Source organism: Vanellus vanellus (assembly GCF_965231255.1).
Source record: "Vanellus vanellus genome assembly, chromosome: 10".
Classification (NCBI taxonomy): domain Eukaryota; kingdom Metazoa; phylum Chordata; class Aves; order Charadriiformes; family Charadriidae; genus Vanellus; species Vanellus vanellus.
In genome coordinates, this window is record NC_138915.1 from 7,916,843 (window position 1) to 7,988,931 (window position 72,089).

Consider the following 72,089-nt stretch of genomic DNA (forward strand, 5'->3'; position numbering starts at 1 on the left):
ACCATGTGTGGCCTGTTGAAAGGTAGACTACAGGTCTAGCCCTATTCTTGACTGGCCACAGTGGAAATTGGATTTGGCCCCTTTTAAGAGTTGTTTAACCAAAATGGAACAAAATCTTTCAGGAAAGTGCATTAGTTTTTAATAGTCAATCATGTAATGCAAATTCAAGCAAGAAAACTTGGGGGTTAAAATTGCATGAGCTTTTGTGACAAAGTGTAATGTTGCAATCTCGAGTCCAGCCACCCTTGGATGGGGAGAGTTGGGTGTTACCACTCACTCCTGGGAATACAAATCTGGTAACCAGATCAGTGTGGGCCTGGGGCTGTGATCAGTCTAACACCTCTAGGAGATGTGTTTGGCTTAGACTTGCTGTGTGTGAAGGTCTTTACTTATTCCTGGGTAATGCACTCCCAAATGGTGTTATTTGAAGGATCTGATGACGTCAATCACAATCACAGAATGGTAGGGGTTGGAAGGGACCTCTGGAGATCATCTAGTGCACCCCCCCCGCTAAAGCAGGTTCACCTAAAGCAGGTTGCACAGGATCTCATCCAGGCGGGTTTTGAATATCTCCAGAGAAGGAGACTCCACAACCTCTCTGGGCAGTGGAGTTCCAGTGCTCTGCCACCCTCAAAGTAAAGAAGTTTTTCCTCATGTTCAGATGGAACTTCCTGTGTTCCAGTTTGTGCCCGTTGCCCCTTGCCCTGTCAGTGGGCACCACTGAAAAGAGTCTGGCCCCATCCTCTTCACAACCACCCTTCAGATATTTGTAAGTGTAGATAAGATCCCCTCTCAGTCTTCTACTCTCCAGACTAAACAGACCCAGATCTTAGCCCTTCCTCATAAGAGAGATGCTCCAGTCCCCTAATCATCTTTGTAGTCTTCTGCTGGACTCTCTCCAGTAGTTCCTTGTCTTTCTTGAACTGGGGAGCCCAGAACTGGACACAGTACTCCACATGTGGCCTCATTAGGGCAGAGTAGAGGGGGAGGATGACCTCCCTTGGCCTACTGGCCACGCTCTTTTTAATGCACCCCAGGATACCATTGGCCTTCTTGGCCACAAGGGCACATTGCTGGCTCATGGTCAACTTGTTGTCCACCAGGAGTCCCAGGTTCCTCTCTGCAGAGCTGTTCTCCAGCAGTACAACCCCTAACCTGTACTGGTGTATGGGGTTATTCTGCCCTAGGCGCAAGACCCTACACTTGTCTTTGTTCGTTAGGTTCCTCTCTGCCCAACACTCTAGACTGTCCAGGTCTCACTGAATGGCAGCACAGCCTTCTGCTGTGTCAGCCACCCCTCCCAGTTCTGTATCATCAGCAAACTTGCTGATGGTACACTCTGTCCCCTCATCCAGGTCATTGATGAATATATGGAACAAGACTGGACCCAGTACTGACCCCTGGGGAACACCACTAGTTACAGGCCTCCAACTGGACTCTGCACCGCTGATCACAACCCTCTGAGCTCTGCCATTCAGCCAGTTCTCAACCGACCTCACTGTCCGCTCATCTAACCCACACTTCCTAAGCTTGCCTATGAGGGTATTATGGGAGACAGAAGTTCCAAGCAAATGCATCTTCCCTAAAGCCAAGTTTGATAAGTCACTTCTGAGAGTCTTAAAGCCAAACGAAGAGTAGCTGCTCCACACAGCGTGCTTGCATCCATGCCAACATGCGCCCTGCTCTACAGTACAGTTTGCTTCATGTTCAGACAGAAGCTCCCTACTGCAATACAGCAAGAGAAATGTTTGCGCAGCTTCAGTTTAGGGACACTCATGAGTGAGCTGCTGCCAGTGATTGTCCAGATGTGATCTCTAGTGTCTTTCATAGTATGTTTAATTAATTAGTTCAGTGGGTTTCCTAGCGCACAGGTGGCCTTATGACTGCATGCCACTGATTTGGCCCAATACGTTCAGTTCACGTGTAGTGACAGTCTCATTTGTGACTTCACCAAAGTCACTGGAATTGACTGGAATCATGTGGAAATGTAATTTGTTAATGCTGGTTTATATCTTATTCCATCCTTTTTCTTATGGATTTCTCCTTTGAAGGCACTGGCTCAAAAGTGAGATGGTACAGATGTACTGCCATGACTAATTCATTTTTAGAGCATGCCACTCCTTTAGAAAGATGGTTTCTATCCCTGGAAATCTAGTGGCATAGCAGAGGGAGATGTGATGGAGCAGTGGGATGCCCGCACCCCTCTGTGGAGGCTTCAAGTGTACCAGATGCCGTACCCCTCCCTGCTTCACCTTCTCTGCCCTGGCCAGCAGTGTTGAACGTGCCTTGGGTGCAATAGGGTGAACCAGGGGGTTGGCATGTCCAGCCCCAGCCCTGTGCCGGGGGCTGCTGTGGATACGGAGTCCCACAGTCTGAGCCAGCCTTGAGCTCTGCTGCTGCAGGAGGGTGGCAGCGCTGGGGCTGACCGGGTGCCACTCAAGCTCTCCCCGGCCAAGATCAGTGGCTCGGCTCCCTGCAGGCACTCTGCAGGTGGCCGCCGTCTTGCAGGCACAGAGCCTTGACATTTGTTTACTCTCCCCTAGCGTTTCCCTTGCTGTGCTGATGTAGCTGAGGCCATTGCATAATAACTTGATCTTCAAAATGAATTTCTTGTAGCTTTTACCATGTGAAAGAAGTTGAGCCAGCAATGCTGGTGGTGCCCAGAGCCAGAGCTGCTGAAACATCTGAATTCTTTTCCTTGGACAAGCAGCTTATCAGTCTTCTCACTCTGTTTAATGATGAGAATTTTAGAAGTGTGCACACACGCTTTTTTATTGACTGAGTGGATAAAACCAGCAATTTTCCAGACAGAACTGATACTTTTGCTACACTTTTGCATTTGTTTTTATTAACAGTATGGGTCTGTAACCACAGTACTGCAGCAAAGAGTTTTTCTTTCAGAGTTTGACTTAAACAACAACAGACTTTATGCAATTTTCCAAAGAAATATAAAACAACAAGAGGGATTTCAGTGCTAAGTGGTGCTTTGGGCTTTCTTTCAGATCTCAGGCACAGCTCTGTCCGTCAGGAACAAATCTACTAAAGCCAATGGAATTAGTTTGGTCTAAATAAGATTATAATTGGGCCTTTTTGTTTCTGCGTTGTTCAAAAATAAATCTCAGTAAATAACTTAGGGTCAAGTCTCCTCCTAGCTATGCCAGAACTATGCTGATGTTGGGGGAAATTGCCCCAAATTCACACTGTCTGATAGTTTACAGTGAAAAAACGGTTGAATAAATATCTGTGTTTCCTAGGTAGCCCTTTCAGAACTTGACTAGTAAGAAATAGCTGTTTCTTACTAAAAATACCATTTTATTGGCTTCTTTGAGTTCCTCGATGTCACTGCAGACATTCTTCCACTGAACTTTTACAAGGTGGGAGATTTCACAGGCCCATCACAGCTAACTCGGCTCATGTTCAAAGCCGCGGGGACGTGAGTTGGCACCAGACTGGTTGCCACCACGTGTCACCTATTGTACCACATTACTGATGTAACACAGTGCCTGTGGCGTAATGGCTTTTAGGTTAGAACCAACTGACGTCCGCTGACTCTGAGAGAAAGCAGAGCAAGCTTGCATCTCCCTGCAAAACGCACCATAGGCATTTCCACAGTCATTCGCAGCATGTTCTTCATTTATGTTTACATTGATGGTAGACCCAAGATAGAAAGCTACATTTTGAGCTAGACATAAAGTTCTCCAGGGTTCAGCAAGTATATGAATTAAGGTTTTGGTTCTGTGTGCTGTGGAACTGTAATTCAGATGCACTGCTCTGGTCCAGGTCTGAATCTGAAGTCCCTCAAAGCTTGGGGTCATTTGGAGGATTGTTTTTGTTTTTAAAACCCATGCAATTTTCTAGTTCTTATAAACTGTGTTCAGTTTGGACTCAGTCTGTTAATATACAGCCTAATGGCAGAACAGTTGCTACTATCACTATGTAATCATAAATATTTCTACCAGTAGCCCAAGCCTGACATCCTGACTTCAGTTAATCTGATTATGTTTAATAATAAATTGTAGTAACGCTTTGGATATAGTTTTTAACTAGTGAAGCTGATAATCAGTTTTGCAACACTGGCATTCAATGGGCTAGTGATTTACCTTGCTGGAAGACAATATTAATCCCTGGCTAAAAAGATTACTATCTTTATGTTTCTGGGATCACCAAACCAATCTTTTTTTTCCTTTTTTTTTTTTTTTTTTTTTTTTTTTTGTAGTGCAGTGAAATATATACCGTTCTTGGCTTGGAAGAAATTGATTTATGGAAAATGGTTCATCTACTACATGAAAAATAGTTTTGAGGTAGGTCTTAATTTATTTTGGCTTTCTGAGGTCTTTGAATTGATCATTTAACAGGTGTATACTTAAAGCACAAAAATGATAGCTAAACTGATGAACCTGTGACCATTTATTGTAGCAGAAGCAGAAAGTGCCTGTGTGTCTAAAGCTGGCAGGCCAATTTTGTCTAGCTAGAAAGAGCCAAAAATAGGAAGCTGGTTCCCATTCTGGTTTCCCTGAGGAGTGTGTGTGTTTTGGCTCCAGAGAAGGCAGGGAGTAGACACAGAACTTTTGCCTTGTTTTTAGGAGACGTCCCACTTAGCTCTTACCTGATACCTTGTTAAATTTACCCAAAGATGTTTCCTGAGACATAAAAGGGCTGCAAATTTGCCTCTTAGCACTGGCTTGCTGTAGAAGCTTGTCCAGCATCTATTCTGCTCTTGTGAGACGAGGTTTTGTGAGACGCGCAGGTCCTTGCAGGATTTGTGGATGTTTAACTTTGACCAATGTGAAATGATGGCTTCGCATTCAGTGCCTTTGCTGAACTATCACTGATGCAACCTGCCTCCACAGAACAAACCCAACGTAAACTTTTCTTAAAGGATTGAGGAAAAAAGTTGGTCTCTGGCAATGAAATGCGCTTTTTATTTTTGGCATCTCAATGTATGAGTGAGGAAAGTATTCTGGTTAGCACATTTGCTAGAGAAATGAACCAATGGGAAGGTGAAAATATTAATAAAAGACAGAGTTGATTTATACTCAAACTGGCCTTTAAATTTGCAGTATATGCTGTAAGAACATGCTTATATAACCTCTATTTCTATTCATAAAGGTTTATGTGGGTCTATATTGAATTATGCATTTAAAATTAATCCACTGAGGCAGCCCACTGAGATGCCACTTCTCATTTAGTAACTGCATTAAGGACTTTGTGCTTCATTTAGAAACTGTGAGAAGCTTGCTTTGTGCTGTGGAGAGGAACTGGCCTGCCAGATTCAGACTGGCTATTATAGGGAGTTTAAAACAACCGTCTCTCTGTCTCTCTCTTTCTGAGTTACCAGTAAACTCTATTCTTGACTCGTGTGACCCAACTCATGCAGCTTGGCTGAACCTGACAAACCCAACCGACTTGTGTCAGATTCTTAGAAGAGATCAATGATTTTCTTCAGGGGTTGGGAACAGCTGAGTCTGCCCTTGCGAGGCTGTGGGCACCCAGAATGAACAGACGCACATATTAGGTTTTTACCAGCAGCTGTAATTCAGGTTTACCAAGTGTCTTGTTTGTGTAGTTTTCCAGTTCCTCAGACATTGCAAAAGGGTCAAGAGCTCTTCTAGATGTTTGTATGGATTTTGTTCTAAGAAATCTTAGGCTCTTGGATCTTCTTATCTGCATTCTCCAAAGTGCAATTCTACTTCTAAAATGGCTGCAAAATAGTATTGTGAGGCTTTGTGGTGTGTCTGAATTAAACTTCTTCAGCTTAAAAATAATAGCATACCAGTTCTGCATATTCACACTGTGAAGTAAAATACAAATATCTACATGGCCTATCTCATTCATCCCCAAAAATGACTTGTTTGGGAACGACTGCCTTTATTGACTCTAGGCAAACCTGTTGTCTTCCTGTTCTGCTTTTGGTTGTTATTGGTTTTAGTATTAAGATATGGCTCTGCGGCCTTAGTTTTAAAAAAAAAAAATTGCTAAATAACTAGCAAGCCTTTCAGTTTGTATTTCTCATTCTGTGAACTGTGCTCATACTGCCAAAGTATTCAGATGTCTCTTGAATATTTAAGAAGTTAATTTTGTGAATGCTGACACTGAAGAAGTTTGCTCTCATACAGAGTTGTGTACCTTCTCTTCCATATTTCCCACCACATCTGTCTCCCCATCCCTTGTGCCATCCACCCCACATGGCAGCTAGTCCAGAGCCACCTGGAAGCTCACCACCTCCTCTGTGTGTGTGTGTGTGTATGTGCATGCTGGGTGGCTGGCTGGTGTTTTCAAATTTGAAAGGAGGTGGTAGAAATCTCAAAAAAAAAAAAAAATGCTAAAAATCAGCCACCTGGTTCAAAACTTATCAGAGCTGATGGACAAGCAGTACAACATTGTAATTGAAGCTTTCGTAGAAAACCAGGCTAAAAGTATAAATAGTTGTAAGAACATTCTCTCATTTTTGCATTCTGTCTCCATTTACAGTCAGCAAACAGAACAACTTGTTTGGTTTGCTGCTTTATTTTTTGTGTGAGAGAATGAATACGTGTGATATATTGGAGGGAGGCTAAGTTGAAGAAAAGGATTTTTATGTAAGTACAGAAAGTGCTTAGTTCCCTGATCATTTTTATCTGCTAAGGGATTAAACTCCATAGTCTAGATTCAGATGCTATAAAAATTTTGTCTCTTGCATGTATGACTGTGCTGTATTAGATGGGAGTTTCACTGCTGCAGGGTGCCATGCAGCCAGTCCCAGAGAGGACTTTGACTGTCAGGGTAGACACTTTAAATGAGATTCAGCAGGTAAGGTAAATAAGATTTATATATAATGACCTTATTTTACAATAGTCTTGCTTTTATCAGATCTGCAACAAAATTAAGCCTGGTATCCTCAAAGTTATTTAGGTGTTTCAGTAATTCAGTGGAGAACTGGATGTCTGAGTATTTGGGGATCTGAAGTTAAATTAGAAAACATTTCCTCAAGAACATCTTGAGGAAAATATTATCAAAGTGGATCAGAACCATCTTGCTCTAATTCTCACCATTTTAAGGACTCCTTATAGGTTTATTTGTGTTTAGATTATGGGTAAATAAGAACATAAAATTGAATGTTCATTTTAATATGTGAAAAGCAACTGGTTGCATAACTGTCGAGTTATGAAACCTATATTTTTGTCCTCTGCATCCTGAACATCTGTGGCCTATATTTAATTGCAGTTTTCATCTTCAATTTGAAGAAACAATGTTTAGCCTGAAGACAAAAGTGATCTGTGTAGTGAAATCAGCTATATAGTGTGGTCGTGTCTCACTTGCTAACAGAAAAGGCATTTTTATACATGTTCTAACTTAGAAATTGTATTCATTTGATAGTTTAAATACAGTTAAGAATGCTCTGATGTTCTGAGCAATGTGAAGAATGGAACTATTAAGACAGAGGGATTGTAACTCAAGAGGAACAGGTGCATGACGATAGAAATGTGGGGGCATATTGCAGTATCAATTTTTAAGCAGAAATCCACACTGATTCCAGAAGGGAGTCATTCTGATGAAATATTGATGAAATGATACGATACGGCCCATGGGCAGGAAATAACGACGTGTGGAAAGTAAAGCAAGCCGGTGCAAGTAGGGAAAAGAATATGAAATGCAGAACCAAAAGGAACGGGCAACCTCAGAAGTAACACTCCTGAAAAATCTGGAGACTGACATAGAAAGAAGGTTATACGTAGAGTGGCAATGTGATCTATCATCTCATCACCTTTCACATAGCAGCACATACTGCCAGATTGCTTCAGCCCAGATTTGCAGCTGCAATCTGTATTTTGCAGTTGGTCCATATAATGGACTGGATGAGATTTCTGTTTCAGTCAACCTCCGTTTTTTGACTTGTAATTCAAATCCAAATGCTAATCTGCATTTGTGACTCAGAAATCTCTAAGCGGCATCCTTATCATAGAGGAAAAAGATGGAGCCTTCATGTAGAAATACAAAGGTGAGGTTTGAAGGATATTCATTACAGACTTCTAAAATGCTGGTAGTCAAAAACTTCCAAAATGCTTGCATTCCGTTTGCTTCTGCTTTATTGTAGCTGTTAAATTCAAGGTCTCAAAAGGCTTCTTAGCCCATGTCTGAGTTAGAAATCAAGATGTATGCAAGTACACACCAATGAAAACAAGGCAAGTTATGCAGTTTTAGTTTTAAAACAAATTCTGTTGTTTGAAGTAAGTCTTAGGGTGCCCAGGTACTCCAGTTTTTGGTCCAAATACAATACAATTTATTTCCACAGAGGTAAGGAATTCTAAACTTCCAGTTTCTGCCTGCATAGCTCATGAAATAGACAGGTGTCCTGTCTGTCTTAGGATAGGCTGTCAGTCTTAGGATAGGCTGTTTAATAATGAAGGCTTGTTCGTAGTCATGGCATTAAAGAGCCTTATCAGCTAGGTATCCCAGTTAACTGAATTGAAGGTGGAAATATTTCCATCTACTATTAAAACATAACTTCTACTAGTTTTCTGCCAGAGAGATATTAAATATATTTTATTTTGAGAGTTTTCTAACACACCGCCATTAATTTCCCCACACTGGATGTGTACATTAAAAAGAACACATAGAAGGAACCCTCAAAACATATGCCGATAATACATACAAGTTTATGCAGTCAGCAGTTCCCTTATTTAAAGAGAATGCTCTAAGAACTAAGTTTCATAATTTTCTGAAATAGCGAGGACATTTAAAGAGCATCTGTGGATTAGTCTGAGTAAGTTTGTTCTGTAAATTGCTTGGAAAGAAAACAGACTTTTCCTAGGTATTCCAACAAATTGTTCCCAGCACTTCAGCTTAATACATTAAATGAAAATTCAGAGGAAGCAACACAATATTGGATGAACCTGTTTCAGAACATTGGCTCAGGCCACAAAGCAAGTAATTAACAAGCTGAATGAAGCATTTAAGCCCACGCCTTATCATTTATGTAACTAACCTTTGAGTTTTGGACGCACTGGTATGCTGCAGTGAAGCCTACACAGTGTTTCTTTTATGTGTGTGTATTGAGCAAATGGGAAATGCATACCCTGCCATTTGTTTTTCAGATTTTCAGCACTTATCAGAGTTCTCTGGCTGAGTGATCTTATATTGCAAAAATGTACGCCTCTTGGTCCTTTTTTCTGTATAAATCTAGATGAGTCTCACCCTTGTTATGTGTGTGGGGGGAATGTATTCTACTTTTAAGGGTGCTTTTGAGCTTGTTTAAAGCATCATTATGAGCACTAGAAATGAATTAATTGAATGCCACTTTTCACGAAAGAAGTGAGCAACAAAAAGAGTGGCAGAGGATTCTGAAAACTCCTTGTTTAGGGAGGCAGCCTTCACAAACAGCTTTGAAAACAGAACAGGAACGCTATGAACAGATAAGGTTTGAAAAGACGTAGTTTCCATCCTTGTAACACATCTGTTTTTCCCATCCTGAGAAATGCTGGGCATGTGAGGAATACTGAGACTGCTGGTGACAACATTAGCTTCCTACAGAGCAACTGAGATTTAAATGGAGAGTAACATCACCTCTGCACTCAGGGAATGAGTCATTTTGCTTATTAATTCTCTCACTTTCGTCTCTCCCTCCTGTTCTTTCCCCTGTCACTTTATAACCAGACTTATTTGGAACTCTTGTAAGACAAACACCATTTCTCCTTGGCGGGAGGGAAACAAAATAGCATACTTAACATGGTTATATAACTGCTACGCATGCCTAAAATGAGGTCATTTTGATTAATATATTTATCTGGTGTGCAGCTGTAACAGGAGATGTAATTGTGATTAAAAGAGCACCATTTTATTTAGTCTCTTTGCAATAGCGTTCAGTTTTTGTAATTAACATCCCCAAACTTGATGGGAGTTATTTGCTGGTTCATGTCATAATTTGTGCCCTTGGGCTATGGTCCTGGCCCTCCAAATCTTGTAAAACATTTATAATGTGGAAACGCAACGTCCTTTCTCTCTTCTTTCCTCTGTCAGAAGTTAGGTAAGAATTCTGCAATAATTGTACTTACTAGAAGTAATCCAGTAATATATACACAGAAGCAGGAAAGAGAAGAGAGGCAAACTGGGGAATTCTTTAAAGTTGAAGATGTTGCTAGATGATGGAGAAAAGTAAAAAGAGATGAACAATAAAGCCAGTTACTGTGGGCTGGGAGAAAGGGCCGAGCAGCACGCTGCAAATGGCTCTAGCATCATTTATTGGAATGAGAGAACCGGTAGGATCTGCTTTTGGAATACAAGCAGATGTATTTTTCTTTTGGGATGTTGAACTGCTATTCTTCAAAGTTCTGACGCATCCGGTTCTATTTCGGTTTGATGACTCCTAACTAGACATGTTAGGCGGCTGCTGCTCAGAAGCCAGCATTTAAAAAACACTGTGTTTTTCTGTTCTACTCTTTCTGGCAAAAAGCTCGTTATTCAAGTGCTTGCTCTAACCTTTAGTTACCCTGGTTGCATAAGTGGAAAGCAGCATCCCACCATGCACTTCTGTGACCCAGTTGTGCCTTTCCAGTAGTGACTTTATGAGTTATGAAAGGTGTGTCTGCCAAATTGCTGCAGAAACATTTACTCTACTGACCCTGATTTCCTAAATATTATATAGTCATCATTCACTAAGGAGTAAAAACAATGTAAAAGCATGTGAAAAAAACCTAATTCCGCTATGTTGAAAATCCTTGTGTATGCTTTTTAGCCTTGATAGTGCTTGGGCTTCTCATTGATAAAAAAGACTTGTAGAAACCACTTTTAAATCACTAATGCTTCAGTAATCTTTCAAATGAATTTTAGATGGTACATTCAGTACTAATAGTCACAGTACAAATCATTGACTCATCCAAGGAAGAGCCTGAATAACAATTGCTTTGTTGAACTAACCTACAGTCTAAATTGTGATGTTCAGCATTCACATTTTCTAGACTGTCTGCAGACTTGCTAAAATCCTTCCACATTATCGTGTCATCTATTACCATGTATTCCACTCATGATAAAACCTCCATGTGGATGAGACTGAATTTCTAATGTGTCACATAGAGAAAACTATTTATTACTGGCATTACTTTTACAAAATCTTTCTGTAGCTCATAGAAAACACAAAAAAGGGCATGTGCTTGGTTTTCTTTTCCATCACATAATACAGCATAAGTCAGTTATATAAATAAAGTCACTTACATAAATAGCTTAATTCTCCTTTCATTTACGGCATTATAAATCAAGAGCAGATCTACTGAAACAAAAGATGTTACACTGGCATTGACAGCATGTGTAGGCTTTCATTATATAGATTCTTTCAGCCAGTATTTTTTCTGCTGTAACAGCTTGAAAGCCATCTTATCATAGGATGTAAACTGTTCAGTGCCTAGCAGCTGAAGGCCAGTCTTCATAGCAAATCTTGCTCTTTATGTCAGTGCTCTCTTTCTCAGGTAGCTTCTGTGTATTAGTTTATGGTATCAATATACAATTTATCTGGTTACTTAAAAACATAACATTTCTGATAAAGACGACCTGAAGACATTACTGTTTACTAGTAAGCATAGCTTAATCTGTTCTTCTATTGTGTAGTTTTTTGAGAACTTTGTATTAGTGACTGCTGATAAAAATCTGTTTGAAAATTAGAAATACATTTAAAAAAAACCCAAGGCCAGCCCTGCAATAGTTTAGTAACAGTTTCTGTTCTTCCTTCATCTGTACATGTGGCCAAGAGGATGATAGTGCATCTTACATTGTTAATGACTGTGATTAGTATGGAGTAAAGACCAGTCAATCCATGCTTGCTATAGCAGAAGCTAAATAACTTAAATTAAGAAGTCAGTTATATATTTTGAAGATAAAAGTGTTGCTGTACCTTTCACTCAGCCATAGAGAACCACAGCACATTAAGAGATGTTCCAGGATTTTGTGGCATCTCATTCCCAGAATAACAAGCACATTACAGCCAAATGACAAAATTTTCAAAGCTGTGGCAGGTAACAGCCAGGAACGGTCGTGTGACATGCCCTTCCTTTTGCTCAGCAAGGCACACCATCATGATACAGGCCCCAGCGAAGTCAGCACAGGTTCTTGTGTCAGGAAACTATAGCAGGAACCAAAGGCTGACTAGAATAAGTAGTTGCCCTTGAACTGCTTTACATGATAGAGATCATTAGCAGTTTTGGATGATCACTTTAATATGAAGCATTATGTAACTGTAGATGACTTTAGAATATTTCAAATATCATTTGATTAAATTTGTTATAAAATAAGAACAAATAAGTAGTTGGGAAATAATTTGCTATCCCATATTTAGTTTAAATTTTCTCTGCTTTATACTGCATCTAAACACCACATTTTAATAACCATTCTTAAAGCCTTCAAAACTAAAATCACAACTTAAAAGGAATAGTTAAAATCAACATGCTCCCAAGCAAACCTTCAGTTTTGACTATTTACTACTTCCTGATGGAAAAGCACTTCAACCAAAACACTTCCTCTACTCAGAGGTAAATGTATTTTGTTCTAGAAAACTGTAGTCTTGACATAATTAGCTGTTGGCTTACCATATACAGTCTTAGCCTCTGCCCTGGATTCTAAAATATAAAGTTAAAGTTTCTATAAAGTTAAAGAGTTTGAAAATCCTATCGAACTTCTTGTTAAGGGTCTTCACTGAAAATAGTCCTTTCATCACCTCACAGATGCAGCTTAAATGCTGCATGGATTCATACTTGCCTGGGACTGTAAATGAAAAGGTATCCTGGTTATAGTTTTAAATCACAGAAACCTGTACAGCAAACAGTAATGCATAGGAGGTACCAAAGTCCAGAGAAGTGCATGGTAGTGCTGTAAAAGCCAGGCCCTCTTCCATTCCCATTATTCTTACTTTACTACAGCAAAGAGGGGGGAAAAAAGCACTTTATGTCCTTTACAAATAATGATGTTTGGACAACTTCATTTCTATGGTTTGGTTCCTTCACATCAAGTGTTGTTGTGTGACTGCAGGATCTAGGATTTGCTCTTTGTTCCTTTATCTGGAACACCTAAAAAAGCAGCTCGTGTAGTATTTGTTCACCTCTGTAGTTCTTTGTTATGCAAGGCAAAGAGTAAAGAACACAAAAATTTTAATTAGCAAACAACTCTCCACACAGACTTTGTTGGTACAACATAGTTATAAGTACATCTACAAACACATACAGGTTCTTTGGACTATGATTTTTTTAAAATATATTTTATATGACAATGTGAACAAATCTGGAAAAAACAAATTACTTCAACCTTACGTAGAGGTAGCTGAACAGTACTCTGTTCAGTGATATGAGAGTATAACTTGTTTCATTTCAAGTTCATTACAGTGCACAAAAGGATGTTTTACAAACAAATGGAATATACAAGTCCACAAAACTTTGTATTTAAAATGGCTTGATAGATATATTTCTGGCACTCTTGTAACCACATAGCTTGATGGAATTAAATTGGACAAGTATATGGTGCCAAATTAAGACATCTTACACAGATAGTCATTTGCTCCTCGTTTTTCCACTTCTCCCGTTCCTCACCAGGGAATTATAGAAGCTATTACATTGTTTTTGCTACACTTCTGCTCTGTAAACCTTTGTTCTGCAAATTGAATGTAAAGATTTAAAGGTGCATATGTTTATATTTATAAAATATATGGCTATGACTCTATTAAAAAGCTCAAGAATGGCAATAACAGAATACAGGCACTTCTATGTGAGGGTTACTTTAGACCTTATGAAACTCCAACATTAGTAAGCACTTCACATGATACCTGGATGAGTAAGTCAATGTAATAGTTCAGTTTTTTTATTATCCACCATTTAAATCCTGTCTAAGCAGATTAGTTTCTTGTACCCAGACAATATTTATTTAGCAAAGTGTTTCAAAACAGTGACTTTGCTGAAACTACCATTTTTCTGTAGCTATAAGACTTTCATTTATTTACTGGGCTTTGGAATAAACCCCAGATCCTAAACTACGTGCTGTAGCTACCAGTTACAAGTCAGGTTGTGAAGCTGACAAATGAGGACTAAGCAAGGGCTGAACACAGGGTTTCAGCTCATCTGATGTAGGACTTGGGGGAATGGGGAGCACTACCCTAAGTGCATATAGTTCCACTGGGGTTTTATGCACAAGAAAACTGTAGTTAATTTACACTTCTTTTTAAAATAAGAGTTTGTGAACACATTCTCCATTCCTAAACACCACATTTAAATATAACTCCCGTCATGAATTTAAACACCATTAAAACTTCAGCACCAAGTAAGAAATCATTAAAAGGAAAATTCTTCACAAGGAGAACAATCAGCCATTGGAATAATCTGCCCAGGGAAGAAGAGTCCTCATCATTGGACACTTTTAAGATTCAGCTGGACAGGGTGCAGCCATCTTGTCTAGACTGTGCTTTTGCCAAGAAAGGTTGGACCAGATGATCCGTGAGGTCCCTTCTAACCTGGTATTCTATGATAAGACGATCTAAACCAAAACTTAATTTTATAAAGCTCTTTCTCTACAGCACAGATTAAGACAGACCTGCTACATCCAAATCTGTATGGTTTTGTGGTTTTTTTTTTTTTTTTTTTTTTTTTTCAGATTAAAATAATCTTTGGATTAAGAAATCCATGGTTCAGGTGTTCTGTTAGTAAGTAATCATACAGGACAGAAGGATAGGCCAAGGAATAGGTCAGCCACTCAGTATGACAGCTGGTATCTCTTATTGCTACAAGGTAATGGAAGATAAGATATCTGCACTTAAAATAAAATTTAAAAAAAGAGAACTTTTACAGCTAACACCAGAACGTCACTTAAGTCTTAGCATGATAATGGCCTATCACACCATTTTACTATTTCATTATTAAAACTACTGAACTACTTTTGCACAACTGTGTCTGAGTTCACCATCAGGTTTCATGATTTTCCCTGATTAATCCAGTCCTATCTCAAGTTTACTTTCAACCAAGTCAAGATAGCCAAGATGACAGCTATTTTCATGGAAACATATCCCCTTAAATTATTGCTAGACAAAGGAGCACATAAGACAAAGCAAGTTATTTTGAGTGTCATAACTTTCTATATAGGGGAATGAAAAATTAGTATTACTTCCTACAGGAAACTTCTGACTGCTTTTAATTAGAAATCATATGATGTATTTTGTTAAATACTTCACTTACAGAAAAGTGAAAAGATTTCAGATTAACTAAACCATATCTTACTAATGCAAGTCTAAAACTTTCAAGAAGTCTCTGGGAGATGTTTAGGTGATATTGCCCAGGAGACTTGCACTTAGTTATAGTTTGATCTATTCTTAGTTCCCTCTCCAACCCTGTTACAGAAGACTTGCTTTTTGTATCCCCCCCCCCCCTTTTTTTTTTTTTAAAGGGGGACTGATCACATTTCCTTGGAAATAAAAAATTCTATTGATTTTAGTAATCCTAACTCAGTGATCTAGGGTCAATGGAAATTAACATCTTTGAAGAACTAGGAAGAAGCCTATGCAGTACTTATGCCCTCACAACAAAGATTAATCAATACTTCCAGCCACATAGGAAATACAAATTTGAGTCATGATTTTTTTTTTTTAACAGATGAGCAAGTCTGCTTTATGGGACTGGGTTTGGGGTCTAGAAAAAAATGTGAGAAGCTTAAATAAAATACTCCCCCAATTAGTATTTTATCTGATCAATGCTGTTTCTATAATTAAAATAAAGGTATTTTTGCATCTCTTCAGCTGTTTATTCATGCCTGTAATAAATGCTGCATTTACATCCTTGTACTGATTAATACAACTGAAAAGAAAATTCAGCAATGCTGTGGCATAACTAGAAGATTATTTTTTTTAAACCTCATTACTGAAACTTTACTGTCTCAACTCGCTGAAGGCTAAGTCTACTCCTTGTCCAGCTTTTCCTGGACAGGTTTGTGTTCTCTAGCAGATCTGTTTCTCAATATTTTTTTTTCTTCTGATGGAATTTGCAGGCTTTTGCCATTAATCTAGGATGCGTGGCCATTGAGCAGTCCCAGACAGAATGCTACTATACATGTACAGATGAAATTTCTCAATGTGTTCAATGTGTTGTGCATATGCAGATCAACTGTATGCATTACATGCAGCAGGTCCAGTGTTTCCACGATGCAACAAATGCACTGGGCGTTCATGATACAGGGCATGGACACAAGTTTCTGCTTAGGAAATTGTGGCAGCTTTACTCAAGGCTAATAGAAAAGACAATATTCGCTTTTAAAAAAATCAAGGATTCTTTCCATGCCAATTTCTAAATCAACAAAATAGGCAGAATATGAGTATGCAGAAAGCCTAGCATGCAGCATAAAAGAACAATGACAACAGTGAGAAAACAGTTTAAAACAGATATTTAAGGTCCTTTTCTCACAGGTAAGAGTAACAGCTTTTAAAAGTGACAGCTTTTTTTCCTATGGGAGCAATATGGGCCCCTTATGTTTGCAATAATACATAATGGTTTAAGGAAGAATTGCATTTAATGCAGCTTCACTTCCAAACAAGTAGAAACCACTTCATTATTGACTTATGAAGACAAATGCCATAGCAGGTGTCAGCCTCCATACACTTGTTAACTGTTCAGAACATGTATGCATTTCTATATGTTGTTTACAGAAAAGCATGTAAAGTACCACCTACAGAAGAAGTGCAGCAATCTAGCAGTAGGAAATAAGTTGTAACATTTCTAGAGTAGCTCAATGCAAACACAGGATATGTATTCCATTTGCATCACAAGGTTGAAACATCTTTGTCTTCCATTCATTTCTTTGGTACCCTTATGGAAAAGTTCCATAGAATTTAACAAGAGGGGTTACAAAAGTAGTTTCATTGAAATTTAACAGTATGGAAATAACTTTAACTGATAAATATTTCTGATGAGACAATGATGGAAAAACACATGGAAAATTGACAGTAAGTTCTACCGCATTTTTTCAAACAGGCATGAAATGGCAAAGAGGGCTGCCCTGGGTAAAAATAACAAATTTGTAGGATTCCATAACATACTCAATTTGATCTATTTTTTGCCACTGGAAAGGAAAACGGTAGCTTAGAATAAAAGGCCCAGTTCTGCTTACACTGAAATCAGTGAAAGTCAAAGTCAGATGGAGGCAAGATCAGTCCCAGAAGGTGGTACACTGAAAGCAATAACAGCAGCAAAACAAGTATATGAACTGTTGATTTAAAAAAAAAAAAAAAAAAAAAAAAAAAGGCAAACCAAAAAAACTTCAAAACCAAGATACTTCCTATTCTCATTTCTGCCCTATTTTTACCTGCTTTATAACTCAAAGTAATCATGCTAAAATTAACTTGTTTTCCTTGGGAGTTAACTATTATTTAGCAACACTCCCCAATTTCTTAAGAGAAATGCAATGGCTGGGTAGAGATTTGAAGCTAACAGAAACCTGAAAATTGGGGTGAAATAAATAGCATTTATTACAACATATTCCTTCTCACGTGACACAAACTGCCCTCCGAGTCCTACAGTTCAAAATAACTCTCCCCTCCCTCCCACATACACACACTCCAAAGCCAAATCCCACCAAACAAAAGAAATAAAACTGATCTTAATAGCAACAAGAATTGATTAAAAAAAAAAGTCTCTGTAGTAACCTACAATGAAATGATACCAGTACTTCCAGTTTTCTTTAGGAGAAGCCACTTTTCATATATTGTGGCTCTTTCTTTGCAGTTGTTTGTAGCCATTATCCATTCTTGCAAGAAAGAGTTCAGATAGAAATTCAACTCCAAGTTATTCTTTGTTCTGTGAAAAATTAGGGGATAGATCCTTCTGTCACCTCTATGGCCAATTCCCACTGACATCAACTGATCAATACTTGAATTTACCCAAGAACTTAAACACTCATGCTTAAGGTTATGTATGTGCCTGACTGTTTTGTAGTATCAGGAGTGTAGTTACAAGCATAGGATCAAGTTTCAACAACTGTGCTTGAATCATCTCAGATATAATCTGTGTATTCAAAGAATTCATGGGCGGCTGTTTCAGGGGGAAAAAACAAAATCCTTCGACTACAGTAGAACTGGGGATAAGTAGAAAAACATTCAAAGTATTTGAACACAAGTATCTGAAAAATTATCAAAGCAGTTGCTTGCGCACTGCTAGAATCATCATTTTGCCCCCAGTCATAAATACAGGGTAAAACCACTATAAATAAATAGAGCAGCTCACTTTCTTTTAGATAATGAACACATAAATAATATACATTTTGAAACAAAAAATCATAGTGCAAAAATAAATTATCAAATGGAAGTTGTGAACATTATTTTACACAATGCTATAAAACCTGAACCATTTAGAATAAGAGACTTTGCAGTTCACTGAAATAATGCATTGACATTATTATTTCTGCTTCACATTAAACTGCAGTTTATCCTTTATCCACTAAAAAAATAAAAATAAAATAAATTAAAAACCCCTTAAGCTTTTTAAAAGGTTTATGGCAAACAAGATCACTTTTTGTTCTATCACATTTTGTTATTAGTTTAGCAGTGCAGTGATTGAATAATCATCTCAGAGTTCCAAATGGAAACTATTGAAGTATCCATAAACATCCCTTGCTCTTTATAACTCATTTTCTTTGAAATTCAGGCTTAAAACATCCTGACACTCAAATCTGTAAGACATTATTGCAGTTAGATGAAGTTACAAGAGACAGTCTACAGTCAAGTACTGTGGGAGACTTCACAGCTCTCCTTCTCACCATCACCGTGATCTTGTACGGGACATGAATGTAAGGACACGTCTGATGCCATTCAAGCGGTCTTTGAGGGACTTCATGGCAAGGAAAGGGAGCTGAGCTCTGTTCTCAAGCGGAAGGACAGCGAGGACCCACCAGCACCAGGCTGGCCCGTTAGGGTTAGCCTGCAGTAAGGGAGGGGGGGGAAAAAAAAAAAAAGATAGGATACATATAGTTAGTAAGGTCTTGTTTTTGAAGATTTAACTTTGAAAACACAGTATTTAGATAGCAATCTAGCAAGCATGTAATTTCATTGCCAACCTAATGGCTTGTGATAACAGGTTGGCTTGAAACAAATTACAACCAAGTTGCACCTTTCCGAAAAATAGAATGTTGAAGGCAGAAGCAAGATGCACTTCTATTTCTAGCAACAGTTTATAGGTTGGGCCTTCTAGTTTGGGGGCTTTTTGTTGGGTGGTTTTTTTTTTTTTTAACGTATGTTGTTCCCATGTTATTATTGACCAAGTTCTTTGGGATTCCTGCCTCCCTTCTTCATACTTTGACACGACTTCATATTTAGTTTCTATTGTTATATTCTGTTATTTTAGGATCCCTACCATTTGCAGTCCTTGAACAAGAGTTCTGAGTTTCTTCTTGTCTATTTTCTCTCAGTGATTTAATTGGGGAAGTAGGCAAAAAGGCGTTTAAGTCTCCTGGGATTAATACAGCCAGTTAAGTAGTCTCAGGAAGTTACTAACATTAAATACAAGCTTCTTTTTTTTTTCCCCACAACTGTGCTACCACTGGTGTATGGCAACATAACAGATACTTAGTTTATGCAGGGTAAATGAAGAGTATTCATATTTTCATCTTAAAACACAATGCCTCCCGGCTTATCGGATATCCCTGCTATTTCAGTCCCTGGAAAGTTACGTAAGCCACTGATTCTGGATACCTGTGGGTCAGGATCCTTAGCTGGCATTGGACCAAAATGACTGAGAATTCGACTTTTGAGTGCTTGCTTGAGGGAGTTAAACCACATATATGCCTGATCATAGACAGAATCATGGAGAACAAGTAAAGCAGCATACTCCTGTCCTTGAACCTGAAATGAGTAAAGAGAGGGGGAAGGTTACTGTTAGTTCAGTCTGCATGTTGGGGAAGGCACAACACTCATTTTTAGGGTTTTCTGGGTGGGTAAGGGAAATAAGAAAGAAGCATGCCAAGAGAGTTCTGGGATAAATCCTGAAAGCTAGTTTGGTGTCCCCCATTCTGCTCCCCCCTCCCCCATCTATCAAATCCTTCACTTTCTTCCCTATATTCTGAACCAAAGATAACTATTTGCAGAACAAGCACTTTCTGGATTGCTATGTGAAAAAACCTTTACATAATCATCATACAACACAAAAGATTATGCAAAGCTTTTCTTTTTTTTTTTTTAAATTATTAGCAGCTCCTCAGAGTAGACATTTTATCTTCCCATTGTATACGAAAAGCTCATACATCCCCCAGAACACTTTGACTGCCTACCTATATTTTTTTTTAATAAAAATTAATGTAAATAATTTTGAAGGTGTAGCGGACCCCGTCCTGTTACATCTTGGGGGAGTTTTCTAACTGGCTTCCATACAAATGGAGGCAGACACCCCTCCCCCCCTGGCTCCCCAAACTGCAGTTATTCTGTCCAGAAGAGTGGTAAGATCTCATCCTGGATTCACTTAGTTTCGTCTTCTGCTAAAAACCTCTAGGAAAAACACTCTTCAGTATAAAGGAAGTGTGTGTGCATGCTTGTGGTAACTAGTATGTTTCCCATTTTTAACCATGAGCAGTTAGTAAATACCACAAATTTGTTTTACTAGAAACTGTTTTACAAAAAAAGAACTTGCTGAAAACATAGAAAACATACATGCTTTGAATTTCACATGTAATACAGTTTAAATGCAATATTTCTAAATTTACCTTTTGATCCTCAATGTATTCAATATCAGCTGTATTATAGCCATCACGCTGGCTGTGCTGTATCACCTTAAATCTCCTCTTGCCTATGCTGTCTACAACAGAGCGACCATCAGCAAAGAATTCAACATTTCTTATCTCCAGAATGCAGCCATAATCTGCAAACCTATTAAAATCAGAACAAAAGCAAGTAAACAAGTCTTATTCTCTCCACCCTTAGTTCCACAAAACTGCCATACAGCCAGTTGCTACCACAAAGGTATTTACCAGTGTCAGCTCATTTCTATTGTTCACAGTACTGACCTACTGTAGTTCAAATTATTCCACAATTGTTTTCAAAACTATCAGGAAGATTCAGGCTGTCTAATCTGATTAACACTAACTGCGTGTTTTGGAATACAGGGAACACCTTATGAAACAAATTTATAAAGCTCATAAGCACACTTGCTCCATAATCCTAATATGTTCAGTCAATTTTTACAGAAGAACAAGTGCAATTCAGAATATTAGAATTATGGAAGGACTGTGAAATCTATGAAGAAAAAAGTTTTTCCACTATTTCAGCAGATTTTTACTTTGTAGGTGTGTATTTTGTGTGCATTGTACTTTTTATAGTGTATACATATCCTGTGGGCATACACCATAAAAAGAAGGGAGGAAAGCTAAATAGAGAGACAGACATTAAGGCAAATTTACCCTAGACTGAGTGCAAATGGTTCAATGTAAATGCTCAGCCAGTCCTTATGAAGGTCCTGTTGTACCTCTGTGTCCTCCACTCTATTCAGAACAGTGAGAATATAAGTGTATCCTATTCAATTAGCTATTATTTTCATAATTTAAAAAAACTAAACCCAACACACCTTACTGCCATTTCAATTTGATTTCTTGTCCCAAAGCATTCAGCAGATTTCAAAACCGTACAAAACACTTCCTTTTCATGTATTACAAGAGGTCTGCAGCTCAACTTTATATAATACACACTAGCTATGTGTGTTTCAAGAAAAATGGGCAGTCATATTAGTCAAAATCTAAGTGCTCAAGAGAGAAACTTTGGTCTTCTCATTGTCTTTAGCTGGTATGATTAAGAAACTTTCTCTCCTAGAAAATTATCACAGATATGACAGCCATGGACTTTTCTGCACCTCTGCAAAGAGACTTGCTCCAGACTAAGTGGAATATGTCACGTGGTCCGAGCATGCTGCTCACTCACCCCTTTACAGGATCACTGATGCACATCCCAAATTGTTTGGTGCCAGTCTCCATGCACCTTCGAATCATCAGGCGATAACATGGCTCAAAGATGTGCAAAGGGCATGGGACTGTAGGATAAGCCATTGTGCAGACAAATATAGGAACATTCTTATTTAGGCTGTAAGAAAGAAAAAACAAATCAGATATGATATTTTACTAAACTACTGACAAGGTATAAAATATATTTTATGCAATAGCATTCTTTAAAATTATGATATCTTTAAATAGAAATTATAACATCTTTAAAATAAAATTCTTAATGGAGTAAGTAAAAACTGAAATTATTTTTCCCCTTAATTGACTAGATATTATGGAAAGCTATATACCACTTACTAGCAGAAGAATTTAGTTGCGCTTCCTGGTTTTGCTAGTGAGAGCATTAATGCATCCCTATTATTGCCTTTATTTACTTTATTTTCCTTAATCCCATTTCTTCCCTACCCACTACATTCCAACTCCCAGCCTGTGAGACTACTTCCACCTATTGTCTTACTCTGTGGCTTTCATGGAGAGCCACTGAAAGCAACCACATTGCTTTATACTTTGTTTATAAAGCAGCCTTCTGCATTTCTTGTACTTCTGTTTGTCATTTAGCATGGTACCCAGTTCTAATGCTAACTCAAAGCACAATTTCACCTAGACCCTGTTTCTCTTTGAAATCACATTATTTCTTCCAAGAAAGAAGCTCCTTTGTCAGCATCTTCGCTTGTATTCCACAGCAGCAGGAGCCATTCATCAGCTAACAGCAATAGTATTAAAGATTGGATTTTACATAAATGGATTACGTACTTGGAAAGCTCTGCTATTTCCTCTTCATAAATCTTTCTTCTTTCGGTGAGTTCCTCTGGAAGATACCTAGCTATTAACTCCTCCATCAGTACTGTTTTACAGTACTTCCTCATAGCCAAGCACTGCAGTAAAAACACATGCAAGCATTTATACATGATGTCTAGTGTTTCAAAGTGTATGGTGCCTACGCACAAGGTAGTCATCTGTTAGCTCCATCTTCTTATGTCTACAGGAAATCAAAATGATCTCTTCAGTGGCAGTTCAAGCTTAAGAGATGTTTATTGAACCATTCCCTATGTTATGGGAATTATCTTGGGAAATCTGGGAAGTAAAATTACCTACAGATTTTCTAAGTACAGGTCTGACCCTAGGGTTTGAACAGTGGAGACTATCCATGCTTTATAAGTCACAAGAGCATTTTAAAAGTACATTCTTCTTAAGTTATGTAATATTTCTTCTGAGTTGGGAAATATCATAGGTTTCTGAAGGTGCTATTTGATCCTATCCTGTGCCCTTAAATTTACAAGGAGAAAATCCAAGCATCATTACCTCTGAGAGCCCTTCTTTGCACAGGGGACATTTTGGGTTGTGATCCAGGCATCTCTCAAGACATTTGAGACAGAAGGTGTGTCCACAAGGTGTAGTGACAGGTTCATAGAAGAGCCTGGATTGGAAAATCCCAAACCAAAAAGACAACAATATCGTGTACCAAAGTAAAAGAAAAAGCTGCTACCAAAAAAAAGCTGTATTCATTCACTAATTTAACTACTGACTACTCCAGGGATAAAGTTGTTCCTTGCTTTTCATTTCTTCAACCAGCTTTTGTATTTATGCAGCTTACAGACTTTATTGCCACTTAATGTGAAAGGCAGCCCATGAACTCTTATTTCAGTGAGTGTGAGAGAATATTGTCATAAACTTCCAACAAGCCAGGATTTAAATTTTCCTCTATGTGAGCGATATAAGCAGAAGTTGGACCATCTGACTTCTTCTAATGAAATTGAGCAATACTTGCACAACTATCACTGTGGAAATCATGTGATTACTTGTATGTGTAGAGCTAAGCACAAAATAGCTATTTGCAGTAATAGCCCACGTAAGTGACTGCAATAAACTACTATTGCCAAATCTAATGTGAACTTGTAAAGCAGTTTTGTTGGAATAGACAGTTTTTAACCTTCAGATGGCTACTCTTCCAGGAAGTGAGTGACATTAGGTTCATGTTTCATCTAAAAATTATTTAAATATATAAGCCCAGGTCTTCAAAGTATCATGGTATCTAATCTTTATCCATTTCAGGTACCTCTGTGACACTTATTTTCATGTCAAGATTTTTTACTTATTCTGATTATGTGATACTGCAAAGTGACCTTTACTTGCCAATAAGTACCTTAAGGAGATGTAAATATGGAAGTTTGTTGTTTTTTTTTTTTTTTTTTTTAAATAGAAAACAATCAAAACTAGAAATTAAGTTTTTTGGCATATACTGTATTTTACAACACACTGTCTAAGCATTTTAAGGTCTCAAACGTAAGTCTAATTATACTTTAAGTGAATTAATAAGCTTAAAATATTACATTTTATCAAAACAGTACACTAAGTTCTATTACACATATGGAAATTATAAATATGTAAACCCACATTTATTAACATCTTTAACAAGATAAGTGTGTTTAAGAATGTAATTGGCTCTTAACAAAATTGCCATAGCCAGTTTATTAAGTGTCATTAGTTACTATAAATATTGACATTTAAGCAAGGGAACATATGAAGTAGTATCTAAAATACCACACCTATCTTATTGCAACTTGACTGTGTAATTGAAAAGCCTTGTTAATTGTTTCATGAACAGAAACCTCACAGAACCAAGGCTACTTTATTGCTTTAAAACATGTAAAATACCGAATTCTACAATGTTTCGGTAAGCACTGATTTACATATGTAATTATTTAGTAATTACTGACTTGATTTGAAATGTTAGCATAAAGACAAGAAATGCCTGTTAAAATGCATGATTCAGCTCTAGCTCTCACAGAAGCCAGCAGGAGCTTGTTCCTAATGACTCTAAGGAGACTTGGACCAAGCCTTGTGACTTGCTGAAACACTATACACCATGATTTCTCATGACATCATTTTGAGCTACTGTAACAGCACAAACTAAATATTCACTCCTGCTGAGTAATGTTCCTTCATTTCTCACCAGTATGTTGCTTTGACTATTACTTTTTATTTTCTGCTTGCTGCTGGAGTGAATGTAGATCAATAACATTTTGGCCACTCCATCAGACAAACAGGTTTAACAACAGCTCCTGCAGCTAATTGTGAACAGGTCAGTAGGTTACTAGGTAATTAGTCCAAAGTATCTCAGGATCCAAATCCCTAAAACGCTTCTGAAGAACACGGCAGGAAATAATTATAATCAATCCGCATTAATTGCAAGAAAAAGATCTTGTGACAGCTTCCCTTAGCACAAAACTTCATTGTTGCAGTGATGTTACAAAGCTAACATCCTTCTAGATGCAAGGCCTGTATTTGTGATTGCAATTACAATATCAGCATTACCATCCTCTATACTGTAAAGGAATCTGCAATCCTTGAGCTCATTCCTTCACAAACGCATTGTAGTCTGGCTGTTCCTGATTTAACATAGAGGATGAGGAAGTAGGGCTAATTAATTTTATTAAAAACATCTGCTTTGTGGACATAATGATCATAAACATACAGACTCATTAAAACCAGCTAAGACTAATTGTGTGGCTTTGTTAGAGGAAAGTTTTGCTCTTAGCAGTATCAAGTGTTTTGACAGCTGTATAAACTTTTGGAGCACATTTCAGCTGTAGGCAGGCAGAGGGAGAGGGGGCAGATCTGATTTATTTCAAGCAGAAGCAAATTAAACAACACAGCAGTTGTTCTCCCAAAGGTTTCAGTTTGTCTGAAATAAATTGAAGCCCCACCCCCCACATACAAGCAACAAAACAAGGCAAATCCAGACTTCTCAAAGCACAGGCCTTCACAAAGAAATCCATCAAGAGGCTATCTGCTATTTAAGAATGTAAAATATAGTGCAAAACTAACGCCAACATGCATTATTGATAAATCTGGGTAATTAAAAAACCAAACCTAAGCAGCACTCACTGCAGAGGTCAAGACCCCTGTGAAACACCTTCCAAATATTTCCTTCTAAGTCAGTGACAAAACCCCACACGTATATTTGACAAAGTTAAAGTGTTTTTTACAAAACAAGTAGTAAAATAGATGTAGTTGACAACTCCTACTGGTTTTATCAAGTCACTGCTGTCCCTGAGAATAACTGTTGTTTAACTAGAAGAGATGATCAAGCAAATGGAGTGATGGCCTTAGTAAATTAAGGAACACATCTCTTAAGCAATAGAGGAAAAACATGCTCTTGTTTGCTTGCAAGATCCTCCTTATTGCAATAGCAGCAACACAGTATTTTATATGCAAACTTGGAATATTCATTGGATGTGGTCTCTTTAGCTATTTTGTGCATTATACATCATACACCGCTCTACAAATTCCAAAGGACAAACTGTGGCTTTGTGCACTATGTGTGTCAGTGGGTGGGCATGTGGAAGTGGTGAGAGGAAATCTTTCAGACACCTTCATTAACACACTTAATCCTTATGTGACCTTACACACCCTTTCCCAAACAATCACTAGCCTAGAGCAGATCAGAAAGTTCCTATTTATCAACAGCATTCAGAACCAAAGGTCCAGAAATGCATCACAGGAGTAGCTATTATAATAAAAAAACTAATTTCAAGTCAGAGGGAAAAAATAAGTACCAAGCAAGCTAGAAGATTTCTAGGTTGTAAGAGGGAAAGAGATACAGCTTAAAAGCTAAAGACATCTATGAGAAAGCAATGAATACCTCATACACAGGGAGCAGTCCAAATCTGATGGATCCACAAATTCAAATGGAGTATGTTGTCCAGTACTATTTCCTTTAGTATCAACTGTATCTATCAATAACAAAACATATTATAATGTAATCGAACAGAACTATGTAAACACAATGGTATTCTGTGTATCTACAAGCAGTATCTGATATTTAAATCTGTATTGCATATACTTCCAAGTTACTGAATAATTAAGCATCACTACAATAATTTCTATGCAAAGCATCAAATTCAGCCTTGGCACAAATCAGAGTACCTCTCCTTAATTTTGGTGACATCATACCCACTAACAGAGGTTTGAATTTAGCCTTGCATTAACAATTAATGTCAAAACATTTTTTATTAGCATTGGAAGTCTAAAGCGAGACAAATTCTTCTGTCATACCATTGTAAATACATCCCACAGCATGAAAACAAGGCCAGATATCATGAACAAATGGAATTTGTGCTTTTGAACAAACTTTTTTTTTTAGTTGATCCATGAGAAACATTGATGTTCCTTGAAAGATTCAGAGCTCTGCTGATAAACAAGGACTTGACCCAACCTTCATAGCCCCTTTTTTAGGCCAATGTGATTTTTTTTTTTTTCCTCACACACAAAAGAAAGACTCCACATCGTGCCCTGATTAGGATAAAGGGAAGACATAAAAGCCAATGTGTGATTTGGACCCTCTCCCTTTAAATTTTGTAAGAGCAAAATTTCCACTGATTGCATGCCATGGAATTTCGCCTGTGCATAATTAAACATACCTTTCTTCATCAGTTTGCAGGGTACCTCAGCATTTCGCATCTCCTCTGAGCAGCACTTCCTTTTCAGGAGGCTGCACTTCTCAGAAATGAGAAAGGTAGACTCTGGCATGGAGGTGAGTTTGTTCTCCTCCTCCAAGCAGTCCTTTTTGCTCTCTGTAATTTGTATAGATTTCCTCAAACTACCAGAAGTTACATTTGGTTCCTCTTGAATGGGAAAACCCTTTTTCTGTTCCACATTTACCTGTGTGAAGAGAGGATTGACATTAGCCTAATCTTCCAACAACTTGGTAAGGAAGAAAACCCCACACCTGTCACAAGTCTTTAATATTATGGATCACCAGGACAGACTTTGTAGGTCAAGAAGCAACAGCTTGAGAATTGCTGTGTCAGAGTCTGATTTTAATGAAAAGAAGAAAGCAAACTATTTCCCATCCCCTGCCTTCCCCCCAGTCCCACCATGGCACTGAATATTTTCACCCCTTATGTGTGGCTTTATAGCTTGGTCATGAAACTTGATTCAGGCAGAAATGTGGCAAGATCTCAGGTTACATATATCACTTAACCTATGGAAAAATGCATATTGTTTATATCATAATGATGGTATCAACCATCAAAACAACCAGAACAATGCAAGTTTATTTTAAGGAAGCAGTACAAACACACAAAATTTACAACAGAGAAAAGGCACAGCGCTTCCTTTAGCAAGACAAATTTCTTTCACAAAGGATAAAATGATCAGTCTTTATCCCGTTATGGCTACAGAACAACCTGTGAGCAGCCATTACACAGGACATCACCTATCAGCTCGTCACATCAACTCCCTGGATGAAACTGAAAGCAGATACTGTGGACTGCGGTCAGGAGCTGTGGTGATGTGTATCATGCAGAAAGATGACTGAACTTTCCCCTCGGAAGATTTCATGGAAGGGTCATACAAAAGAATTTCTTGTCAGAATATCCTAATAGCCTTTCCAGAAGGCAACGTCACTGATTGTTCTTATCAGTCTCAACAAGGCTGCTCAAAACCTGCCTTTTTTTTTTTTTAAGGACTAGTGAGGTTTTCTCCTACATATGCAGTATATGCAAAACCTACCCTCAAAGTTCAGGTTTCAGTGAAGCAAAAGTGGTCCTTGAAAACCCATGAATGTAAATAAACCTCTACAGCCATTTGCAAAACTATGGCTGAGAAACCAAACTTATGAGTAGCTAGTATATATTATGTGGCTCTACAATAGCCTCTTAAGAAGTGTACAGAATCTGAATGCAGGATGATTTTGTCACTGACATTGTCAGTTACAGTTCAAGCTGAAAGCCTAGATTTTAGCATTTCACAGCTTTTGAGGGTATCTCAATCCAATCTTCAGACTCCCTTTCCCACTACCAACTACTTGGAAGAGCTAAAGACAGTTTTAGGAATAGAACCCACTCAATTCTGGCATAAATTTTATCAGAACAACAACAGAGGACTTCTGTTAAAGAAAAAGAAGTCAGATAAAGAGACTTCAGTAAGTCAACATTGTTTTCTATCTTGTGAAACTCAGTAAAAATTTGAGAAAATACATCCTCCTGTCTCACAGAGGTGAAAAGGAGAGAAGACTTCCCAATGTGAACATAAAACACACAACAAATTAAGAACCACACATCAGACTTGATCTTTACCTTGAGCAACCTTTGTAGGTTATGGCTGGTGCCTCCAGATCCCACTGAACTTAGGAGATTCCCCTTTAATCTAGAGTGATGTGACAACAGCTGCAGGATATCGGGTAAGTGTTCCTGAGCATTTCCCGGGATGAGTGAAAACAAACTAAGTAGAAGCTGTGATATAAAACAGAATACTTCACTGCTTAGTTCCTTCCTTGCAACCTCTAAATGAAAAACCAAGTAAGGGAATAGCTCAAAGAAGCATCCTTGATTTTGTTAAAACCATTTAAAGAGCCCTTTAGATGAGGGTAAGAACAAAAAATGTAAGAGCTAATGCAATATAGGCCAAGCAGACAGCAAGAGACATTTTCAGAGTTAAATAAGCCCATAAAGTTATTAACCATTCTCTGATGCGACACACACATCTTTGTCCTTTTTGTCCTGCAGTTCAGAGCACACCAGAAATTACTGACATCTTAAATATGTTTTTTGCTTCACATCAGAAGCTTTTACTGGAGTTTACTACTACAGAAAGCACTCATCTCACAGGCTTAATCCAAGTTCAGTTAAGTAAATGTCTCTGATATTGTAAACTGTAGCTATTTTTAATTCATGCATGTGAGAATACAAAAAAAAAAATGAAGGGAGTAGAAAAATGCTATTTGATTTGCTACCAGAAAATAAGTGAATGTGTTTCAAGTAGCAGCTTGTAGCTACTTGTACAGCATAGCTTATCAGATGATTATTTAAGGAAAGAAACAGAGCTGAATGGAAGAGTCACACTTCAAAAAACTCATTTCAGCATACTACTGAGGTGATCCTGCTGATGCCTGAGGAAGCCACGACAGCTAAGATTTCTTTTTAAAGCCAAAAAGGATTCCACAGGATCACACCATGTCCAAACTAACACGGACAGACATTTAATACAGGCAGAACATTACAGCTGCACCCAAAGAATTTGGTAAAATGTAGTATGTCATTGTTATGCAAACAGCCTTGGAAATGACCCAGTAGATTATTGCATCATGGATGAACTCTGTGTCTGATGAGTGCATGAGTAATTCTCTCAGTCATAAGAAGCCTAGTTTTTCTCAGAACCCCACTGGTCAGAAATTAGGTGTCTTGGATAAGGCTATTTGGAGTCTGAATTTAGAAACATATCCATTTGTTCCTGTTGTTCTTGCTCTAGTGCACAGGAAGTCTCCCACCATAACTATGAGAACAAATCATGACACAATGACAGTGAAAGACTGCGTGGAACCCACTGGGAAAAAAAAAAAAACAAAAACCAAAAAACGAAACAAAACAAACAAAACCCCAAACCCCCAAATATCAGTTGCAAAAAACTGACAGAAGATTGAAATCTCAACCATATACAAAATAAGATTAAAATTTGATTGCACTACAGCCATCCAGGTTATACTTTCAGTTACCTTCAGCAACAGTGCTTCACTGTAAGAATTCTACTGTGCTTTTAGAAAGCCTTATGTATAACAGCACACAAAAACACCGAAAGTTCCCATTCCACCAGCAATGGAGAAAAGCATGAATGCACTGCCATAAAAGAAAATTCAATACGACGATAATAGAACTATCCACACACCACATCTTAGGCTGCTACTGAAAAAAGCCTCACTACAGATCCATTTTGTTGCTTATTTAGCATTAATTATTAGCAACCTTTAAAAACTATTTTAAAACAGCTCTTCTATTGTTGACTGCTTCCTTTCACGTCTCCTTTACACGCTGATACTCAGCGCAGCTCGACTGGCAGTAGGAAGAGAGCTGCTGCTCCCAAGTGGAGTTTGACTGGTGCTGCGTGTTGCATTCTACCAGTCAATGGCCCGATACAACATTCAATAGCAGCTCCCCCTCTTCTGCACTCTATCATTGGTAATACATTGCCAAGCTAGGAAACAGATTAGAAATTTGACTGTAGAGAATCACAATAGTCTGTGGGTGGCAATTATTAACAATTCAGTTTTACTTCAAATTTGCTGACTCCAACACCATGAGTTACTGTTTCCACATAGTGCCTGCTAACTATGTTTTCTTGCTACCTCCCTATCTTCAAGTAAGCAATACACATAACGCAAGTTTGAACAACAGTCTGGATGTATTTCTCTGTCCAGCTCTTTGCAGTAATGAGAGAGAAAGAGGGTGAGAGAAGAAAAATTCCTATCGTGCTTTATGAAAAGCCACTGAAAACCATGATTTAGGGAACTTACCTTTTGTGCCTCAGACTTGGCCGTCTTGTTCCCAGTATCTAGAGCAAGGCAGAATAGAAACTCTCTTAAAGCTTCTTCTGTTTTCCCCAGATTAGCTAATGCTTGTCCTTTCCTTAGGTGACCCTGCAATGAAACACATCCATAGTTGCAGCTTTTGCTCTTTTGTCATAAGAATATGCAATAAAACCAAGATGAAATTACAAAAGATCTTTCCAAAGAAGAAAAAGTTAAGCAGGAAGAGTCAGTATAACCATCTCTTAGACAACAGCAGTGTCTGAGGTTTTTTTAACCACAATGGTCTTGAAAACTCTTAGACAGAACTAGGATATTCTCTAACTCAAGCAAGTACGATTCGCACAGCACCTGAGCCCAACTGATCTTGGAGAAGTCTACTTCCCATACATTAATCCCTTAAAATAGTAATCATGTCCTTATAGAATGATATAAGCACAGCACTTAATTTTTAGAGAGAGTTCATTAACTTGAGATTCATCCAGGTCAAAGACGGTAGCATTAGCTCATCCTCCAGGATTATCACTCTCTTCGTTCGCACCAGGAAGCTCAAGAATATCATGGTTAAATGTCTGTAAGTCACAGAAGTCCAGGAAGTTACAGCACGTAAAGCCTCCCTCAGATTCACCTGTCTGACTGTTCTAACGGTTTTCTATCAGGGCACCATCAAGGTTTTAAAACAAAGTACAACTGGAGTCAGAACTTACTTTCAACCAGTATGGCTGCAGTCTGCATGCTGTTTCTGCATCACGCAATGCATCTTCACAAGCTTTCAAAGTAGAGTTAATCTGGGACCGGTTGCTGTATAATAAGTGGTCATTTGGAGCTGTAGGAAACAGAAAAATTGGTTGACTGAAGTAAATGAAAAGTCAGTTACATAAGCTTAATACCTTTTTTCCCAAGATTTTTTTAAACCACATGTTGGTGCTTCCAAGTTGTACAAATCCACAAAATACCCAGTCTTTAAATAACTATGTACTAACTGAAATCTGGAAACCTCTTTGGGCAACTCCAGACGAAGTGTCAGCTCTGTATTATATAACTGCAGGGAACATTGCATAAATAAATGCTGAGACGCTCACACAATAGATTACCAGCCCTGACTGGGGATCAGATGGTTGATAGAAACACACAGGCGACATTTAACATGGCAAGAGGAATGCTGTCATAGTGCAGGGAGGAGTTTTAAAAACTTTTGATACTAAAAAATTTTGAATGGTACATAAGACTTTTTTCGTGCCACAGCTCACCACAGGAATTGGGTAACGCTACAGCGGCGCGGGTAAAGCCGTCTCATAGTGACACACGCTGCGTGTTGCAGCATCAAGACATAAAGTGTGCTGGATTAAGGCTGTGCGCTTTTGTTTGGAATACTCTTGCACTTCAACGAAACTCTTACAGTAATATCTCGCCTTTAATTTCCACTCATTGCGCGCAGCCTTAATTACTTTTCCTCAAACCCGCTGAAAACGGCCACAGCAGAAGTTTTCCCTGGCCGGACCCGGGTCCCCGCCGCTGCCTTCGCGCTTCGGCCGCCGGACGGCTCCCCCGCCCGCGCCCCTCTCTCCCGTCCCGGGACACCCCTCACGCTACCCAGAGAGCGGCGGGGTGCCCCGGGCCAAGCGGCCCCGCTCCCTCCGGGCTCCGCCGGTTACACAACGGCAGCGGCCGGGGGGAGCCGGGCCGGACCGCGGGCTCCGCCTTACGCAACCGCCGCTCTCCTGACCCAGTTTCGCTGCGGGCCCCCGTCCCTCCCCGGGGCTCCCCCCCGGGCTCCCCCGCCGCCCACCGGCGGCAGCGCGGCCCCGGCACATCCCACGCCCCACCATCGGCTGAGCCCGGGGCTCGGCGGGGCGAGACGCTCCGGAGCGGCCGCCGGCGAGCTCCGACCGGTGGAAACTTGTCTCCCCCGCCGGGGCCGGAGCGGCGGAGAGCGCGTCCCCCCGCGGCGCTCGGGGACGGGAGCGGAGGGGGTGTCCGTTACCTAGGCTGACCGCTTCGTTGTACTTCTGCAGGGCGGCTTGTAGCTTCTTCTCCTTGTAGAGGAGGTTCCCTTCGTGCCTGAGCTGCGAAGCCTTCACTTGGCAGGGGAACCACTTGGCCAGCAGGTTGCTGAGGATGACATTGACCCGCAGGAGCTGCCCGGCCGCCGCGCCGCCCTCCTCCTTGCACAGGACGCAGCGGGACTCGGCCGCCCGGTCCCTCTCCAGGCACTTTTTGCAGAACGTGTGTCCGCAAGGCAAGGAAACGGGCTCGAAGAGGAAGCCCTGGCATTTGCGGCACCTGAAGACGTCCCACTCGCGGGGCTGCGGGGGGCCGCTCCCGGCGGCGGGCAGCCCCTCTTTGATCCGGACGCTCTGCGCCAGGCACTCCACCAGCTTCTCCAGCTGCTCCGCCCGCAGCTGCTGGTGGCGGGACGCCAGCTGGTAGAGCGGCAGCGCTTCGTGCAGCCGCCCGCCGTAGGCCAGCGCGTCGGCCCGCCCGAGCAGCACCTGCCACTCGGGCGCCAGGCCGCCGCCCGACAGCTCCAAGTTCTGCGCCTGCAGAGCCCCGGCCGCCAGCTGCAGCACCAGCTGGGGCTCCGGGCGCTGCTGCTGCGGCGGCGGCAGGTGGGAGCCCATGGCGGCGGCGGGCAGCGCCTCTAGCAGGGCGGGCGGTGCGGGGCGCCGGGACGCGGAGGCTGAGGGGGCGCGGGCGCGGCGCGGCCCCGCCGGCCCATGCTGCTGCCGCCCCGCGCCGGGAGCGCCCCGCGCCGCCACCGCTTATATAAAGGCGGGCACGTGACGCCGGGCGAGGGCGCTCATTGGGCAGCGCCCGCAGGTTGTTACAAAACCAGGCGGTTTTGTAACGCGACGGCAACGGCCCCCGGCCCAGCCCGGCCCGCTGAGGGGGCCCGCCCGCCGCCCCGGCCCCGCCGCTGCCCCCCGGAACCCCAGCCCAGCTCACTCAAGGGCGAGGGAAAGCCGGCCGCCCCGCGGAGGGCTGTCCCAGCCCCCAGCCCGGGGAGGGGGCGTCCTGTCAGCAGTGGGCAGGCCGCGCCGCGCCGGTGTGCGAGACCCGTCGGGCGCGGAAGCAGCTCCGCTACGGTAGGGCCGACGCACAGCCGAAACCAGCCGGCACTCGCCCTCCTCCCCGACAGCCCGGCCGCTGTGGGGTTTGGCAGAGCTGTGCGCCGGGTGAAGGCGCCCAGGGGGGACCCGCTTCCCGCCAGGCAGGCCCGGTTACGATGAGCTTAAAAGTTACGTTTGACCCCGCCGGTCCACAGTGACATCGCGGTGAGAAACTGCGTTCAATTCTGGGTTTGGTGTTCTGGTACTTACAGTAATACAAAAGAAACAGGAGTTCCAAGAGATTTTAAAAAACAAGAATGCCATTTCCTGCTAGAGCTGGAATTTTAAAGGCTATAGTTACACAGTTAATCACTCTCTTTAAGCGAATCTATGTTGTAGTGATGCTATTCTAGTGTCAGGTAATCATGCTTTTTAGGACATTAGAAGGAAAATGTGTTTATTTGGTCATGCGGTGTGGCATATTGCACAGATACACCTGTCCGTGCCAGATTCTAGATAAAAAAGAACATGCCTTATGATGTTTGTTTGTTTTATTTAAGACCAGCTGTGTTGACCACTTCAATTTGCACATTCCCACCAATTTTCATTATATGAAAGGATTGGACAAGTTGTATAACTGTGCTAAATGTAGCCTAGGAAGAAAATGACCCATGCTACCATAGAATAGAAGCAGTTGTTTTAAAAGAAGTTGTCTGATTTTTTTGTTTGCAGTTTTATGCACACCTACTGTTACAGTTTCTAGAAATGTCCATGATATATATGCATGCATTTCCAAATACTCTAAAAATATAGGGCACTTTTCACACTGTCTTAAAATCCACTGCAGAATTTGAAATTTCTGAGGATATCCTATTACTGGTACTATTGGCCTCCTCACAAAGCTTAAAAGAGGGGATGAAGGAATTAATTTCCCATTTCTTACAGAAGTGTCTGGACTCCCCAGCTTAGACTGTGTAAGCTAAGCAGGTATTAAGGGACAAACCCTGCCTACGGGGTTTGAATGGACAGGGCAAAAAAGATGAAGAAAGGAGAGGTAACGTGACTTCTGTAAGACTGTTTAGAGAATATACTTGAGAAAGTTTAGATGAAGTTAGATTTAAAGTGAAAAACTAATTTAAAGCCACTTAAATTCTGGATCTTAACTCTTAATGATATACACTTTAAATTAATAATGAGGGCTAATTTTGTGATGTTTATGTGTCCATGTGTAGGCAATCCTTAAGCTTATACAGGAAGTCAGATATATACCTGGAAACAGAAGCCAGCCATCAGACCCTTCAATTGCCTTTGATTCCTATGATGCTAAGACATTTTGCCCCTGCCAAAAATTTGCCCCCTGTCTCTAGGGCTCTTGAATCTATTTAAAAAAAAAACAAAGTTCAACACCTATTCCTTGTTCCCAGGCAAGTCTTTCAACTAGAAAAAGAAAAAGGTTAATTGAATAACCGCTGGTTTCAGTAATTCATTCTGCCATCACTTAAATCAGACAATAATCCAAAGTATAGCACATCCTGCCATCAAATAATTCAAAGAAAGGGAGGACAACTGAAGCACTTAATTTTTCAGTCAAGCAATGCTTCAGAACAGTTAGAAAGAATTAGAATTTGTGCTCAGAAGTATGGGATTTTCCCATCACATTCAAACTTGCTAACATAGACTTCTTTCCAAACTTCTATGCAAGAAAAACTCATACTATAAAAGAACAAAACCCTTAACAAAAAAAAAAAAAGAAAAAAGAAAAGAAATGAAAAATGTCTTCTTGTAGCCTTGAGGTTGACAGTTGTCTCTATTGCAAAACTATAGTCTCAGCAACCCCTCAGTGTGTTATTTTATAACCATTGTCCTGAAAACCACTATGAGTCAAAGCCTATTCAAGCGAGGGAAAGTGACATAACTGCTGGTTACCAGTAGCAATGCAACGACAATCTCTCTATCAGGAATACGCCACCAGTATTTACATAGTTACATAGCAGACACTTAAAGAGATAAGTCATGGTATAAAGGGAGGGTTTCTAGCAGCACACATTCAGGATAGGGAATGGAAATAGATTATCATAGAAAATGTAATCAGCATTCGTGCTCTGAAAGGAACTTCCACAGTTTCCATTTACAATGTATGAAAGCATCAACAGGGCTAGCTGACAGTCTGATCACTCGGGACTGAAATGAGCCTCAAAAAGGCACTGTGAAATGTACTTCTGGGAATTCTCTTACACCAGCAGGGACGTGGTTGAAACATTTCAAGAGAAAAGGGCAGCTGTGCTTATGAACTACTCCCATGGTGGAAGCTGTATGCTTATGAGGGTTCAGAACACAGACAGATCTTAATCCAAAGCCAGAAAACAGTTAAGACCTTACCACAGATGGCTGATGGGCAACAGCTCTGTGACTTCTTAAGGGAGAAACCAGCTGGTTCTGCCTCTGCTAGTTCCTGGTATGTGTGGTGTTTGGTAAATGTTAGTACTTTGTGGGGTGTGACAGGTACAGAGTGAGCTGTACGGTCACTAACGGAAAAATGTTTTAAAGCCAAGATACTAATTTACTGTTCACTAGAAGTCAAACAACTACAAAATATTTGATTCTGACATCAGGCCCGGCTCTGCAAAGACTGTTTTAGCAAAAACAGCTGTGTAAATTGAATGTACATGCTTGATCTAGATATGCTGGGATGTTTTTATATAATACAACCTGAAAGCATGGAGTTTTTGTACGCTCATACATATATTCATGGATTTGGAGTAACAGTGGGTCATAACTTGATTAGAAAGCAAAAAAAAGAAAAAGCAAAAAAAAAAAAAAGCAGCAATCCCGTACCTATCTGCATTGTTCATGAGATCAAGAACGGATTTATCCTTCACTTCAACAGAAGAAGTTAAAGCTAGGAGGTGACTCACTCTGCAAAAGCACATCTCCTTTGTATGATTTTTCTACAAAGGGAGGTTTAATTTCTTCCTTTTAATGACAGTGAGAACAATACTGATCTTCCAGCAGTTAATGGCTGGCATAACAGGCAGTATGAGTGCATGACTACATTCTTCAGCCTTCTTCTGGAGCTATAATCTGCATCACATTTTGAGACCACAAAACCAACCAATAAACCTGTTTCTTTCCCCTTTCAAACACAGCGAACCCAAGTGTGAAATTCTGACCTACTCGTCATGCTGTCAAAGCTCCTTCTCTACTGGAAGCAGGGATGTGAAAAGTCACATAACAAATACAGCCACAGATTGCTTTATATTTTCAAGTGCTCTGCACACATTGTAATAGTCCATAGGCAAGAATAAATTTGGACTGATGGCCCATGGGGTTGAGCCAATTAAAAAAAAAAACAAACGAGGGAGGTTTGACTGTTACATCAGAAAGCTGCGCTAACTTACAGTTAGAGAACAGGAACTGAAGACATGTGAGTTCTCTGATTTTGCCGCTGAATCTCTGAATGATTTCCGGCAACTATCTTTAACTCTCCTTTTGCATTCTGTCTACTGTGACTACTCCTGCATGCACTGGGCATCTCTGCCATTATACACACAATTTACATTGGAAAACAAGCAAGTTCAAGTTCTATTTTAAATATGTTTTGACACATTAATCCTGAAAGAAAAGGCATACTGTTCCATATATTACAAAGGAAATGAAAGAAAAGGTGTAATGGAGAAATTTATGTTCATATGCCATGGTTAGAAAATCCCTAGAATTAAGACATTCACAAATACATTAGTCAGTTTAAATAAATGCATGGCACCATCAAAGAGAGAAAGCATCTGGATCACTGGGGTTTGTTTTTCAGGGAAGACTGCCAATAGAGCCTCTGAAAGGTGCTCGTTACCTATTGGTCTGTGAATGTGTGTAATAAGAAAAAAAACCAGTGCCCGTCCCATGCAAATCTGCTGCCTTCCTAATTGATGACTGACTAGTGATCAGCTTGGCAAGGCCTTGGGACCGACAAAGCGAGCATTGCATTCAAGTTGTATCTTTCCCCATGTGACAGGGGGATTCAGAATGCGTCCTTGAAGCGTAACCAAACCTAGAGTGACTTGGGTAGAATCATTTGTGTTCAGACATACCCAGATTCATAGAAGGTTACTTTTGTTCCGTATTGGAATGAAAGGGCTACAGTCAGAAATTCAATGGAATTCAAATTCCAGAGTATTTTAATTGTGAAGTAAGAAGATATTTCAGCATTGAACAAACATTTAACACAATTCACCATGAAGTTCTGAGAAACCTAACAGTAACTTGAAGGCCTGTATTTTATCAAAACTGAAGAACTATCCGCTAGCCATTCCCACTAGCCGTTTTTGTGACAACTGCTGTTTTACTGGAAAGCTAATCTCTCAGAAGGAAAGCCCAAACACACTCTTCTTTTAAGTACACAGGAATGAAAATCCCAAGTGCTTAAGAACCCCTCTGTGTGCATGGTAAACCTGCAATTACACTAAACTGCTTAATGTGTGGCAAGACAAACTTGAGACTAAAAGGTCCATCACCTCTTGCAGAGAATATGAAGAAAACGGTCAGGAAGCCTTTCCATTTCTGGACAACATGGGCAATTGCTCTTACAGGAGAACAACTGAATGAATATATTCTGTCTAGAAGGTAAAGGTACTTATGGATTCTTCTACTCTGACCCCTAAATAAAATACTTTGCAAAAATCTTAAGCAATAGGTCATTTTACACCCATGCAGTGCTCTGTTTGTCTGACAAGACTTCACTTATGGTCTCAATTAAGATACTTTCCAGTTCAAAACCACGTAAACCTGAACATTGAGAAGGGAAAGGTTATAACAAGGAACATTAAGAATGTATGTTTTGTTTCACAGCTTGTGATAATGTCCTTCCAGAAAGAAGATGAACAACCTTCACAAAGTAAAACCAAAAGGAAAACATCACACTAATGCAATCTACAGTCCACTTGAAGTTATAGGAGCTAATTCCTCCTCATATGCTTTGGTGTGACCTGAACACAGTAGTTAAGATGCAGTACAGATCAAACCTGGAAGTTATTGATGAGTGGCCTACAAAACAAATGGAACATGCCAGTTTTTGAACAGTTTGAAATCATGGCTGATTGATAGGTTTATTTGAAACTACAGGACACATTCTTGCACAAGTTTTAAAAGCTCTCTGGACCACAGCTATTTAGCTATCTTTAGATTGGTATGGACCACTGTCAAAGAACGTCTCCTCTTAAAAAGTATGACAGTGAAGTATTTTTATGCATGTTGTGATTCTTAAAATCCAAGAGCCAAGTCATCCTTTCCTACACAAACATCTGTGGAAGTGTAACAAGCCTCCTGAATCCGCAATTTTAATTTCAGTAGTTTTCTGTGGGGAGTGAGGAAGATTAAGGCAAGTTCTACAATGAAAAAAAACTGAGAGAGAGAAGCATGGGTGGTACTACTGAGGTAGAAACCCTGAAAGCAGTTAGAACAAGCCAATGCTTAACAACAGTAGTGGCATGTGCTTTCTAAACTACTCTTGACAGCCAGATAAATCCTATAGTTCTAGGGCCCATGGCGTGTGCTGTCTTTGGGCCATTGCTCACAGCATCCACTTTGCTGATGGGGGGAAAACTTGTTCAGGGAACAATTGAGGAATGCATCCCTTCTTGGCAAAACTTAGGGGCGTACCTGTGGTCCCACAGTGTTTAAATGAGACTTAAAACATATGCTTCAAGTTAAGGGAGTTCTTCCAAGGTTTACTTACGGGGCAAAGGAGTAACTTAGAATAGAACAGAATATTTCAGTTGGAAGGGACCTGCAATGATCATCTAATCCAACTGCCTGACCAATTCAGGGGCTGCCTAACCACTTCAGGGAGCTCCAGCCTATGCTTAACTGTTTTCTTGACCTGAGGGCTTGGATATCCTCATACCTTGACTTTCATTCCAGAGGCTGTACGCAGCCTCTTCATCTTGGGCTCTGACTTGCGCTATTAAGGAGTATATAGCTGTAGAGGTCTATATAAGGTTACTGCCTCCTGCTGCTTGCTGTCATCACAGTGCCAGTAGTAAGTCAGATGATTCCATTTACATTGAACACACAGGAAATACGTGAAACAAGAGGCAGGCATTTCCAGTTAGATATATATAAGATTACGGTTATTTAGCCCATTGCCGTCAACCAGATAAAGACTTAGATTGCACCTTTCCCCTTCTGCAGTTCCATGGAATTAGTTCTGGTGATATTTCTTGATCCACAGACTTCCAATTTTCTTCAAAATTAGTCTTTAAATATCTGTAGCTATATACCTCAGTCACTTAGAGAGAAGCCAGACAGCAATTTTACTTACACAAAGTCAAGTTCACATTTGTCATACTAGAGCGCAGAAGTAGTTTTTTTATTTTATTTTTTATTTGGGATATTGCAGAGCTGTCTTATGATACACATTGATGGGGCTTCCGGTAGCAGGCTTTCAAAAATAATTAGAGTGATGAATCATAATCAGAAATAAATGACTCTTACATCTATTAAAGACAGTTATTTAAAAAATGTTTTGATGAATCATGCAAAAATGCTCGCAAACAGCATTATACTTCTTCATAGATATATATTTTTTGTTTTTCCTAAGTCTTATGAAAAAAGCTTGTGCTTTTAACACTTGAATTGAAAAAGTATTTACAGCAGACATCATAAATGCTACACTGCAGTTCAGACAGGCAAAGTGGTGATGGTCCCCTGCCCTGCCATTCGCAAAACACACTGAGGGCTTCAGATCTGTTCTATAAACTCCTAATTTTAGAGTGATCAGTCCTGGATCTTCAGTATGCTCCTTTTCTCCAAATCATTCATTTCCTTCAGTATAAGGGCAACATTGTATCTCAGTTCTTGAAACTTTGCAACTGGCACCTGAAACAGAATATTCAGGTTAGAAAACATGAAACGTCTTAGGAACTTTGAGTAGGGCATGCCTATGGATAGGAACATTCCACAGTGTCAGCCCAATCTCTCTTAAAATACTTTTTTTTTTTTTTTAGACTTAAGACAAAGGATTTGAGGTCAATAAAATTCAGTTAAGACAACTAAATCATCTGGGTGAAAAAGAAGAGCAGAGTGGGAAAAAACAGAAATAACAGCTACATAGAACATTTTCTATACTGCCTGATGTAAGAAAGGAAATACTACAGAATGTAAACTGATGGCTGCTGTGGTGAAGACAGTCATGAACTGGAGGGAAAGATAAAGACACCTGGAAGGTTGTGGAGCCTATAGAATTCTCAAGCAACAAATTCCAGATATTCTGCTTGTCCAAACTTGCAGGAGAAAGGAACTGAGCCTCAAAGCAAGAGACTTGGCAGCAACCTCAAGAGCAAAGAGAACTGGGCACTGTCTATACATGGAAGGCAAAAGATTTTGATTAAATATACAAAATATACATTTATACATACATTATACATACAATATTAAATATACATTTTCAACTGTGCAGGCAACTAATGGACTTTCCTTTACCACTTCAAGCCTGAGAAGCCAAATGGATGGAAATCTATTATCTGTTAAGACAGAGAACCACATCTGACCACAGGCACAGACTGGGCGCAGCACGCAAATGCATGTGATCACGAGTACCAACAGCAGTCTACCTAGTCCCAGGCTGCTCTGCGGAGCACTGCCTAATTTACTCTACTGCTTTGACTACATCGAACACACGCAATTCTTTTGACAAAGTCCCTTGTCATCCTTCTGCCTACTGTAGCAGAGATATCAATTATGTGAGAGGAATCCAACATCTGATTTGCAATTTCCATATGCATCAGAAATGCATAAAAAGGCATCATGTCCTTTTCACTTTTGACATATATACATACAACAAGACTCGAAATGCTGCAATTTCCATTGCTTTTCAAAAAATCTACATTGTCAGAAATCCCACCGCAATTGAAAAACCAAACCAAACCAAACCAAACCAAACCCAAGAGATCAAAGAGTGTAACCCATACACATTCTAAAACTGTTCATGACGGAATTACCTTCTGGACTTACCATCCTACATAAGCCCTGTTAGTTAGGACATTCTGAACGTATCCAAATGAAAGGAAACTGAAGAGACGAGTGACTATATTTGCTTGCATGTGGTACCTTGAACCAAAACATAGGTTTATCCTGAAGAGCTACTAACTGCAGGAAGACCACTCATCAGATACAGAAATCATGTTTATAGCCAGATCTTTGGCATTCAGATCAAAGCAGCAGCAGAAGCAAACAGCTGATTCTAAGAGAAGCACATTGTTTGCTATTGGGTATCTGTACTTCTGCATGTACTGGACAGGCACACCAACACATCTCCACTGCAGAACAGCAAATGGTCTTCCACGGACTTACAACAAGAAAAACTAAAACCAAGCCAAAACAAGCAGAAACGATGCCACCAAGACCAAGACACTATATACCAGGAAATAAACCCCCAAATCTAAGCGGTAAAGAATATATACTAGTTTTTATTCTCATAAGTGAAACTTACCCTGTTGTAAAGGATTAACCTGAAGTCCACAGCATCATTTACATTCCATAGAAGACCTCAAACAGAACGTACAGGATGTTCTGAGCTAGACTGTCCACAGAGGGGTGAATGTGATCTTCTGTGAAGTGACACCCTCAACACTTTGCAATGTAGCACAGAATTTATGCCTTCCTCAACAGCTGCCTTCTTGTGAAGCCTTGTAACAGTAAAATCAGTCCACCTCTTTCAAGCCACAGTGCTTTGGTGCTTCCTCCAGACTACTACTAACACATGAACTGAAGCCAAAATCTTTAGAGTTCAAATGTAACAATGCCTGCTGTGCACCGAATTCCTGTACGCACCACCATGTTATTTATAGAACAAATAGCATTCCTTTCAAAGGTTAAAAATATGGAAGAGTTTATGCTATCTTCTGGCAAGCTTTTACGTACAGTGTCATAAATATTGCCACTGACTAATTCTGAGGTAAAAAGCAAAGAGGTTTTTTACTTTCTTTCTAGTGGCAAGAACTGTATTGAAGAAAAAGAGAATAAAACCCCCTGCCGCAGAAGAGAATGTTACCATTCTTCACCAAATGTAGGAGGTTTACAGTTGTATCATACATTATATAAACTACCCCAGTAATTTTCCTGCCCTCAAGAGCCACCATCAGGTCTAAAGGTTACAGCTGATAACAAAACCATAGTTTTTAATCAAACCAGGTACTATTCAACAGTGCTTTTCAGTAATTAATATTCTTCTAACACTTGAGGTTTCAGCAAAATGTGTGTAGGAACAAGGTATGAAATGATTTTGGTTGACATTTCATTATACATTGTATGCAGCTACATTGAACATGAAGGATTTCAAAGCAAACCAACCAATGATAATGCACTGTTTACAAAAGCTTTAATATTTTAAATAGTAATTCAACTTTCTGAAAAGAATTTCAAGTGGTTTCTTTTTTATTTATTATGGCAATCAGACTTACTTCAAAGCGATGAGCTGTCCCATCTGAAAGCTTCATCATCATTAGAATGGATGGTTGAAGTGCACGGGCCAGTGAACTGAAATTATTTACATTATTAGTAGTACAATAGACATCAGCAGTGTGATGAGTACAGCATTGTACATTAACAGTTTAAGATATTCGTGTAGGCTTTACATAGAACATGAGTATTTTCAGTCACAGAGTCCTGTACCTGGCTGGCTGGAAACTCCTGAACATGGGAGTCCTGTCCAATTTACCTCAGTATGGCGACTAAAATTTTTTTAATAGTCTAGTAACTGCAAGTTTAGAAGCATTTTCATTTTACATAATAATCAATTTAGTGGAACTACGATAGGGATAAGAGCTGACCAAGTACTGCTAGTAACAATGCACAGGTTTCTTAGTCAGTTTACCATGTTGCATTAATTCTTTCCAACCCTTCATACTTTCAACTGCCATCTCATTTGGGGAATCAAGCTCTTCCAGTCTTCATTCTAAATTTGTGGGTTGTTATTTTATTTGATGACCCAAAGAGGGGAAATGAGTCATTCTTGTGCAGCTTCCATCAATCGATGTTGCCAAAGCCTGCTCAGGTACTGACAGGCATTACAGCCAGAAGCCATACCTCTTTGCAGAGGCTGTTGCTGGATGATAAACAAGAAATCCCAGGGGGAAGGTTGACTGGAAAGGAAAATAAGAGGAAGGAAAATAGAAAAATATAATGTATTGCTACTGTGTTGTGTGGAAAACAAATCATAGGATTTGGTTGCAGCTTGCAAGCATTGTGCCTAAGGATGTTTATCTGTACGTTTTGCTCTCTTATAGGTACAGATCTTTTCTGCATAGTGATACATGTGTGGTGCTTACAGCACTGCTCATCTGAGAGTTACCTGAACTAGTAGCTTGTGGCCATTACAATTTTCACTTAGGAAGCTTTTTTCTTGATTTCAGGAAGACTATCCCAAATAACCCACGGGCCTCAACTATGGCAGCAACAAGACTGCACTATCCCTCAGATGCAGGTATTCATGAATTCAATACGAAGTCACTCGTGCTAACAATTTACAGTACTGACAAATACTGGATCATCTTCCAACTTCTTTCACCTTGGTCCATCTTGGTTAGAACTAGACAAAGACCAGGAACAGCACAGACAACAGGTTTCCGTTTCCTTCTGGGTCTAGCCAAAGATCTATCCCCCAACTGCCTCTGATGTGGCAGATAGCAGGAAGCTATTCACTGCAGGCACAGACAGGATGATCACAAAGGCCTTTAGTCCTGTTTTGTGAAAGAAACTAGGAGGTTGTTCAACTGCATAACTATGGCAGTGTTCTGCTGCTGTTCTGAAGCCTCTCTTTGTAGAATCTACAGCAGACTGTACAGGTGATGGAAAGTAATTTTATTTAACATGTGCAACATACAAATGGTAGTCTACTTGAGAAGTTGAATAGATGATTTCCCTCCCCTGCTCCAGTGAAACTAAGAGCTTGGCTGGCTGCATGAGGCATCTAATTTATTCCATCATCTCTGAGGACCTGTGGAGTTGTATCAGCTCCATTAAGTTTTGAAATACTGAAAGAGAGACTCAAACTTTGAGTGAAATGTTTCTAGTACAGAGGTTTTAGAGATTAAAGCAAATAAGGAGCCTAAAAAGTACCCTTAGTAGAAGATGAAGGCAACAGCCTTTTGGCAGGTCCATGTTAACATCAGTAACCTGTATATAAACGGACTTCTATGCTGTTCAGAAAATCCCCTCCATATTTTACCATTTAATGCTACATGCCAATCCCTAACAGCAAGATATATTTTAACACTGTTAACATTTTCAAGCAGCACAAGAAGTCAGTTTAACCTTGGGCAAAATAATTTCTAGGGTCATGCAGGATTCACTTTTATACCTCGTGGATATAGCTACGTCCACTCTCCACTTGAAGTCCTGGACAGTTGGCAGCCTACTTCCTTGTATCAGAGCTGTGCCTTCAGAAGCAGGACGCCTACAGAGTAAATCAGAAATGGAAGACTGAAATGCAGATTCATAAAAGAAACAACAATCTAAAGAGAAAAAAGATTCCTCAGTACAAACCTGTCTGGAACTTGTTTCTCTTCTACATCTATCTTTATTTAGAGCGGTCTGAATGAGTGAAGGTTTTGTGTATTTAAGACAGCTGTGCTCAGATTACCCACTTCTCCTATGCTTAACTATGGTCCATGTTTAAAAAAAAAAGGAGACCCAAGTGACTCTGTATAATTCCAGTAAACTGATGTCACTATAAAGTTTAGTAAGAGTCATTGTGGTGGCTGGTATATCTATTATTTCAATTATATGCAACTGTAAGGCATAGAAAGGCATCTGCAAACATATCTTCACCTTCCTGCAGATCCAACAGGAACAAGCAAGCAGGAACGAGACAGATGACTTGAGCAAAAAATTTAGAATGAGGTCACTGTGCTCCTTCAACAGAAAGCATCTAGTATTAGAGAGCAGCAGCGTTTTAAAATATAATAATATTAGAGTGTATCTTGAAGCATACTTTAAAAAAAAATAATCACACAGTGGTTCTTGCTAATCCAACATAATTTGCAAATTCTAAGTTCCTTACATAATGTTCACTGCCAACCCCAGCACAACCTTCAAGATTTTGTCTAGTCTAATGTGTAAGAAGCCAAGGACTTCATTTATTACTCATATTGCAGGAAGAATAAGGCTGATCAAGCCTCAGGTTATTTCTGCGAGGAAATACAGTTGACAGCAATTAAACTTCAGATGGTTGACAATCTTTAAAATTTTAACAGTATCTTAAGCTCTGGGTAAGTAAACAAGTCAACCCATTTTTAGATATATATGCAGAAATATCTTCAGAATGAGGTCACTGAGCTGGTCCATTTGGGAGCTAGTGTGGACTTCACGTTACTTACCCTTTTCTTGTTTGGTTTCTTCCCCACCCCCCAAACATTCCATGTGTCTGGAAGTTATTTACAGTACATTTCAAAGCTACTCCACTACTCACGCTAAGGGCAGGATAAGAAACGTTACATCCTTTATCCATGGTGCTACACATAATCTAATTACAGACTTTACATCAGAAAGGAATCCTCTCTGAACAAATCAAGGACTGTAGGAATGATAGTCTTAATGTCCCTACTCAGATTGTCTGTAAGTTAGCTGGTACCTTTAGAAACTGCCCAGAAAGATTAATGATTCAATAAGGTACACAGCACTTACAGTCTTAGATCCTCCAATACTCTTGCATTTAGCAAAGGCAATATAAGAAATAATTTATCCTTTTTTGGGGGGGGGGGTTGTTGGGTGGTGTCAGAAGTGACACACATTCCTAATAGTACGGTGAAGGAATGAGCAGAAAAAAATAGCTCAGCTGGTTCTTACTCACTGTCAACTCTTGGACAGGAAGTAGGTCACCGCAGCTGGGTGCAGCCACGAGGAGCTGGAGTCTAGAATGGTCATTAGCAGGATTAAACAGTAAGAACAGGCCTTTCCCTCAGTGGCGAGCTGCTGCCAGAGTATTGCTTAATTTGGGGAATGCCTAAAAATAGCCACACTGCTGTTGCTGCTTCCTTAAGACATGCTAACTCTCATCAATGGAAGACGGTCCATTCAGTGCACCACCAGCATTTTGGGGGAAGAAAGAGTAGAGAAAACAGGAAGATATTCCAGTTAGCGGTTGTGGGAAGGGTCAGCAATGCCCAAACAGAGGTGAAGCTTCTGAATATTGTTAAGCTATAGCATTTCTATGGCCAAACCACAAAGCTTTAGTTCTGCTCAGGACTGCACTTTAGTACCATTCCCTCAGAAAGAGCTGTAGCTTTTATAAGTTTAAGCTTCTGTCAGCACCTTCCCAGCTTGGACAAGACCACAGCTGGAAATGCACGAATCCTGTAAGGATAACAGAATGTGCATAGTGGCCAACATACATATAGAAATTATATGGGCCACTAATCAAGCCATTCTAAAAGGAATAGCAAAATGGAGCAGAAAAGACTCAATGGATCTAAACCCTATAGACTATAATCACATTTTCTGAACACTGTGCCAACAGCTGCAATATACTGTCAGCACACAGTGCAGAAGGCAGAAGTTAGAACAAATCAAGCACCACGGATCTGCTAGAGACAATCCAAATTATATGTGGAAAAGATGATACACCTAGTGACAAGAACATCATCTGCCAAAGGATGTAACAGAAGAGTACTCAAAAATGAAAGATCGGATAATTTGGAGCAGCAGCTGACCTAACAATATCAAAACTAAAGACAAATTCTGGATGGTTCCCTATGCACATAACAAGATATGCCTAGCAGGCCGCTGAAAAGAGAGAATGAATAAATTGGTACGTGTGAATTGCTGACAAATGGCACACAGAATGCACCCTCCTGGTAGAAACTAAAGCTACGCTATTTAAAAAAAATGCAGTACATTTATTATAACCATTCAGAGAAGGGGAAGTTAGGGTTATCCTTTTCCTTGAAAAAGTTTTAATTTCATGCAGTTATTTGATGGCGTCAATGTGGCAAGTTTTCCTTTCCTTTCAGTCTATATAGCTTGATGGAACCGTGGGGACACAGAAATACAAATGTCAAATTTCCAGTACCTCAGAGCTATTGTTTAGTGAACAAAATTGCAAAAATAGAATAAGATGCCAGGAAAAGTATTAAAAATGGATTTTTCTGGGTTATCTAGCTCATACTGAATTTCTGATCAGATGCTAATACTTCTCTTACCATCACAATCATATATATTTACAACTCAATAAGCATATGTATGATTCAGTGTTACATTTAAGATTATAAAAGCAGATCTGTCTAGAAATCAAATCTGAGGTGCTCTTCTCTGGTCTCAAAACACAGAGCAAGATTACACTGGATAATCACAGCTTTCAAAATGAGGAAAAGCTAAATTTTCCAGCATCGTGATTTCACAGTAGAAAACAGACAATCATGCATGCTTCAAATGACATCTAAATTTATCTTCTTTCTCCACTGCAAACAATATTTCCACTTTGCAACCATGAATTTTGCATTCTTAACACCTATAATTCAAACAGAAGAGCAAAGAAAAGATGAGAAAGCTGAATTTATTTTTACTCCAAGAACCTTTAGCTTTAAGCCAAGATCTTAACCAAGGAAATGAAAAATATTTTGAACTTTGGTAGCAGCATTCAGACCCTTGTGAGGGTAACTGAAATACCACAACTATGATTATCAGGATTCCACGCAGAATATCTGGAACAGCATTGGGTTAGTGATGCTATGTGCTGAGTGACCTCAAGTTTCAAGGAGAAAAGTTTTACACATGCAAGAAGTTCAAGCTATTTCTAGGTGTAGAATAAGCTAAATATTGTTGAGCAGAGAACCATATAGAAAAAAGGAATACCTAGAATGGATAAAAGAGATGGGTTGTTCAAAAAGTTCTTGATTTAGTACTTCCTCTGGAGCTACTGAGGTATACTGCTTAGAAAATGAATTCCAGCTAGCAGAGCACTTGGTATCTCACAGGTGTCATCAAGTCACCCAGTGTCAATTCCCAATTCCACTGTACATTAAGACTTGATTAAATGCTATCTGAGAAAGCTTCCACGAACCACAGCACGTAGAAGGCATGTGTAGCTTGCCTCTCAACAAAGCAAGATGTAACTTGCAATGATAATGATGACAAAACCACTTAATTCTGCAATGCATTTTTCATCTGTAGGTATTGATGCACCTTACAGAGGCTATAGCCCATTATAAAAACTGATGGGTAACGATCACAGAAAAATTGAAAATAGGCATGAAAACTACACATCAGCTACACAAGCCATGCATGACGGATATCATGTTATGTTGAATCAAAATAATGGGACAAATCTTGTTGTCACTAATTTAAAGAATTTTTCTGTTCCTTCAATAGGACCGTGATTTTTGTCAGCAGAGCTCTGTGCAACCCTGCTGGCTGAAGGGTTGATACTAACCTGTTGCCAAAGACTATACTGGAAAAGTCCACGATGAAATCTTCTGGTATCCTTAAAGAGAAGAGAGATACGAAATAGTTAAGTCTTTTGTAACCCCAAGTATATGGCCTTAGCTAAAAAAAAAAAAAAAGTCATCTATTATAGAACACAAAAAACATGTCAATATTCTCCATCTTCCATTGCTTAAAACTGCCATCAGCTCTTACGTAAGCACTTCAGTATTGATTCAGTATAGGCTCTCAAAAAGACAGCCTATGTTTTTATACCAAGAACCCTAAAAACTGTATTATGTCTTCCTGTCCTGCCTAGCATAGCAACAGTGAGTTTCACAGGAACTCAGTATTTGCTTAACTTTTCTCAGTAAAGTGAAGAAAAGTTCTACTGATGGCTCTGACAAGTGCAGAAGGCAGCCTAGCAATGCATGCTTTCAAAAATCCCGAACCTACACATTTCATTTAATTTCACTTTCACTTGAAGTATAATGAAAAGAAGAAGAATTCTGATGAATTGCTCCCTCAAAAGTAAAACCAGAGGCCCTTGTAGCTAAGATTACTTACAAAAGGAGCATATTTAACATGGGGAGGACAAGAATAAATTTGATGGGGACCATGACAACTAGTCAAATAGACTAACTTGCACTCCATCCACCCTATGCCTCTCCAGCACGTTACCATTCCTCCGATGCTGTTGTTGCCTTACCAACAAGCTGCTGTTGATTTTCAGTTCAATATATCAGGCTGTGAACTGCAAAGACTGCAGAGCAAACACTATCCATTCCGCTGCCTTTGCCACAGGGACAGTAACCTCCTACAGAGAGGCAGGTTGGACAAGTGGGAAAAGTAACTACTTCTGCTGCCACAGTTAAATCCAGCGCTCAACATGAATCACTGCCCAGAGACATTACTCACCAGTGGCTTGAGATACACAGCGGTATATCAAAGAAAAATCAAAGCAAACAAGGAAGTTACCTGTCCTAAAGGGTTTACAGTGTCTAATGATGGGAGAAAAAACAAGTCATCAACTCACACAGTGGGAAGATGAAACAGCAGTTATTAGAGCTTGAATTCTTAATGGAAGGAGTGGGGTTAAAACACATTTTTAAATGGTGCTTGGATAAAACTGAATTCATATTAGCACGGTAGTTATCTAAGGCAAACTGGGAAGTGAGGAGGAGGGACTAGACAGTGCTTTTTTGGCTGCACGTGTCTGTCTCTCTTTCAGAAGAGACAAGACTATTTCTGCAAACGTTACTTATAGTTTCCGTGCAAGTGTATCACTTAACCCATCCTGATGATGACCGAATATCCTCTGCATGTAGTGGACAAGCTGGAGACAGGGGGCATAATATGATTATTATGATACCTATCACAATACTTACTCGACTGTAAGAGGAAGTGTTATTAAAACTGAAGCATTAATGCTACCTTTGAGCTTGCATTATTTTTTCTGTGCTGTTAATGGTTTTGCTGAAAATTCTGTTCCTGGCTCAAGCAGCTTACACGAAGCCAGTCACACACTAAACAGATCCAACAGAGAACATGGCACAGTTCAGGCCTGAGCTATGATGGCAATCAGTTTTCAAAGGAACGTTCTGAGGAAAGGACTCAAAGGGCAAGGAAGAAGGTGTGAGGATGTCTCAATCCCATGTTATTGACCTGAGCCATAAGGTTATTAAACAACCTGAAAGGCAAGGGAAAAAATACCATCCACAATTTGGAGTGAATTTATTCTCACTGGCTCAGCCAGTCAGGCCAAGAAATAGAGGATACAGAATAGTAACCCTGTGAAACCAGTAGTACTGATCTAATTAATCAGAAGTGGGCATGTCTCCCAGCCTCTCTCTCCAACAAAACTAGAAGCCAAGACCAGCTGCATCACCATGAAATTGAGAATTACAAGACTTTATATGGGTGGAATTAGTCCAGTCTTCAGCTTCACTGAAGGAAACAAAACAGAATGCAGGAGGGGTGAAAAAAGGTAACCTGCCCAAACACTGGGTGCCAATAATGCCAAGACACTGCCGTTCAACCAGCTACATGTGTTGTTCATGGATGTGATCACAGGCTGACCCTCAGGAGTCACTGCAGAAGGATAAGTGACTGAATGTAATTAGTAGATGCCTTAAAAACAAGCAGGTATTTAATCTCCAAACCCAAGTGCATTGGGAAACATAGGAAATGAGATTTCCCATAGGAATCGAAGATGCTAAAAGTGCTATGAAATTGACTAAGTATCAGAGCTTGAGAGTAGAATAAGTTCGAAAAGTTTAGCCACAAGGTGAAGAGAGCTACTCACACGAAATAAGACTGCAAGAGATGGAAGTTAGGAAGAGTCCCAATAATGTGAGAACCATGGGAGCATAGCAGCAACAAGCAGCACATAAAACATACAAGTCTGCAAGCAACACAAATGCAGTTACCAGAACTATTGCTGCTATATCAGTCATGTTAACCACAACAACAAGATAGAAAAGATTTTTCAATATATAAAAGAAAGATATAAAAAAGATAATAGAGACTGAAAAGTATCTTCATAGTTCCACAAATAACCCATAATCCATAAAGAAAAAAAAACCCAACTACAAAAGTGTGAGGCAATAAAGTGTGGTCAAATTACAAGGACAGGGCCCTGGAAGTTTGTATTTCTAGGTACAGCCAGTGACTTCTGGCACCCCTGTACACCAATTTTTTCCACTGCTCAACAGAGGAATATTCACCCACCCCCAGAGAACCTGGCATGGAGCTTTTAGTGCTCTTCATTATTCCTTAATCACACTGAACACATTCTGCGTGCACCTCAAAAAACACCAACTCCCACTGGGTCAAAAGCAATTCATCAGTTTCTTACTGACCTACTTTAACCTGGGTGTGAACTCCATGACGTGGCAGAGGAAGCAGCTTGCATTTTAGCTCACAAGACAAAAGGCAGGCCAAACTCCAGCACTGAGCTGCAGACAAAATTGTATCAACTAGCAAGGCACCTTTCATCATGGCCCCAATTACACCCTTCACTGATTACACCCCGATTACAAGTCTAAATCTGCACCTTTAATTTGCTTGAAGTTACTCAAAGTTACGCTTATGAGTCTGCAGAACAGAGTCTGAGAAGAAAGATAATTTGCAGGTTAACGGACAAATAAGGATGAAAAAAGGCAGAATTAGAAACATACCTATCTATTTCTCCTAGGTAGCAATCAGAATGCTAAGAATTATGGGAAATTAGCATTTTAAAACAATTGGGCCTCGGTGCAGAGATTTCTCTATAGATGAAAGCATCAACTGCTGCTATTCTCTCATTGCTACTGAATATGGAAATAAGGGAAAACCTATAAAGATTAGCATCTCATGTCTAGCTTTGAGGATATGAACTTTTATTCAGAGATACTCTGAACAGACTGATACAGGTTTTGACTAAGTCTGTAACAGACGCTATGCTTTCTTGGGTAATGGGCTGGACAGATCGTAGCTGAACAAGGTAGTAGGATTTCATGAGCATTATATCATTGGCCCTTCAAAGAAGAAAAAAAGTAGGGCAGTTTCTTAGCTTCTGAAATGTTACCACTATCTTACCAAACAAGTTAAAAAATATTGCAGGGCAAGGTGGTGATGGCAGAGAGAAGGTCACTCACATTTGCATAACCTACATTACAGACTAAATTAGACCAATCTCCCCAGCATGTGAAATTTACTGCTCATGCTCAGTGCTAAATCAAGTCTTACACAACACCTGTTTTTTTTTTCCTCTGGCTTCGCATGACATTTGGCAACAGATGTATTATGTGTTATTTACAGGTAATTTTTATACCAACTTTGTTCTGTAAAAAAGTTGATTTCGAGAAGCAGTGACATAAGTTATGAAAAAACGAATGGATTAAAAAAAACAGGCATAAACAGGCATACCTGAGCTCCTTTAGGTCTTCCTTAAAAACCTAGAAAGACAAGGAAGGTGAAATTTTACAGAATGTAGTCTTGAAAGATCATTTCTTACCTAGTGAATTAACAGTGGTTACTTACTTGGTATCTCTCCCAAAAAGTTTTAGTCTTGAGTGCCAGTGGTTTTGAAATGACAGGTTACATATTAAGAAGAATTTCCAGGAGCGCTCAGTCAAGTTGTGGGAAACTAATTTTAAAGACCTAAATCTCTTGGAAGCCTTTATTTTCGAAAACAACACCCCTGCCATTTCTTTTATGTAGCTATCCATAACATATTCTTCTTTTAGAGTAATTATGTACCCTCATTCTCAAATATGTTGTGCAGTAACTTGTTTAAACTATGACAACTGAAAGGAAGTGGCAAAAGATAAGCTCTGAATACTAAAAGCGTACTTTCACTGCGTTTCCTGCAATATATGAGCTTTCCCAGTATGCCTGGGTAATTATGAAAACAGTATCTTAAACAAAGAGAGAGGTGCTGGAAGTCCAGAATTGGTTCGCTCACATAAAAATAAAATGTAAGGTAAAGTAACATGAAAAGGGAAAGAAAATAGCCATGAAGAAAGAATAGGGGTTGGGAACATGCGGATGAATACAAACTCACACAGAACATCTATAGTACAAACAGAAATAGCCCTTTCTCCCAATTTCCACTATATTTTTCTGGCCATGAGACCTTCCTTCCTCTATGACAGAAGTATGAAGAAAGGCAAGCAAACAAATATGAGAAATTGTAAGTGTGGACAAAATGAGCAGTATGTGTGAACACACAGTTAGGGTAAGACAGAGAGTTGACGCCAATGAAATAACACTTTGCAATGGTTTCTTTGGGGGTTTTAACTTAAGAGTGGAAGCAAACATGCAGAGTATACCAGATGCTGAAGCAGAAAGAGATACAGGAATCTCTTTCCCAAAGCTTAAATACTCTTCCAAAAAGCTCACTGTAAATCTAGCCAACAAGTAAAATAATAAGCTCTAGATTTTTAACAGTTTCTTCCAACCACTTTAATGTGGAGCAACATTTTTACGTGCAGCTCCCCACCCTGGCAAATAGAGTTCAGATGGTAACTCATGTCTAATGCAGCTTTTAACTTATCAGGACTCCAAGTACGCCCAGAACTTACTTCTTGTTTGAAAGTTGATAAGGGGAGTCTCAATGCTTCTCGGAGAAGGGTATACATGCCAGAAATGAGGAAAGAAAGTTGCTCTTCTGAGAGATTAGTGCTTTCTGCAATCAGCTTGACAGATTCCTTGCAGTCTTTTCCTTCCAATGCATTAACAGTGACTGTGGATAAGAAAGCAAAGCAAGATTCCTTTAAAACAAGGAAGACCTAGAGACTGTGAACGTTAAAATAAACACGTCTACAATTTTACTTAATGTACTGACATTTTTCCTGATGTGAAACTATCACTTCAGGTCTCTGTAAATACACCTGATCATCCACCACCACAGGTCAGTCTCACAACACTTTACCAAGAGAACGTCAATGGATTAAGCTTTTGCATTGTAAAATTGAAGATGTTTTCATTGTTGAAATTTGTTATTGCTCACAAGTACAAATCCACCTTGAGCTTCTATCAACAAACTTGTTCGCATCAGAAGTCTGCTTACAGCTTAATTACACTTCTGATAAACAGGATAAGAGAGGATTGAGAGTAAACAATTCAACACTGTTCTCCAACGTTTTACGTAATTAACTTATCTTCAGTGTCAGCAGAGACAAAGGATTAAATGAGGAAGGAGACAAAACTAAACCTTCAAGTCTTGTAGTTTGCACAATTGCTGATAATACAAACTTTGAAGGAAATTACTGTTAATCCATGTGGATACACTAATAACTGGTATGGGATTATCTCAATCTTCATAATTCAGTTATTCTTCCTTTTTCCATGGCTTATATAAGTTTCTGTTGTCACATCACCCTCTGTCCTGCACCCTGATCAGTCTGCATGGACTGCTGGAGCCACAGGAAGCTCCACTGTAGATAGAAAAAAGATTACTGACACAATCCCATTGCAGGATTGGGGCATTAGATTAGTCATTTACAATATCAGTTCCATATCAGAGCCATATCAGTGCTGTGAACAAAACATGAAAAGTTAAAAATGTCCACAAAGTGTTACTGAAAGCGAACACAGAGATTAGTTTAATACTAAGGTTGAAAAAAAAGAAAAGAAGTTTTAATCAAACTGCCGGCCTGCCTTTTGGTATTAGGTGGGTTCCGTCTTCTAATTCTGGATAAATTCTCTTTGCCTTTCACATTCTTAAATGCACAACAAATTCAGTGGCAAGTCCTGGATCATTCACATGGCTGACTGAATTTGTCTGGCAGTATCTGCAGGGCAGATTTCACACAAAGTAGCTAGGATGTGTAAGGTGCTAGTACCAAGCTTTCCACACTGTCTGAAAAAGGTTCTGCTCTATGACAACAAAACTAACTTTGCGAAGAGTCTATTTACTGGAAAGGCCAAATACAGATCAGCACCGAGGCCTGTTTACTAGATCACATACAGAGCAGGAAACAGGTTGCCATCTACTTACCTAGCTAAATACAACTTTGATCTGTTTCTTCAAAGGACAACAGGTTGTTTATAGTTTTTAGCTAGACAGCTTTAATGACAATATCAGTTTTCTTTCTGTTGACTAACCTTAATAACTGGTTGAAAATCCATGTCTTCTTTTATAACCTACTTGCACTACCCTAGAATACAAGATTTTTTTACTCAGTATAGCTCAGGGAACTCAGAAATATCAACCTTACCAACATTTCCAACAGTCCACCTGAGGGAGAAAAAAAAAAGAATAATCCCGGCACAGCCCAAGAAAATCTCCCTGCTGGGTCATTTGCTCCTAGTAGAAGATGCCTGCGGTCTCAAGCTTATACTTGCAGTTTAGCAGAGCCTGCAACAACGCTGGCTGGTTAACCCTGAGATAACGGTACAAGCAGTTTTTACATTGTGAACTGAGCAGGCATATGAAGCAGCATCTCATTTTTTATATTAGTTATTATTTAGTGATAGAGTAACAGCAACAGCCTCAAAAAACTAACTTGGTGCCAGTGCTGGAGCAATTCAGATACACTCTGTTGAAATCCATCGTGTCTTCAAAGACTTCCTAACTTTCAAGGGTAAAAAACCCTGTCCTGCAAGCTGTTAATCACAGACCAGCAAGAGCAGAAGACGACTAGAGATGTCTGCCGGCTCTGCACAATCTGGAGGCTGTCTCCATCCGCTCGGGGGGAACCAGTACGGGAGGGTTACTGGCCCTGGCTTCAGATGGTTTTGAAGGACTGTTTGCTCCCCCTGCAGTAGGAAGAATTTGTTGCACACCTAAGTGTAGGCGATAATTTACACCAAAATTAATCACAGATGGGGCTTAGAAGATGGTCAGGCTTCCTGGCACTGATATAACTTTTTGGTCTTCATTGCCTCTGCACTAGACAGCAAATATGGTTCAACATCTGTATTTACTTTTGTCCCAAATGCCTCTGCCTATGTGTAGGTTTATTATTTTATTGTAAGGAAACCATTCCTTATGCTCCATTTCTGACACTTAAAGACAAACCAGCTACCAGATGCTTTGTGTCCTCGTGGCCTCAAATCAAGAAGAAAAAGCCTGGAGGGAAGTCAGCTGAGAGAATGTGCATGTAAGGGTCGCAGCACTACACCATAGCGTACAGCCGTTGGTCTCCTCTCAGCCGGCCACAAACAAGCTGTTTGCTCTGCTAATCAACTCTTCTCTTTGCTTATTCTGTGATTATTTTGCACCCAATAATTTACTCAACCAAGTAACTGATTTTGGTGGTCAAAGGTGCCTTGAGAAAATCTCATCTGTCTTGCCTCACAGACCAAAATCAAACAGGCAGAGCACTTACAGCCCCAACTTCAGCGGAACACCTGCACTCTGAGGTTCCTTCATGTTCTCCTGGAAATGGCCATTGGGTCTCTGACTTCCACATGCCCTACGCAACCCGACAGTGACTTGACCACTGGCCCTCGGACTGAGGGGTGAAAGAGGAATGGGTTTAACAGCGCTCAGTGTGAGTTTGGGGGCCATCCATCGCTGCAGAACTGCGTACTTCATTCTGACGGATTTTACAGAATTTTAGAATACAACCAAGAAAACCCGTCACTGTATTTAACCCTCAGCTTTAGCTTCCCGCAGGGAAAAGCGTTCCAGGAGAGCTGCAGCCCTGCCGAGGGAGAGGAGAGGGAGAGGAGAGGGAGAGGAGAGGGAGAGGAGAGGGAGAGGAGAGGGAGAGGAGAGGGAGAGGAGAGGGAGAGGAGAGGGAGAGGAGAGGGAGAGGAGAGGGAGAGGAGACCCCCCAGCTGTCCTTGCCTTCCTCCGAAGACCCACGGCCTCCTCGAGGAAGGCGGCGGGCCGGCGAGCCCCGGGGCAGGACGAGCCCCGGCTGCGCGCCGAGGGCAGGCCGCGCTCGGGCCCTACCTTTGAGGAGCCGCCGGAAGGTTTCCTTGCCCACCTCCTGCACGCCCCGGGCCATGGCCTCCACCTCGGCCGGCACCCGCGGCCCCAAGAAGCCCACGCCGCGGCCCCCACCGCTCTCGCCGTACCCGTAGGCCGTCCCCGCCGCTTTGCCCGCCACCGCCGCCATGGCAGCGAGGCCCCGCCCCGCGGCCCTCCGCCGCGGCAGGGGGCGCTGTGCCGCCCCAGCGCGGTGGGCCGGCGCCGGAAGGAGCCCGCCGCGCCGGCCGAGGCGCATCCCGGGACCGGCCGCTCATGGTGGCGCTTGCGGCTCGGCCGCTGCGTGCGTGAGGCGCTCGTCTCCTCCCCGCCGGGCTGCACCGGAGCCGTTCCCGCTGCCATGACCGAGGAGCCGTACGAGAAGTTCCTGGCCCCCGAGGAGCCGTGCCCGCTGCTCTCGCACCAGCACCCGCCGCGGGGCGGCAGCTTGAGCCTGAGCGACGAGGGCTGCCTGGACGTCAGCGACTTCGGCTGCCAGCTCTCGTCCTGCCACCGCACCGATCCGCTGCACCGCTTCCACTCCAACAGGTCCGGCCGCTGCCCGCCCGGCGGACCGAGGCGGCTGGGCGATGCCGAGGGGGGGCCGGGGCGGGCGGCGCGGGACTGAGGCGGCCGGAGGCACGGCGGCAGCTGCGGCCGGGGACCCGTCGGGCCGCCCCTGAGGCGGTGGCGGGGTCGGAGGTGGCCGTGCGGGGGGCCCGTGGTGCCCCCCCCCCCCCCCCCCCCTCCGCTCCCTGGTGCGGTGTGAGTGTGCCCCGGCCGCGGGTGCGCCAGGTAACCCGCTGGCACGGCCCCGCTCGGGTTACGCTTCCCTTCGGCGGGGCCGTGAGTGAGCTCGGTCTGGTTCGGGCTAATAACATTACAGTTGTTAATCGGTGTGAGCTTGGTCGGTTTTTAAGATGTATTTATTGCTTTCCCGAATTGTTAAAAACGCCGTTTTGAGCGCTGTAGGACGGGCAGCTAGAGAGTGGGTGTGTTTGTAATGAAAAGCAGGCCCTGCCTGGCACCGAGCAAACCTGTCGAGGTTCAGAATGAGTCAGGCGGCTTGGTGACTGCACCGACTCCTGCAGAAGCGTTTCCATCCCATGCTACTAATTAAGCACAAATTATTCTGTCTAATTTGTAGAAAAGGTCTATTCCAAAAATGCAAATGCAGCTCTACAAAGAAATTCCAGGTGTGCTTATAAAATCAAAACCAAACAGTCCTGCTTACCTAAGGACCTAATTCTGCTGCTATTTATGCATAGTATTAAACTTGAATAAAGCAATAGCTTTTTTTGTGAACGATTTGTAAGATTTCAGTCTTGAACATATGTATGGGATAGTTTTAGCTACTGTTCTAACGTTGCAAGATACTTTTACTGGTTATTAGTGTTTCTGCTACACCATAATGAAGAGTGACTAATAAGGTAACTTCGATTGAATTTGTATGAAATCATGGAAATTACACTTTAAAAGTGTCATTCACGAGGACAAGCTTTTAATTATAGGTTCTTAAATAATTCAGCATGAAGAGCCATGATCAAATATGATACAGTTTCATGGTCTAGTTCTTACATTGTAAGACCCTATTGTGACATGAACAGTAAGATGTATTCATAGCATATCTATAAGATAAATGTGTGATATTCACCAAATCTGCCTTTAATCAATTTTGTATGTTTCTCTTTGTATTGCCTTTCACTTCCTGAGTGCATTATTCAGGCTTGCTTATTTTACAAACTCAGGTTTGTAACCCAGGCAGCTTGAGTGGGTATTTCACTTCTTTGGGCAAGGGCATGCCCTGTCTTGCACTGATTAAGCCATTGGAAATGCACAGCTCAATCTGTGGGGTTCACATATTTTTTAAAGTTGTGAGTAATTTTAATGTAGCTTCCACATCTTGTTAATCCAGTTCACCCCAGCAAGTACAGCAGCCCCCCCTAGGTATGGGAAGGCGAGGGCTGACTGCCTGTACCTGCGATGATACTGTGTACCTGGAGTATCTGTGCATAGCTAGTTGGTGGTAAAGCCTCTGTACCCTCATCATGTGTTTTGATGGGTCTGGAAGCTTTGTCCAGTTTATCTTTCCTTTCATCTATATTTCATGAATAGTGAAACTGTAGTAATGTTCAAAAGCATGCTGTGTCACCACGCTCATATTCTACTCTATACTGATTGATTGCCCTGCCCACAAAAGTCTGTACCAGTAAAACATTGCACCTGTGTAAGGGATGCAGAAAGGAAGGGAGGGCAAGATCTCCTGAATATGCTAAAAAAAAGGTTTTGAAATGTCTTTAACATTGGATAAATTCATTGCTGGCCAAATAGATGTGGAATGAGTCCATCACAAACATATTTGGCCAACTTGGTATGCAGCTTAAATAATGATGGTGAGGACCAGCCTTTCTGGGTGATGGCATTGCTCAGCTTTTGCAGTTGGATAGAGGAATGTTTTTCTAGTTAGGCTGCAGTGGATAGGCTGATGGAACAGGAGTTGGTTGCATGGGTTTGTGTGGTGAATTTTAGAAGCCCTTTTCAAAATGTTTTGGCCATATTGCAGTGCTGTGCTGACTCATAGTTATCTCGACCTACTTTTCACCAATATGTAAAATAAATCCAGATATGGAGACTGATTTCATGAGCTTGTTAAATTCTGGCTTACTCTTATTAGAGTAGAACACCTGTTCTGTGAAGTTTGAGTCCCCGGTTGCTTTTCTTTAGCAACAGCATTAGCTAGCTTTTTAAATGAAATTATGAGGGGGAAAAAAAGTGTTTAGTTTTGGCATGGTAGCATTTTCACACAGGTCATTTTTCCACCTTGCAGTGTCCCATTCCAACAGCACATCCACTATTTTTGGCATTCAGAGTTGAAAATGGTGAATAATGGAACCTTGGGTATATCCACAACGTGTTTCCTTATTAAGCCTTAGTTTTGTGGGGGATTATCAGACCAGAATTTCTTTATGACTCCTATTTGTCCTGAAGTCCAATTGATTTACTTCTTAATTTTGCTTGTTTCAATTCACATGGAAGTTTAGATATATTGACATATAGGAAATTATACTTTTAGTTTGGTGTAGTTAAAAAAAACAACCAACCAACTGAAAAAAAAAAAAGACAACTTACACACTACAGAAATCATGGCTCTGGGGTGGAAACTGTTAATATATTAAAATAAAGGGGTAATTATATTAACTGTGTATGGAATTTTGCCTTGCCATTTTTAATGTTGAATTCGCTTTGGTGTTGCTTGTACTTGGACGAGCAAAGTGGAGATAGTTTCATGAGGTGTAAAAGAACTAAGCATTTTTTCAGGACATGTGATGCCAATATGTTTTCTGCTTTCTATTTGTTTTGTCCTGTTTTGCAGGTGGAACTTAACATCTTGTGGAACCAGTGTAGCGAGCTCCGAGTGCAGTGAGGAGCTATTCTCATCGGTTTCAGTTGGTGATCAAGATGACTGTTACTCACTATTGGATGACCAGGAGTTCACCTCTTTTGATTTGTTCCCCGAGGGCAGTGTCTGCAGTGATGTCTCTTCTTCCATCAGCACATACTGGGATTGGTCAGACAGTGAGTTTGAATGGCAGGTAAACTTGTTCCACTGTAAATGTAAAATTTTGTATAGACTATTAAGTGCTGGGTTTAGCATTAATTGGAAAGTCCTCAGCATTTGTTTCTTGGTAACTACTGAACGTAAGAGCAGCTATCTGAATCTTCAGCGATAAAGAAAATGTTTTGTTCCATTTTATTCCAGCGTTCTTAATCTGGAGGAGAGACTGAAGGTCAGCTCTTTGAAGAGGGATGCTTTCATATTATGGTAGTTTGGTTTTAGTGACCGAGATGTGTCTTGTAGCCATGAGCTTAGATCCTTTGTACTGAGGATCTTCCCTGCTGATGAAATCTGGTTATACGTGTCTGCTTCCAGTGATTTGGTTGTATTAAATCTTCCTTTGGAATGGAGCTAGCACGTAGTTAAAGTGTAGAATCTTTTACCATAGTTTATTTCCATCTTTTTTTTTCTGTGCTCGTAAGAGTACAGAGCTCACTTTGTTTCACCAGGACGGGAAAAGTGTGGAGGTGAATCACGTCCTCCTTTTTCCTAGTCTGTTGGATGCAGTCCTGGCCAGGTATCTCTAGTTTGTGGTAGCCTTCTTTGTTTAGCAGTTTTTCAATTGTGATATGCAAATATTTTTATATATTATAAACTTAAATTGACTTTTTATATTATAGACTTAAATCAACTGTGAATGTATGCATAACTTTGAAATAGGAGATATGGTGCTCGGAATATACCAAGGAATACTTGTCATAAAGCTTAGTCAAAGCATGTAAAGAGTCTTCTAAGTGCAGTATAAGGACTGAAAACACTGATTTCAAGAAAGCAAAAATCCTGTTCCAGAATGAATGAATGATGCAAATTAACTTAAGATAACATTGACTGAGATTAGCTCTGAATTTCTTACTGTTTAGTCTAACTGCTAATCTCTGTGTATTTTGTATCACAGAAGTTACAAGTCCATTTGTATAATGCAGCCTGTAGGAACAACTGATTGGATCCCATTTCCCATGTCTGATTTAGCTGACAGCATGTTTGATTAGTAACTAGCTTTTTTATTATTATTCTTTGTTTTTTAAAACAAGCATGTCTTAAGAGACATACTTATTGGACTTGTAGGATTTTGGAAAGACTTTTGTGGCTCTTTAAGGTGTTATCTGGCAGAATCTGAGCATGAGTAATCAGACTGTCGAAGTGCATTCAGAAATTACATGTCAGTTGTTAAGTGAAACTAGCTAAAGTTCTGCAGTTGCTTCCAGGAAAATGACAGTGATTTTAATTGAATTGTCTTGTGTAATTATGGGGTGTGGTATAAATTACAAACCTACGTTGGAATGATCTTTAAACTGGATTTATGCTTTAAAGTGTGAGGGTTAAATTTAGATTTGGATTGTGATGGACAATTTACACTGATGGAGAAGGGAAATAGTTGAAATGTGACATCATTCTGCTATTTTCTTTAATGCAAATTTTTAAAAAGAGGATTGGTAAGTAGAGAATAGTGTGAATTGAGTTTGCTGCACTTGCTGTTAGTTGGAAGATTCAAAGGAGTACTGCAGTGTTATAATTATTAAGAAGTTGTTAGAGTACATAGCTAAGCGATGCTTTGCTAATTTGATGGTATGTTTTGAATTGTTAATAGTGTTAGAATGACTTTAAATCTGCCTACTGTATTCTAAGGCTTTGTTCCTTGTCTTGCATATTACAAGTTGCCTGGCAGCGACATTACAAGTGGGAGTGATGTACTTTCTGATGTTATACCTAGTATTCCGAGCTCTCCTTGTCTGCTTCCGAAAAAGAAAAACAAGCATAGGAATCTTGATGAACTTCCATGGAGTGCTATGACAAATGATGAACAGGTGAAATTGACTTTTTTCCTGTGTGAGAACTGTAATATACAGAAGAACTTTCAATTAGTGTCACACCTTAAAAGATATACTGATTGCTGTAAGCGTAAATGTAGACCTAGGCAGTACTGCTTGATTCTTGAAACCAAATCTTGTCTTTTCCATCTGTAGTACGCAGTTTAATAATGTGTACTTAAGTTTTTACCCTGAGTTTTTGAGGATACTCAGTGAAGTTAGAATCGTAGGAAATGTGATATTTGAGCACATTTTATTCTGTTGGTCCACTCATTTATAATCAATAATACTTTAAAATGACCTGCCTTTCTTTGGATCCTAGGTTGAATATATTGAATATTTGAGTCGCAAAGTCAGTACAGAGATGGGCCTTCGAGAGCAACTTGATATTATTAAAATTATTGATCCTGCTGCTCAGATCTCACCTACAGATAGTGAATTCATTATTGAATTGAACTGTCTCACAGATGAAAAACTGAAACAGGTAAGTTCAGGTTTGTACATATGACTCTGGGGTTTCAGAATCTGATACGTCTTGCAAAATCTTTTACAGAGTTGTGATCAATTTTTATACATGAGCATTAGATGTAGGGAGATACACTAAAGCACAATATTGTCAATGAGGGAAATGAAAGTTCAAAAGTATATGGTAAGTATTAAACCTTTATATAAAAACTGTGGTTATATATTCTCAATATGTGTTAAGCCTAAGGGGCGTGTGTGTAATGAGTTATGCTGTGGGCCCAGTGCCGCTTATGAATAAGCGTATTTCACTTTATGACCATCAACTGGTTGAGGATCTTCATTTTCTCACTGAATATAAACTAGCATTTAAAACTCCAAAAGATTGGAGTTCATTGGGGAAGACCATAAATTTCATGTAAAAAGGGATGTAGAAAAATGTGTTCTAAAGATATTACAAAATACAAATTATAAAAAAGAAGGGTATCTGGTATGGTAGATATACGCTACTGACTTCTTAGTCTTTGTACTGTTGTGATGTGTTGTTAGGAAAAAGTGCAGTATCCAAACAAGCTGAACTCCTCATTATTAATCTCTATTTGTGATTATGATGAAGGTAGAGATTGAAAATGGAAAACGTTCACTGCTGTTATGGGCTTGGCCTATTTCATTTTTCAAACGTTTTGTAAGTATCATCTTAAAGTAGAAAAGTACTGCTTTTCTTACAGATGCTTTTGTTTGAGTATACTTGGTTGTTATTAATAGGCAAATTGTGTTTTTTCCATGAAAAGGAGTATCTCAGTACAGTATTTGGCTTGAGTAATTCTGCTGCCTCTGTTCTAAAGGTGAGAAACTATATCAAGGAACATGGACCTCGTCAACGGTCTGCAAGGGAAAGCTGGAAGAGGAGTAGCTACAGTTGTGCAAGTACCAGTGGTGTGAGCGGTGCCAGTGCCAGCAGCAGCAGCGCCAGCATGGTCAGCTCAGCAAGCAGCAGTGGTTCTAGTGTTGCTAACTCCGCGTCAAACTCAAGTGCCAATATGAGTCGAGCGCACAGTGATAGTAATTTGTCCACAAGTGCTGCGGAAAGAATCCGGGATTCAAAAGTAAAGTTTCTAATTATGTACATGCGTATTAAGCTGTCTAACTTGTTATGGTTGCTTATGTGATCATAACTGGTATATTTGTATTGAAGGAGCATGGTTAGTAACATTAGCTAAGCCAATGCTGACTGTTTCCTCTGGCGTGACCATAAGGAATTTGAACTTGTGCTCTTCCCATCGCTTCTCTTCGAAGTGAAAGCCTGATGTTTGTATGTAGTAAATCTTCTCATTACTTTTGTTTAGAATAAGGTGAGTGGGGGTTGAGTAAGGGCTTGTGTATCTAAATTACTTCTTTGAATGAACACACAGTTTTAGCAAAAAAATTTATCCAAGATTGATCAACTTAATCTGGGCATGACTTCAGGATAGTAAAGGCTGCTTTGGTTGTGTTTTTTTTTTTTTTTTTCCCCAACTAGAAGTTTTATCAGGCTTTTTGAATCTTCAGTTTATTCTTCTAACATGTCTCATGAGATGACTTGGTGAGGGGTGACCTACTGAAGCATAGAATCATAGAATCATAGAATCAGTGAGGTTGGAAGGGACCTTTAAGATCATCAAGTCCAACCATTAACCTACCCTGATAAAAACACCACCACTTCTAAACCATGTCCCTAAGCACCTCATCTACCCTTTTCTTAAACACCTCCAGGGATGGTGAATCCACCACCTCTCTGGGCAGCTTATTCCAATGTTTAATAACCCTTTCAGTGAAAAAATGCTTCCTAATATCCAATCTAAACCTGCCCTGACATAACTTGAACCCGTTTCCTCTTGTCCTATCGCTTGTCACCAGGGAGAAGAGGTCAGCTCCCATCTCTCTACAACCTCCTTTCAGGTAGTTGTAGAGGGTGATAAGGTCTCCCCTCAGTCTCCTCTTCTCCAGGCTAAACAACCCCAGATCCCTCAGTCGTTCCTCATGTTTCAGTTAAAGCAGTACTGTGGCACTTGTCCTGTCTCCATAATTTCAGTTTCAAGTATGGAGGAGAGAAGCCATTCCTGCTTGCTTTTCAACATCTCAGGTTGTTATTGTAGGACTGTAATATTTCCCCTACAGTAAAGATTCTTCTGATCAAAGACTCAGCTATGCAACATCACAGGGTGATGATGTGCCTCATAACCCAGATGTGGTAAATGGTCTTGGTATTTTAATATTAGATACGATTTTTGATGAATGTTTGCACCCCTCTGAGAATTCATTTTAGTTATTTTTCAGAGCACACATTACTTCAGAGGTTAACTTATATTTGCAAGCTTTAAAGGTGGTTTCTGCAGAACAAAATCTTATTTTCTGTGTCTTCTGTATTTTGATAGAAACGTTCCAAGCAACGGAAACTACAGCAAAAGGCCTTACGCAAGAGACAACTGAAAGAACAAAGACAAGCTCGTAAGGAAAGACTGAGTGGGTTATTTCTTAATGAAGAAGTGCTTTCTTTAAAAGTGACTGAGGAGGACCATGAAGGAGATGTGGATGTTCTAATGTGACAGGGGTGAATTTATCAGTGTTCTTTCTAAGCCTTAAATGTATTATCCTTATTGTTTACATATATTTCTTGACCAAATTTTGATTAGTGCTAACAGTATAAAATTTCTCAAGTGTAATTTTGGTAAGAAGGTCTAAGTATTGAGTAACTTCAGCTTTTTGAGACTAACGGTGCAACAAAGACTTCAGAAACTTAACTGACTTCTGAAAAGCTGTTGAATAGATACAATTTTAAGGAAATTTGAACTTGGCTAACATGCCAACTTACTTGCAAGACATACGTCTAGGGGTGCTTCTGGATGACACTAAGCATGCATTACTGTGCTTCAGCTTTTTTGTTTTTTTCTGACTTAGAGTTAATATTACATTTGCCTTGTTCTGTCTTCCTTTCCCAGTATTAGGAAGATTGCTTAGCATGAGGGAAAAAAATCTTTAGTTCTATAGGGCTTTCTTCAGTCTTGCTCTTGGATCATGCAAAATCAAAGTACTGTGATAAATCCTTTTCTAGAAATTGCGATTTAACTCAAACTACACAGAAAACAAGAAGCAGGACTTCTAATGCAGGAAATCTGTAACACAAATAATGCCTAATAATGTAGTTCTTTAGGAAGCAATTAGAATTCAAAAAAGCAATTTGCAAGCTTAGTCTGCAGAGAGTTGTTTTGCTGCTCAATGTCTTATAGTATGGTTGTTACCAATAGTTGACCAGTACATCCCTAGTATTGCTATGAAAAGATTCAAGTAAAAATATCTTTATGCATTGAAAGTACACTAATCTGCAATTAAGTTGTCTAGGACACTAACAATAGCTAAAAATGCTACTGGAAACAGAAGTGCAAACAAGTGGCACATAACTTTGGTTGCTTTTTTCCCCCAGAAGCAGAGCTAAAGAGATTCATGTTGTTGGCAAGAGAACTTAATTAATGCAGCTGTGCTTTTTAATTGTATGTTTATCTGAGGATGTGTCTTCTGTGTGGGTTGTTACACCATTACATGTTTCAGAATTCTCCTTTTGTTGTCTATCTGCTTTTGAAATTTCTCTTGCTGAGAAAATGAGGTGAAATCATGGCTTTCAGGTAGGGAGGTAAAAGTAGTTTTAACCTATTTCCGAATTCTGACAATCTGTAAGGTGACTTTCTTTATCTTGGAACTACTTACTACAGAACTCCTTTTCCCTACAGCTGAGATAAAAATGGTACTTCTAAATTTCAATGCGAAACTTAAAAGATCATAAAAGTGTTTTCTAGTTCTGAGTTTAGGAAGTAATTTTTCATTATCTTGAGGCTTCATTACTTTCATTTTGCTTTTGTGAATTAAGGAGTTTGGCAGTTTAGTGTGGCCACAGGTGCCTGTAATTGCAGGATATAGCCTGCAGAATTGCATGATCAACTTTATATAGGACTACTTGCATTCATTTAGCATGTCCTACACAGACTTATTAGCCGTGACAGCTGAAGTATTTTTCCTTCAGAAGTGTCATTCCTTGTAGCCTCAAAATAAACTAACCAGTAAAATATCCAAACAATGGCCTCTGAAAGGGCTTCGATGATAAATCATTGAGATCCATATTCTAACTAGTATGCATGAACTTAGTCACTCTTATCACTGCTAGACAACAGGTACCCAGACTTGGCTACCGACTGATTAAAATCTGTGTAATGTCATTTTAAACTGGAGTGTTAGCTATCCCATATGGCCAGTTATTTGGCCACTAACCAGAAGTGACTGTTACCTGTCAGTATTCACTTGTACTGCACTATAGCTGGTTGATGCCTCCCTTCCTCCTGTAGAAACACCACCAAAAACTTCTTAACGGTATACAAGTTACTGAGAATTTAGATTCACTTAAAACTGGAGCTTCTTTTAAAAGTCTTGGATGGAAGAAAAAATTGAATTGCTGTCACTTCAGCTTATTTCAGGGTGAAGTTGTTGAACTTTTGCAACTTACCATGACTGTAATGGATGAATTAATCATGAAACGTTTCACTGTGTGTACACTGTCACAGTTCAGTAAAACCTTTATTTTTCTGCAGTGACTTTGAAATGTGGAATTTTTTTGGAAGAAAAATGCACGCTTAGTACTGTAGAGAATTGAGAGTCTGAAATGAATTGTAAGAAAAGTGCAATATCTGAGCATGGTAGAGCATGAAATTGTGTCACTTCATTCTGTTTCAGCAGCTCTTCAGAGTTTAAAATCCCTCAGGCTTTGTTGCAAGAAGACCCCCTCATTTTGATGGGGTACAGTTCTTTTGGGTGACCTGTCTACTAACTTCCAGAGATCATGAAATGAGGGAGGATAGTATTTCTGTCTTGATCTTAGTGTGAGCGTGTAAGTATAAATTAATCTAAGTGATTAGATGGGTCCAGTTGCTCATCTGTTACATAGGATGAAAAGGTCCTGGGTGCCACAGTAGCTGATTGTGGGATATTGTCTCCATCTGGGTACTTCAGTCACTTGTGTGACAGTTAAAATGACAGAAGAGAGTGATTTCTAGGCTTTCCATGGTAATAATTTATAGCTTTGTAATCTCATAGTCCCAAGATGCTTATAACCTAAGAATAAAAAACTCTCAATGTTCTGATAAGAATGCAAAATAACTTTTTGCTTACCAGAATGTTGTTTCTGCCTAGTACTTGGTATCTCAGAGAATCAGGCCTGGAGTAACTGTGGGATTCAAGAGTTCTCACATGCTTCTAAATGTTTGTTTTTTTTCCCCCTTTTCTTTTCACATCCTTCATAGTTCTAATGACACACTTGTTTTGTGGAGGGGGGAGGTGTTTTTGTCAGATTCTTGTCTTTCCCTGCGATATGCTGTATACTTACCCAGGGAAGTGGTTGAATCGCCATTCCTGGAGGTATTTAAAAGACGTGTAGACATGGTGCTTAGGAACATGGTTTAGTGGTGGACTTGGCAGTGTTAAGTTTATGGTTGGACTCGATGATCTTAAAGGTCTTTTCCAACCTAAATGATACTATGATTCTATGAATTTGTATTGGATACCCATGGCATTAGTCAAACAGTTGGAATTTTAGTTAAACCTGGTCTTGCTGATTCGAGTGTTGGCCATTGCAGCTACTGCTTTGTTTTACAAGAAGTTATCTACAGATTATTTGGTTCAGATAGATAAAGAGGAGTAACAGACTGGTAAAATCATGCATTCTTATTAGTGCTTTTTCAAAAAATAATCAAATCTCTGCTTTTTATTCATACATAAAAAACATCAAGCCTAAAAGCAAAATAGAGACAAACAGGAAAAGCTCATAGTTGTATGGCTCCATGGTACTGAAGCTGTATATCTAGGTGCTTTGTACCCAATGTAATACAAATGTAATCAATTTACACTCTAGCATTAACGGTTTGCTTCCATGGTAACATTTTCTCTAAAAAGGCTTAGAAGGAGCACTGAAAGTCTGATTGCAAAAAGGACTGTAAACAATAGAGAACATTCTTTTCTAATATGATTTTAAATATGAGGAAGAAAGCTATCTGCCTGACAAACCTGTCTAATTTTTGTGTGTGTATCTAATGTCATCCTTTTTCTCTGTTAAGATATTATCTATTTTTCTTTATCTGGGACACTGATTAAAAGATGGCTATAGTATGCTTAGTATGGGGTGCTTACTAAGAAGAGCAAGAAAAGTCTTTGCAAGACTTTCTTGTGCTTAACTTTTAGATCTCATATTGTGGTTTGAAACCTGTGAAGATCATTCTCTGGGGAGAAAAAACAAACCAACCTGCTCGAAGTTATGCATTTACATCAGAGTGCATATACAATATAGAAACGTATAAAAATGGCAATATTTACTGTTCATCTATGCTGAATGGCCTGAAGCCATTTCTTTTCTCCTAATACTCTTTCAGCTTTGAAATCATCTGATGCATTGGTCTATAAATATTAATAAACCTGACTGTTTTGGGGGGCTCTTGAAGTTCATTTTTACAAGCCAGATTTTCATGGCAAATGTTAGATTTATTGGTTTAATGTTCCTTAGCTTACTGATCTTGCAGTTCTTGGGCATAGAAAAGACAAGTCAGTATGCAATTTTCCACTTAAGGATTGCAAAGATAGTTGATTAATTTACCAAGGGCGAATCCTAGTAATATTCAAAGCTTGTCTATTTTGACTATTAACTCTGATTAGTCATACTTGCATTCTCTCTCATCTGGCTAACTTTAAAACATTTCCAAATTACAAATAAATTCTACAATTTAAAAAGAAAATACTTGTAATGTTGAAGCCTTGAATATCGTTCATAACCAAAGCAAGGGGAAAGTGGGGTTTTGTGATGTTTTTTTTTTTTTTTCTTTTTTGGGGGAGAGATGGGGCTATAGAGTATAGGGTACTGCTTAAATTGAGTTGGTTTTTTTTTCCCAGGTTCTCTGCTAATTGTATTGCTAAAATGCACTTTTGTATAGAAAACTGTCCTCTGTACATTCTGTATCTACTTTCCACAATGTTTATAGAGATTTTTCTGAAGTTGTGAAGGATTTACTGAAAGCTGATAACTGAAAGCAATGCTGGTGACTGATGCTGTTGACTTCAAGTTTTCATTGTCTTTGAAAATAGTTATGTGCATATTGAAGTACAGGTTGGAATTAAAATTGATGACATAGCAAAGATATTCTGATGAAACTATGTGGTATCTTCTTCAGAGCAAGGGGATTCATATATAGGGCTTGCATTCTCACCGTTCAGGCAGAAAGTCCAAACAAAGTGGCACAAGTTAACTGTTCTTTGTGACAGAAAGCAAACCAAGCGCTCCTTAACTAGTGTGGTTTGTTATCCACAAAATCTGATCAGAATTGTTTCATAGGAAGACAATTATTAATTGTGAATGATATAACCCAAGATCTTGTACTGAAAGCTGTCTGTCCTTAGTTTTGATTTCTGAGCCAGAGGATTTTTTTTTTCTATATATGCTATGTACTACATAGCTGTGGGCATAGGAAGTCTAATCACTTTGGTTGGCAGCAATAACTGACGACTTCTGCTGTCACCCTCAGTACCCATAGCTGTCAAACTACCACCTGTCCTGTGATGTTTAAAATCCCTAATATGACTTCTAAGCTGACAACCTACCGTGCTCATTTGCTACAGCAGAAGCAGGTATGCTCAGCAATTCCAGAAGTTGCAGTGATGCACAGCAAGACATGCAGCACCAGCAAGGACACGGCAGTGGCAATGGCTTTGCAATCACCAGTGTTTGAGCAGGCTACGGCGAGGACATTTGCCAGCCTGTGTATTCTGTGCGTCCCTGAACCAAATTTGCCTTCTGCAATACTGAAGTTTCAAGTGTAATATTATGAAAATTCTTTTTCCCCCCTTAGAATCCAGCAGAAGAATCCTGAAAACCTGAGAAGAGAATAGTTGGCATAAGGATGTATTCCTCAGTGTTCAGAAAGTCTCCTGCAGCATCTCAGGCATCTAAACTGCCTTGTTCATCCCAGCTAAGGCTCATCAAACGCTTACCGAAGTTGATTCTTGTCAAACA

At 39.9% G+C, this 72,089-nt stretch overlaps 3 protein-coding genes across 3 annotated transcripts; 1 reads left to right on the plus strand and 2 right to left on the minus strand.

Moving 5' to 3' along the window:
* Positions 1-13,092: 13,092 nt before the first annotated feature.
* On the minus strand, positions 13,093-33,885 carry LONRF3 (LON peptidase N-terminal domain and ring finger 3; the record flags this gene model as incomplete). Its single annotated transcript, XM_082488075.1, has 12 exons — positions 13,093-18,902; positions 19,673-19,822; positions 20,677-20,839; positions 21,884-22,042; positions 22,714-22,835; positions 23,263-23,377; positions 26,606-26,696; positions 27,384-27,624; positions 29,043-29,198; positions 31,253-31,375; positions 31,972-32,090; positions 33,249-33,885. 12 exons carry the CDS (start codon positions 33,883-33,885, stop codon positions 18,744-18,746), a joined length of 2,235 nt encoding a protein of 744 aa, XP_082344201.1. The 3' UTR covers positions 13,093-18,743.
* A 6,766-nt stretch (positions 33,886-40,651) lies between these two features.
* COMMD5 (COMM domain containing 5) lies at positions 40,652-58,277 on the minus strand (the record flags this gene model as incomplete). Its single annotated transcript, XM_082488074.1, has 7 exons — positions 40,652-41,184; positions 43,767-43,842; positions 45,665-45,760; positions 49,733-49,783; positions 53,632-53,660; positions 54,789-54,949; positions 58,112-58,277. The coding sequence occupies 7 exons, from the start codon at positions 58,275-58,277 to the stop codon at positions 41,083-41,085; spliced, it is 681 nt and encodes a 226-aa protein (XP_082344200.1). The 3' UTR covers positions 40,652-41,082.
* A 115-nt stretch (positions 58,278-58,392) lies between these two features.
* FAM199X (family with sequence similarity 199, X-linked) lies at positions 58,393-66,877 on the plus strand. The gene is made up of 6 exons (XM_082488073.1): positions 58,393-58,675; positions 61,500-61,719; positions 63,398-63,547; positions 63,873-64,034; positions 64,858-65,118; positions 66,427-66,877. The coding sequence occupies exons 1-6, from the start codon at positions 58,488-58,490 to the stop codon at positions 66,595-66,597; spliced, it is 1,152 nt and encodes a 383-aa protein (XP_082344199.1). The 5' UTR covers positions 58,393-58,487; the 3' UTR covers positions 66,598-66,877.
* The last annotated feature ends 5,212 nt before the right edge of the window (positions 66,878-72,089 follow it).

Excerpts from the sequence above, each read along its gene's own strand:
- FAM199X (XM_082488073.1), top strand. The coding sequence starts at position 58,488 with ATGACCGAGGAGCCGTACGAGAAGTTCCTGGCCCCCGAGGAGCCGTGC. Across the intron at positions 58,676-61,499 it reads CACCGCTTCCACTCCAACAG|GTGGAACTTAACATCTTGTG; the intron begins GTCCGGCCGCTG and ends CCTGTTTTGCAG. Across the intron at positions 61,720-63,397 it reads ACAGTGAGTTTGAATGGCAG|TTGCCTGGCAGCGACATTAC; the intron begins GTAAACTTGTTC and ends GCATATTACAAG.